The sequence below is a fragment of the Chiloscyllium punctatum genome, chromosome 9 (assembly GCF_047496795.1).
Source record: "Chiloscyllium punctatum isolate Juve2018m chromosome 9, sChiPun1.3, whole genome shotgun sequence".
In the NCBI taxonomy this organism is placed as follows: Eukaryota; Metazoa; Chordata; class Chondrichthyes; order Orectolobiformes; family Hemiscylliidae; genus Chiloscyllium; species Chiloscyllium punctatum.
This window is the reverse complement of record NC_092747.1, coordinates 12,980,236-13,052,324: the sequence shown is the minus strand read 5'-3', so window position 1 is coordinate 13,052,324 and position 72,089 is coordinate 12,980,236.

The following is a 72,089-nucleotide window of genomic DNA, read 5'->3' as shown; positions in this document are numbered from 1 at the left end:
TGTAGACAATGATGATTTGAAGATCAATGTCAAAGGCTCAGCAATCTCTTCCCTTGCTTCCCAGAGGATCCTAGGATAGATCCCATCTGGCCCAGGGGACTTGTCTATTTTCACACTCTGCAGTATTTTTAATACCTCTTCTTTGTGAACCTCAATCTCTTCTAGTCTAGATGCAAGTGTCTCTGTATCTTCCTCGCCAACATTTTCATTTTCTATAGTGAACACTGTCGAAAAATATTTATTTAGTGCTTCCCCTATCTCCTCTGACTCCACACACAACTGCCCACTATTATCCTTGATTGGCCCTAATTTAACTCTTGTCATTCTTTTGTTCCTGATTTAATTCTCATCATTCTTTTATTCCTTATTTCCCTCTAACGCTATGGATAATTTAGCATGGCCAATTCACCTGGCCTGCACATTTTTGGACTCAGGGAGGAAATCAGGGCACACCCACGCAGACACAGGGAGATTGTGCAAACTCCACACAGTTGCCCGAGACTGGAATTTAACCTGGGACCCTGGTGCTGTGAGACAGCAGCAGTAACCACTGAGCCACTATGGCCCCTGCTATCTCATTCCCTTTGGAATAAAGGCTAACATTCCATTTCCTTATTACCCGCTGAACTTGGTCACTCGCCTTTTTTTCCAGCATGGCTTGTGGGCCAAGTGGAACAGCAGTATATCCCTCTTCCCAGGCTCACTCAAGTCTGCCTATGCACTCACCAAGAATGCCAACTTTCCCTTCCGAATCACCAACTCCACACCTCAGATTTAGACTGAGTAACACTTAGCAAAGCGTGTTACTGATGCCACAACTCCTCACTCCCTACTCTCTGGACTTGAATCTTCCTTCTGAGCACTTCCCCCCTCCCCACCCCCCCACAGTCCTGCAGTCAGTATTGGCCCCCTTAGTTAAGGAAATACATAATTTGACTGGAAGCAAGAGATAGTTCACTGGGATGATTTCTGGTATTAATGGATTGACTTATGAGCAAACGCTAAACAGGTTGGGACTCTCCTGGTTGGAGTTTAGAATAATGAGCCTTAATCTCTTTGAAACTCCTGGAATCCTTAAAGTACTTGACAGGGTAAACGCTGAGGGAATGTTTTCCCTATTGAGATAATATGAGACCAGAGGTCATCCTCTCACAATAAAGGGATGAGGAGGAATTTCTTCTCTCAGAGAGTGAGAAGTCGTTGGAACTCCATGCCACAATGATCTGTGGGGGTAGATTCCTTGTGTATATTTATAGATAGATTCATAATCAGTTGAGGAGTCAAGTGTTATGGGGTAAGAACAGGAAAGGAGATGTGAGGAATGTCAGATTAGCCATGATCCTATTGAATTGTGAAGCAGGCTTGAGGTGCTGAATGGCCTACTCATGTTCCTATGTCCTAAGGTCTTATGCCAATCAGAATGGTTTTTGGCTGAGGGAAAGGAAAGACTGTCATCATAGGATTAAATCTATAATGTTAACCTTCACATATTTGGGACATTATATTTTCACAGCCTATGGATTTCCCAGCCAAAACTCTGCCACCCATATTTGGCTTCATCACCTCCTCTAACATTGGAGGAGCTAACCATCTATCTTTTATTAGCATATTGCACATATACTTGTGAAGTCAAATATTGCAGGGCATCAGGGGAAGAGCCAGGGATTGGAACTAATTACATCGTACTTCCAAGGAGCTAACACAGACTTGATGGGTCAAATGGCCTTCCCCACATATTTTAAGATTGCAAGAACAATGCAGCACACCCATCACCTCAGAAATCTTAGTCACTAACACACACCTTATAATCCAATTCATTATGCTAATTTGCTTAGAATTCACATCACCTTCTCTGCACACTGATTTATGCATCGAGACAAGTGTACATCATCAAATGCTTTAATATTTAACATCATAAATATTTTCTGATTGAGAACGTGCACATTCCAACTTTGACATGATCAGAGCACCCCCACTGCAGAAAATACAGAGATATGGCATTGAGGGTGAGTTGGAGGTTTGGATTAGGAATTGGCTGGCTGGAAGAAGACAGAGGGTAGTAGTTGATGGCAAAGGTTCGTCTTGGAGTGCCGTCACTAGCGGTGTTCCGCAAGGATCTGTTTTGGGACCATTGCTGTTTGTCATTTTTATAAATGACCTGGAGGAAGGGTTAGAAGGTTGGGTGAGCAAGTTTGCGGATGATATGAAAGTCGGAGGAGTTGTAGACAGTGAGGAAGGATATGGCAGGTTACAGCCGGATATAGAGAAGCTGCAGAGCTGGGCAGAAAGGTGGCAAATGGAGTTCAATGTAGCTAAGTGTGAGGTGATTCACTTTGGTAGGAGTAATAAAAAGATGGATTACTGGGCTAATGGTAGACTACTTGGTAGTGTGGAAGAGCAGAGGGATCTTGGTGTCCATGTACACAGATCTCTGAAAGTTGCCACCCAGGTAAATAGTGCTATGAAGAAGGCATATGGCGTACTGGCTTTTATTGGTAGAGGAGTTGAGTTCCGGAGTCCTGAGGTCATGCTGCAGTTGTATAAGACTCTGGTGCGGCCGCATCTGGAATATTGTGTGCAGTTTTGGTCGCCATACTATAGGAAGGATGTGGAGGCACTGGAACGGGTGCAGAGGAAGTTTACCAGGATGTTGCCTGGTATGGTAGGAAGATCCTATGAGGAAAGGCTGAGGCACTTGGGGTTGTTTTCATTGGAGAAAAGAAGGTTTAGGGGTGACTTGATAGAGGTGTACAAGATGATTAGGGGGTTAGATAGGATTGACAGTGAGAACCTTTTTCCACGTATGGAGTCAGCTATTACAAGGGGGCATAGCTTTAAATTAAGGGGGGGTAGATATAGGACTGATGTCAGGGGTAAGTTCTTCACTCAGCGAGTCGTAAGTTCATGGAATGCCCTGCCAGTAGCAGTAGTGGACTCTCCCTCTTTATGGGTATTTAAGTGGGCATTGGATAGGTATATGGAGGATAGTGGGTTAGTGTAGGTTAGGTGGGCTTTGATCGGCGCAACATCGAGGGCCGAAGGGCCTGTACTGCGCTGTATTCTTCTATGTTCTATGTTCTAAATGTGTTAACTATGATAAATATGATGTGATATCAAAATTAAAACAAAATATCCACACTAACTTGCTTATCATTTGCCACAGATGAGTGACAGTAGAAAATGGCTGTCCCCAAATTTGTCAGACTACGGTGTCGGCATATCTATTGCATTTGCATGCTTTTAATCTCGGTGTGCTCTGTGTTCTTGATAGCTCATTGTGATCATCGCACTTATTTGAAATATACAAAGCATCCTTGATCTCTCTTGCTTCTCATTAGAAACTGGAAAGATGATTGCTGATCCTGTTACAAGCCATGCCAACAACTGGCAGAATAGACACTCTTTACCAGCAAATTATCTTTTATTAAAAATCATTGACTATCTTGGCCTCACCAAAGAATAAGCCTTGATTACACTTCCATTCACTAAGTTATCAGCAAAAATGTACAGCTCCATTTCCTCTGAACTTCCTTCCATCAAAAGTTCTTTTCCTTCACTTGGACAGCTGTTAGGACTGAGGTTGGAAGAAATCTCTTGCCTCACTGCACAACACCAATGTGACCAATCATATGCATGACCTATATTTTGTTCAGTGTGAAATGGCTCTACCCAGGCAGGTATCCCATCACCAAGTCACCCTGTATTTACACATCAACAGTTCTGGTCTATACTACTGCCTCATACAGAGTCAGGCACTACGGTGCCAGAATCCCTGACACTCTGTCAGCCAGGACTCTCTGATTGAACCAGATTAACAGCCCCAGTCAGGGAACTCAGAATCTATGAAGTCTAGCTGGTTGACCGTGTTGCTCACTGCAGAGAGTACAAGTACATTTCCTTAATAAACACACAACATGCATTCATTCTTTTTTGCTAATGGTTCATGGGATGTGGGTGTCACCGGCTAGGCTAGCATTTATTGCCCATCTCTAATTGCCCAGAGTGCAGTTAAGAGTCAACCGCATTGCTATGGGTCTGGAGTCACATGTAAGCCAAAATGGGCAGGAGGCTGGAACAATGCAGCAAGCAAGGCAGCATCAGGAGGTGCAGGAGTTGATGTTTCAGATCGAACTCTTCTTTAGGACTGGGGGTGGGTGTGGGGGGAGCTGCAGATAAAGGAGGAGGCAGGGGCAGGCTGGTGAAGTAGGGTTAAGTGAAGACAGGTAGAGAGTATGACCTGAATAGTCAATGGGTGGAATGAATCAGGTTGGTGGCAGTGTGGAATGGAAGGGAGGGGGACGGGCTGGGAAGGGAGTCAGGGGATGGGGAGGCAGGTTATTTGAAATGACAGAACTCAGTGTTGAGTCCTCCGGGCTGTCGGGTGCCCATATGGGAGATGAGGAGTTGTTCCTCCAATAGGAGCTGTGGTTTGTTTTGGCAATGGAGGAGGCCAAGGATGGTCATGTTGGAAAGAGAGTGGTTGGGGTAATTGAAATGGGTAAGTATGGCAGATTTCTTTCCCTAAAGAACATTAATGAACTAGATGAGTTTTTACAACAATCAAAATCATTACATGGTCACCATTAGCCAAATTTTCAAATCCAAATTTTAACACAAGTATTTGAATTCAAATTTCACCATCAACAACAGTGGTATTCAAATCATAAATCTCAGAACATTACAATAAGGTTAGGGTTAGGTTCAAGGATTACTAGTCCCGTGACATTATCATGACATTACCAACTCCCCATTGTCAAACAAAGGGACACATAATCTGCGACAAAAATGGAATACATTCAATTCATGCACGTTTTAAACTGTTTGAGAACTGAATGAGGTAAAAACAATGACTGCAGATGCTGGAAACCAAATTCTGGATTAGTGGTGCTGGAAGAGCACAGCAGTTCAGGCAGCATCCAAGTAGCTTCGAAATCGACGTTTCGGGCAAAAGCCCTTCATCAGGAATAAAGGCAGTGAGCCTGAAGGGTGGAGAGATAAGCTTGAGGAGGGTGGGGGTAGGGAGAAAGTAGCATAGAGTACAATGGGTGAGGAGAGAACTGAATGAACCAATTGTTCCCTGTTGCTTTCCCAACAACGATGTCTTGGCCAACTGGATTTGATTTAATGATCAATCAGCCCCTTTACATCTGCAGTCTAAATTGTTGTGATTGCTTTTAACTAATTGTTTGTAATTTGGAATTCTTGCATTTGTCCTGTTGAGTGTAAGATAAAAAGCTTCAAGATCAAGTGTCTCTTTTCAGTATTATCCAAGCTCTGTATTACCAAGTGAGTGTTTGAAAACAGGGTCATTTGAATATGGGCCCCATTCCAAGTAAACTGATGAACCAAAGCAAGCTCTAACTTCTAAGCCCTTAATTCTTTCCAACTTGTGATTCATGGATGAGCTTAATGATATCTCATTACAGCCTCGAAAGAAATTCACTCTAGGGGTCTGGGTGTTGCTGGCAAGGCTGCCATTTATTGCTCATCATTAGTTGCCCTTGAGAAGGTGGCAGTGAGTTTTCGCTGTGTGAAATATGGAAAGAAATCTCAGTGTAATCGTATACACTGAAAATTCAAGCATTATTACTTTTGAATATACAATTGACAGCTCTACATATAAATAGAGTGTTTCTGATTTGAAGTGGAACATGTTTATTCAGAATCTACAGCTATCTAGCACTGGTACAGAGTTCTGCATAATAAGTGCTTATTTTCTTGATAAGCTGACAAGCACTTTACTGTAACTGTTCTCTCAGTGAAGTGTTGGAATTGATGATGAGGTTATTGGGTTTCGAAATCTAATCTCTTCCAACTGAATAAGGCGTGAACAGGAGCAGTCCACTGCAGCACTGAGGGAGTGCTACACTGTTGGAGATGTTGTCTTCTAAATGAGGCACTGACCCACAGCTGTATCTGAACTGTCAGGGAGATGGAAAGGGTTTAATGGCATTGTTTGAAAGAAGAAGCAAAGGATTTGCCTCCATGTCCTGGCCAACTATTACCTTCCAACATAATTCCTAAACTGGGGGGAAACCTGATCATCAGCACAAGGCTTATGTGGGAAAGGCAAGAAAGTGAATTGTCAGACCACTCAGAATCTCTTTGAAAGGTGATGCAACCTCAATGGGCTGAATGGTCTATTTCTGTTCCTTTGTCTTCTGGTCATATTGTTGTTTGTAGGACCTTACTCTGCAAAAACAAAAGGTGTTGCATTTCCCAGGATTTGAAAGTACTTCATTAATGGTAAAATGATTTGGGGTGTCTTAAGGTGCTATGTAAAGGCAGGTTTTCTCATTTTCTTTAAAATGCATCAACTGAGTATCCATTGTATACCAATCCATCCTGTATGGAGCTGACTGAATTAGGCAGGAAGGGCAACAGGTTTAAAATTATCAACAGAAGTCAGACCAGGGCCATGTAATTATTGCCTGTTGAAATTTCAACACAGTTTCCTCCTCCAGAATCTCCTGCTAACTGTTTATCAACAAGTGCCAATAGTTCAGTTGGGGGCTCTCAGTCCTCCTCAGAGACCACAGCACACAATCTGGGCTGACATTCACAATACTGTACCAAGGGACTGCAGCAGTGGTTGAGGTGCCTGCTTTTGGATGAGACTTTAAATCAGAGTGAGTGTAAACGATTCCAGCAAATTACTCCTAAGAGGAGCAGAGGAGTACTATCCAGTGTTCCTGGCCAATATATAACACTTCAACCAACAATTAAAGCAAGATTATCTGGCCATTATATGAGCGAGCATGCTGTGTGCTAATTGGCTAGTGCTTCTTCCAAATCACATCAGTGACTAAGCTTCAAAGGCACTTCATTGGCTGCTAAGTGGTATGGGACATCCAGCTAACCTAAAAGCCTCCAGATAAATTCCATTTTTTTTTAAGGTGGACTGTTTATTTTGCAAAAGCAAGTGTTAGATCTATTTCATCCTTCCAGGGAATAGTTTTGGTCTCTTTTCTAATGCAGGACACACCAGCACAAGAGAAGGTGAGGACTGCAGATGCTTCAGAGTCAGAGTTGAAAAGTGTGGCGTTGGAAAAGCATAAGAGGTCAGGCTGTATTTCAGGAGCAGGAGAATCACTGTTTCAGGCATAAGCCCTTCATCGGAATGTGGGGAGAGGGTGGGAAGGGGGCTGAGAAATAAATAGGAGAGTGGGGGTGGGGCCAAGGGCAAGGTAGCCTGGAAGGCAATAGGTGGGGCATGACTTTGTTAGGTCGGTGGGGAGGGTAGAGCAGATAGATGGGAAAGAAGATGGACAGGTAAGACAGGTCAAGAAGATGGTGCCGAGTTGGAGGGTGGGATCTGGGATGAGGTGGGGGGAGGGGGGATTTGGAAATTAATGAAGTCAATGTTGATGCCGTGTGGTTGAAGGGTCCCAAGGCAGAAGATGGGTGTTGGAGGCAGTTCGGAGAAGGTTTACTAATCTGATACCAGGCTTGGAGTGATTTTCTCATGAATTTAGATTTAGGTTTCATTGTCATGTGTTCTCAGGTCCGGTGAACAATGTCACCACATACTGAGCCATCTTAGTTACAAAGTACCTAGATACAAAATCTTAATTACAGAAGTAGTAAAATAAAGAAATAAGTCATAAAGTTCAGCACTACTGCGTTCTTTGTACAAAAGTGAAAAAACAAAGAACTAAAGTTAAGAAGTCAAGCATTACAGTTCTTTCTTAAGCCGTGGGCCTGCAGATGCTCCAAGTTGCGCATTTCCCAAGACAGCTTGCTTTCCCCTGCGCTGGTCTTAAGACCCATCTCTGTTCACCAGCCACCCTCACCCTGACTTCAATCAAGCACACCAGGCTTCACAAGGCCTTGGCTGGCACTGCCACCTCACCACTTTCTGCCACTGCCACCATCCTTCACCACCGACTGACACTATTGCCAAAAATGTTTGAGGGGTTTGGGCCTGTACTCATTGGAGTTTATCAGAATGAGAGGCAACTTTTATGGAACATGTAAGATTACTCAGAGGCTTGACAGGGTAAATGTGGAGAAAGAGGAAGTGAGGACTGCAGATGCTGGAGAATCAGAGTCAAAAAGTGTGGCGTTGGAAAAGCACAGCAGGTCAGGCAGCATCCAAGGTGCAGGAAAGTCAACGTTTTGGGCATAAGCCCTTCATCAGGAATGGGGAGGTTGGATCCCTAGGATGCTGAGAGATGATTGGGGGTGGGGGGGAGGTGGCGCTGGGGCTGGGGGTAAGGCAGTTGGGAATGCAAAAGATGGAAAAAGATGGGGGTTGATGATGATAGGTCGGAGCGGAGGGTGGAGCGGATAGCTGGAAAGGAAGATGGATGTGTAGGATAGCTCAAGAGGGCGGTGCCAAGTTGGAGGGTTGGATCTGGGATGGGGTAGTGGGAGGAGATGAGGAAACTGGCGAAATCAACATTGATTTTGTGTGGTTGAAGGGTACCCAGGTGGAAGATGAGGTGCGCTTCCTCTAGGTGTCAGGTGGCTAGGATTTGGAGGTGGAGGAGGCCAAGGACTTGCATGTCTTTGGCAGAGTGGGAGGGGGAGTTGAAATGGTCAGCCAGAGGGCAGTGGGGTTGTTTAGTGTTTGTGTGTCCCAGAGAGTATTCTCTGAAACATTCTGCCAGTTGGCGTCCTGCCTCCCCAATGTAGAGGAGACCACATTGAGAGAAATGGACACAGTAGATTAGGTGTTTGGATGTGCAAGAAAATCTCTGCCAGACTGTCTGACCTATCCATCTTCTTTCCCACCTATCTGCTCCACCCTGAGCTCTGACCTATCACCATCACCCCCACCTTCATCTATTTATCGTCTTCCTAGTTACATTCTCCCAGCCCCACTCTCCTCCCATTTATCTCTTCAGTTAAACACGTCATCTAAAAAAACTGCATCTGTGACTCTGTCAGTACTGCACTGAACACCAGTCATTTAAAAGACAGCAATATGTATTGAATTTTGATCACTGTTTTACATTTGCAGAGTTAAGATACCATTCTTGGATAATCTTCCCTTTCTGTGTGATGCTCAGTGTCAAAGATTTATATATATTATTGGAAATCTAAATGGATGGATGTGGATCCATCCCTTGCACCCCCCCCCCCCCCCCCCCCCGCCCCCCCACCTTCCTGATGAGGGGCTTATGCCCAAAACCTTGACTTGACTCTCCTGTTCCTCGGATGTTGCCTGTCCTGCTGTGCTTTTCCAGTGTCACACTTTTTGAGAACGTGTAGGAGTTGATTTCCATTGTGGGAGATTTGAAAACCGGAGGCCTTGACCTCAGAGTAAGGGGTCACCCAGTTAGTTCGGACAGAGGTGAGGAGGAATTTTTTTTTGTCAGAGGAACGTGTATCTCTGGAATTTGTTGACCACAGAATGCTGTTGAGGCTGTATTCAAGGCTGAGATAAACAAAGTTTTAATCAGTAAGGGAATCAAGGAGTGTGGGTAGGGCAGGAAGGTGGCATTAGGGACTTTCAGGTCAGCAATCACTGAATGGCAGAGCTGACTGGATGGGCTAAATGGCCTACTTATGCTCCTTTGTCTTCTGGTAGTTCCACCTGAAAGTTGCATCTTTCTGGAAGTTACATTTCGAATTAATCATAGGCAGAAAGGTCAAGATTGGGAGAAAGGTATTTCCTACTCTTTACTGAGAAATAAAATTGCTCAGAGATCACATGATTAAAGAAGGTGCTTATCTCGTGTGTTTTCTTTTGTAATCACAATGCAAATGATTGATTTTGCAATTTATAGCAGATTTAGATCAACAGAGGCTGATATAAATTGGACACACCAGTCATTTAAAAGACAGCAATATGTATTGAATTTTGATCACTGTTTTACATTTGCTGAGTTAAGATACCATTATTGGATAATCTTCCCTTTCTGTGTGATGCTCAGTGTCAAAGATTTACATATATTATTGGAAATCTAAATGGACGGATGTGGATCGGTCCTCACTGCTGTTGCAGAAGATTCTCGGCTAAATCCCTCTCCAGGACTTAACCACAGCAAACAAACAAGCTGTTCAGTGCAGTACTGACAGAGTCACAGATGCAGTCTTTTTAGATGACGTGTTTAACTGAAGCCCTGCCTGGTCTCACAAGTGAACAGTAAAGATCCCTTTGCACGAATTTCAAGAAGCACCCACTGTCCTGACTTAGATTTACTCCACAATCCCGAACACAAACACAGATTGTCCGGTCATTATCAGATCGTTTTTATTAGGAGCTTGCTAGCCACTGTGGATACACTTCATCAAAGTAGAAAACATTCATGAAATATGCTGCATAAACACATAAGTATTTCCTGTTTAATAATACTTTTTTCATTGATAAAGTGGGCACTGATTTCTTCACGCAATCTCCTAGTCGTACTCTGGAACTTTTTTTTATTATTCCAGCATTTATCGCCCATCTGTAATTGTTAAGAGTCAAGTCCATTGCTGTAGGGCTGGAGTCACATGAAAGCCAGACCATTTCCTTCCCAAAAGGACATAATTAAACCAGTTAGGTTTTTCCCTCATAATCAACAATGGTTACACGGTCATTGGTAGACACTTAATTCCAGATATTTATTGAATTCAAATTCCACCATCTGCCATGGCAACATTTGAACCTGGGTCTCCAGAGCACTACCTGGGTCTCTGGATTAACTGTTCAGTGATTATACCACTAAGCAAATGCCTTCCCCATGAACTGTGGCGAATTCCTGGAATTCGAGGATGTGTCAAACAACCTCTAATTTTCATTAGTCTGTTCATGCCTTCAGCTGCCCAGGGTCTAAGCTCTGGATTTTTTTTCCTAAACCTCCTTGCCTGTCTAACAAACATAGGGTGTGCCAGAGAAACTGAACAGGTTTGGCAATATCTGTGGACAGATAAGCAGAGTTAACGGTTCAAGGCTTGTATGTGTCCACTTCAGAAATGAAGAACTATCCATCTATCTCTCTCTCAAAGATGGTCTTTCACACTTTCCTCTTTGAGCAAGCATTTGTTCTTTTCTGGTATCACCTCATGTGGCAAATATTGGATCACTCCACAACGTTGAAAGCCATGAAATGACTGGAGGCCATGGTGGTTCATGAAATTCATGGTTCTTTAGGGGTTTGACAAGGTAGATGCTGAGACGACATTTCCCCTCATGAGAGAGTCTCGGAACAGAGCGCACAGTCTTACAATTAAAGGACACCAATGTAAGACTGAGCTGAGGGGCAATTTCATCTCTCGAAAGATTGTGGGTCTTTGGACCTCAAGAGAGCTGTGGGGCAGAGTCCTTGTGTATATTTAAGGCTGAAATCGATAAATTCTTGATCAGTAGGGGAATCGAGAGTTATGGGGAAAGGGCAGGAAAGTGGGCATGAGGTGTGTGAGAGATCAGCCATGATTCTACTGAACGGCTGAACAGCCGACTCCTATTCCTATGTCTTATGGTCTTATAATGCTTAACTGTTTCACATTTCTCAAAAGGGTTTTGGGGTGCAGTAATAGTTTCTACTAGAAAATCCAAGTACAAATCTCTCTTATCCTAAAGTTGTAACACACATCCAAACAGATTTATTTAACATAGTTTTCTCTAACATTCTTCTGTTTTCTTTTTTTTTGTCAATGGCATTCATTTCCATTTTATTGCGAAAGTCTAATGTCAACATATTTTAAGAAGAGCAGGCACTCGATAAGGTTGGCACATCAGCTGCCAGCCTCAGCTTTTTATGTTCTGTTGAGGTACATGAATTATCCTTCTCCTGCATGGATTTGTCTCTGTGAGAAACATACAGCAGTGACATCAATACTTTTCTTCAAATGGACGTTATGAGAAATTATCTTCCATTTGTTTATATCAATACAATTGGAACATAGAATCCCTACATTGTGGAAACAGGCCATTCGGCCCATTGATTGTACAATGACCCTCCAAACAGCATCCCATCCAGACCCACCACCCTCTCCCCTATCCCCATAACCATGCATTTCTCCTGGCTAACCCACCCTGGGTACTATGGGGTAAGTTAGTAGGACCAATTTGTCTAGCCTTCACATCTTTGGACTGCCCTAACAGATGGTCTGACAAAAACCCCAAGGTTCTAAACTTACACTAAAGATTGCAAAAGCTCACAGCATCGTATATAAAGTTGTAAATTGGATTATTAATTAGCTCAGTAATAACAGAATTCTGTATTAATAGTAATAGTTTTAATTAGACAGCTGGAATCAACAGTGCTCTCAAAGCCCATGCTGTTCCTAAAACGCATTAAAGGATTTGATGATGGGTTTGCAAGAAGACTGCCGAAGCTGTTGATGATGGTAATGAGGTGAAATTTCTCTGTATCAGCAGCTTAAATTAGGCAGGCAGCCAATTGGCAGCCCAGCTTAAATCACATTCCGATTTTAATTCCCAATTGGAAGTTGTAAGATGGAGGAAGAGCCTACAGAGCTTCAACTTGAACTGAAGAACAAATGTTGAGCTGAGGCAACAAACATGGTGGGTGGCAGAAATGGGGTAGATGCACTGCATATGGACTTTAGGAGAACCTGTGACTGGTACCATGCTCAAGAAGATTGTGAACAATGAACATATAATTCCACAAGATATAGGACCTAAATCCATCAAATCTTTACGCAGAGAGTGGTAAGGGCGTGGAATGCCCTACCTGCTAATGTAGTCAACTCACCCACATTAGGGAGATTTAAACAATCGTTAGGTAAGCACATGGATGGTTTTGGGATAATGTAAGGGGACGAGCTGAGAATAGTTCACATGTCGACACAACATCAAGGGCCGAAGGGCCTGTTCTGCACTGTATTGTTCTATGTTCTATGTTCTATGCTCCATAATTTACATCCGATAGAAGTAAGGTCATTGTTGAAATGTTTGGGCCTATGACACTATCCAAGGCTCTCCTGCAGACAGGTCTTGGAACTGAGGTGACTGATCTCCAACAAACGCAATCATCTTTCTTTACGCTAGGTATGTTGGCAAAGAAAGGAGAGTTGTCACCTTGATTTCCATTGGCTCCAGTTTTGCTAGGTTACCTTGATGGCACCCTCATTCTAAAACTGCTATGATATTAAGGACAATTAGTCTCACCTCACCTTTAAATCTTAGAGACAGAAGTCGATTGTAGAGTACGTATCAAACACCACCTATACAATAAGTTCTTCCTCTTGTAGAGTCAGAACCAATTTCATGTTGCCAGCTCTTCAATTTTAGATCCACCCTTGAATTGCTCTTCTAAATTATGTTGACTGTCCCTGAATCCTTCTTTTGCTGAGAAAAATAGAGTTAAATTAGAAGAAAACATTTATCTTTTTACAAACAAGTGCTGAAATTAAAAGGAACACTTTTTAACAGCAACTGAATTAAATTAAATTCAGTCTCTGTATTGCTTCTGGTGTATTTGATTACCAAATTCCTCATGGCTGCAGATCTCCACTCACTAAACTGGGTATGCACTTAAGCTGTGACATTTTATCATCATCTGTCTGATATTCTAAACACACAATTTATCTTTCATGTACCTTGGCCAGCAACGACATACACATTAACTCAATTGCTGACACCATTGCAATACCGCCTCATGTTGCTTCATACCTCCACTCTTACTAAAGGTGCCAGCTCTTACTTTGAACTAAAAAAAAAGGTTTCTCCAGTATAGTTTTTCCAAGTACGTCCAGAATGAGGAAATAAAACTGTAAAACCACCCATTAATACAAGGCTAACGATTGCATATTCTTTGCAAATGATTGAATCTGCAAATTCTTACAGATGCAAAGATGGGTCGGTGGATCAATGAATGCATTTGGTATTGAGTCAGTGCTAAGGGACAATCATTTAACTGAGGGAATCATCACAATCCATCTCACATCACAAGCTTGGTGTACGCCATGTGCATTTATATGGAAATTAGTGGATTTTGATCTGGTATAGGAATTGCAAGAATGTAGACAGCCATTTCTTCATTGTTCACAATAATATCTTCTGCCTTTATTTCTAGAGGACTAGAGTTTCTCTTTAGCTACCCGCCTCCTACCTTGATATATAGTTACAATCAAGTTTTATGTTTCTGTCTAATTTGCCATCTATTTTATCTTTCCTCCTTTTTTCCAATTTTGAGCATTCTTTGGTCTTAGCTACACTGGTCACAATGCTGACCAAGGTAAAAGTCTTTAACTCAGGAAGGGCATATGAAGAAAGTACAGATGACTAAAGAAAGAAACTTTGGACAATGGGACAGAATATTGAACAGTACATTAAACCATTAGGCTTTGTCCAGGTAGAATTTAATGCCTGCCCACTGGAAAGCTTGGTGGTGGATAGGGTCATTTAATCAATTGGGAATGTGGCAGATGGGGATTGTTCCACTGTTACCTCAATTATGTCCATGGGGACAGTCTATGTCAATCGAAGACCACTTAGGGACCTCATTCTGCTTCCGCTGATATTAACATAGAAATAGATGCAGGAGGAAGCCATTTAGCCTTTCAAGCCTGCTCTGCCATTTAGTATGATCATGGCTGATCATTCAACTCAATAGACTGTTTCGCTTCTCCCCTATATCATTTGATCCCTTCAGCCCCAAATGCTGCAACCAACTCCTTCCTGAAATCATAAAATGTTTTAGACTTGACTGCTTTCTGTGATAGTGAATTCCATAGGCTCATCACTCTCTAAATGAAGAAATTTATCCTTATCTCAGTTCTAAATAGTTTAGCCTGTATCCTTAGGCCATGACCCCTTGCTTTGGACTCCCCCATCATTAGAAGCATGCTTTCTGCACCTAACCTGCCTAGTCCTATTAGAATTTGTAGGTTTCTGAGCGATCCTCCCTCATTCTTCTGAACTTCAGCAAATATTTTCCTAACTGATTTACTCTCTCCTCTTATGTCAGTCCTGCCATCCCAGGAGTCAACTGGGTAAACTTTTGCTCAACTCTCTGTACAGCAAGAATATCCTTCTTCCAATAACAACTGTAACTGCACATAATACTCCAAGCATGGCCACACCAAGGTCCTGTATAAGTCAACAAGACAACCCTTCTCCTGTACTCAAATCCTCTCACTAACAAGGCCAGCATACCACTTACCTCCTTCACTGTCTGCTGCACCCACATGCTTACCTTCAGTGATTGTTGCACAAGATCATCCAGGTCTCATTGCACATTCTCCTCTCTCAAGTTATGGTGATTCAGATAATAATTTGCCTCCCAGTTGTGCTCCCAAAGTCAATAAACTCACATTTATCCACATCACTCTTCATCTGTCATGCATTTGTTACCTCACTCAGCTTTTCCAAATTACACTGAACTATCTTTGCATCCTTTTCATAGCTCACCCTCCCAGCTGGCTTTGGGTCTTCTACAGATTTGGAAATACTACATTTAGTTTCCTCATATGTTTTGTGAAAGCTGGGGTCCTGGCCTTGATCCCTGTGATTTTTTTTTAGGTTAGATTCCCTACAGTATGGAAACAGGCCCTTCGGCCCAACAATTCCACACTGACCCTCCAAAGAGTAACCCACCCAGACCCATTCCCCTGCCCTATATTTAACCCTGACTAATGCACCTAGCACTGGGCAATTTAGCATGACCAATTCGTCTAAACTGCATACCTTTGGATTGCGGGAGGGAACTGGAGCACTAGGAGGAAACTCACACGGACATGGGGAAAATGTGCAAACTCCATGCACAATTGCCCGAGGCGGTAATCAATCCCGGGTCCCTGGCACTGTGTGGCAGCAGTGATAACCACTGAGCCACCGTTTCAATATTATATCTACTGGTCGCTGCCTGCTGTTTGGAAAAATACCTGTTTATTCTTATTCTGTATCCTACATTCAACTTATTTCCTATCCATTTCATTACTCTAACCCCCCCAATCCCAAATGCTTTAATTTTACATGGTAATTTCTGATATTGGACTTTGTCAAAAGACTTCTGAAAGTTCAAATAAACCCCATCCACTGGCTCCCCTTTATCAACCCTTTCTGGTAAATTTTTAAAGATTTCCAGTGGATTTGTCAAACACGGTTTCTCTTTCATAAAATCATGCCGACTCTGTCTAATCCTGTCATTGTTTTCCAAGTGCTCAGCTGTAAAATCTTTCAGGAGAAAGGGAGGACTGCAGATGCTGGAGATCAGAGTTGAGAGTGTGGTGCTAGAAAAGCACAGCAGGTCAGGCAGCATCTGAGGAGCAGAGGAATCGACGTTTCAGGCATAAGCCCTTCATTCCTGATGCCCCTGCTCCTCGAATACTGCCTGACCTGCTGTGCTTTTCCAGCACCACACTCTCGACTGTAAAATCTTTCATAATGAACTCTAGCATTTTCCCCTATATTGATGTCAGACTTGCTGGTCTATAATTCCTGGTTTTCTGTCTGCCTCCTTTTTTGCATAGAGGCGATGCATTGGCTACCCTCAGATTTTGATGCAGTGACGGACAGGGAGCTCATTGTACTGGTGAAGCAACAAGCAAATCCAGGTCCTTGGGCTTGTTTGCAGGTTTCCAAATGGGTTTACCAATCAAAGGCACTCTGTGCCTGAGTGAGGGATATGAAAGGGCGAGTGGGGAGTTTGTCAAATGTCAATCCGTTCCTTTGTTGCTGACAACCCCTTTTCTCTTCTGCTGATATTTCTCTCCCTCTGCAATTCACATGTTACCTTGGAGCCCAGTGACAATAGTGGTCTCAGATAAATGACATCACTCTTCTGGCTGTGCTGCCGGTCACTGATAGAGTCACAGAGTCGTACAACACAGAAACAGACACTTTGATCCAACTCGTCCATGCTGACCAAACAGCTTAAATAAATCTAGTCCCATTTACTAGACCCATATCCCTCCAAACCCTTCCTATTCATATACCCAGCCAGATGCCTTTTAAATGCTGTAATCGTGCCAGCCTCCACCACTTCATCTGGCAGCTTATTCCATACACACACCACCGTCTGCATGAAAAAGTCACCCCTTAAATCTTTCCCCTCTCACCCTAAACCTATGTCCTCTAGTTTTTGACACCCCCACTCCGTGGAAAAGCCCTTCTATATTTACCCTATCCATGCCCCTCATAATTTTGTAAACCTCTGTAAGGTCACCCCTCAGCCTCCGACGCTCCAGGGAAAACAGCCCCAGCCTGTTCAGCCTCTCCCTGTAGCTCAAATCCTCCAACACTGGCAACATCCTTGGAAATCTTTTCTGAACCCTTTCAAGTTTCACAACATCCTTCCAATGGGAGGAAAACCAGAATTGCACAAAATATTCCAAAAGTGGCCTAACCAATATCCTGTACAGTCACAACATGACCTCCCAACTCCTACACTCAATACCCTGACCAAAAAGGCAAGCATACCAAATGCATTCTTCTCTATCCTGTGTACCTGCAACTCTACTTTCAAGGAACGATGAACCTGCACTTCAAGATTTCTTTGTTCAACAAGCCTCCCAGGACCTTATCAATGTACCTATAAATCCTGCCTGATTTGCCTTTTCAAATGCAGCATCTCACATTTATCTACATTAAACTCTGTTTGCCACTACTCAGCCCATTGGCCTATCTGATCATGATCCTGTTGTACTCTCAGGTAATCTTTTGGGAGTCTGGCAGCTCTTGGTGAGCATGACGTTTACCCCATGGCTCCACATTCTGCTTCTGGGCATGGCCTGTCTGTGCCCAGTTATATAGACGGGCAGGAGGCTGGAAGAATACAGCAAGCCAGGCAGCATCAGGAGGTGGAGAAGTCCACGTTTCGGGTGTAACCCTTCTACAGGACTGGAGGTGGGTGTGGAGGGAGCTGCAGATAAAGGGGGATTCGGGGGCAGAGTGATCAAGTGAGGATAGGTGAAGACAGGTAGAGGTATGGCCTGGTTGGTCAAAGGGAGGGATGAATCCGGTTGGTGGCAGCGAGCAGTGGCACGGAGGGGGAGGGGTTGGGAAGGGAGTTGGGGGATGGAGAGGGAGGCTATTGGAAATTGGAGAACTCAATGTTGAATCCTCTGGGCTGTAGGGGGCCCAGGCAGAAGATAAAGTGTTGTTCCTCCAACAGGTTTGTTTTTGCAATGGTGGAGGCCAAGTGTCGGAGAATTGTCCAATTACAAAGACAGGCCACACACTGATCTTGTGAAATTGACAAACACTGGTTTATTTTTCACGATGTCGTGGGGAGGAGAAATTGACTGGACTGATACAAAACGGACACTTTGCATAGTTCAGTCAATGAGCCTCTTCCCTGAGCTTCAGTTCCAGACAGTCCTTATAGGGTTTCTGTAGTGACATGTTAATTACAAGGCAATGCAGTTTTGATTACAATTAATAGAAAACAATTGCTTATCCAGCAGTATCCATCAGTTTAATAATTGTAACGGGAGGTTTAGCTAATCTGCAGAAAAGAGTGCTAATGGCTAGCATCCTGGCTTCAATAGATCCCTATTGTAGAGTAGCAGAGCACTTTAGGAAACATCTCCAGGACACCTACACCAATTAACCCCACCGTCCCATGGCCCAACATTTCAACTCCCCCTCCCACTCTGCAGAGGACATGCTGGTTCTGGGCCTCGTCCACTGCCACTTTCTCACCACCCGACGCCTGGAGGAAGAACGCCTCACCTTCCGCTTTGGAACACTTCAACCCCAGGGCATCAATGTGGACTTCACCAATTTCCTCATTTCCCCACCCTCCACCTTACCCCAGTTCCAACCTTCCAGCTCAGCACCATCCTCATGACCTGTCCTACCTGCCAATCCTCCTTCCCATCTATCCGCTCCACCCTCCTCTCTGATCTATCACCTTCATCCCCACCCCCACCCACCTATTGTACTCTTTGCTACCTTCTCGTCAGCTCCCCCTCCCCCCTCATTTATCTCTCCACCCTGGAGGCTCCCTGCCTTCATTCCTGATGAAGGACTTTTGCCCGAAATGTCGATTTTCCTGCTCCCTGGATGCTGCCTGACCTGCTGTGCTTTTCTAGAACCACACTAATCTAACTAGTGTTCATTCTTGTCAGGTATCTTGGTGCCACTTAGTTTCTGTGTGGATTGAGTACCTGGGGAGACAGGGAATGTCCTCGGTGCTTCAGGGGCAGTGATACTATTATGTTGTTGGAAAACCAGTTAGCAGATCATTTAGGTAATGTATTCCTTCAGTCGGAAAGCTGCTGAGGTAATGTCTCATTTCACTGTTAGCTCCTGAGCTGAGTGTAGCCAAGTTGAGGTGCCAGTGGCATTATGGGTAGGCTCTGTTTGGCTAAGAATAGGCATGGTTTCTGTGAGCCAGTGGTGGGCATGCAGAGTGGTTTGTTTTTCTCCCACACCAAGGATGATCATGTTGGAAAGGGAGTGGTGGGGGGAATTGAAATGCGAGGTCCGGTTGGCCCCTTTGTCCAGTTATGTGCCTGAGTGACTCTCAGCAGGTCTTCCCTCAATGACTTGTGGGCTCTTGCTTGTTCTGTTATGTTTCACAGTCCTTATGTTAATATTTCTTTAAGACAGGCACTCATGATATTATCACTGTATCAGAGCTTGCAACCTGAAGGTATAAAGTCCTCATACTCCATTATACCTCAGCATCACTTGAAGCATGACATACTATTGGGAACATATTGTTCTGTGTCACTTAATTGCTGAAATGAGTGTGATCTATCAATTTTAAAAGTTTGATTTTGAATAGTGTTATATGGGTACTGGGTACTTTTGTAAAAGTCTCTTTCACAAAAAAAGACAATCTAGGTCAGACAGTCTTTTTGGAGGAGTGACCTAATCCGATATATATGCCAGCAAGGTGTCTCCAAATCACCAGAGTATGAATGAAATAAGAAGTTTATTGTGCAAAACTTGAAACAGATAGACTAAAAATGAAAGATTTGATCTGGGTTTGGAAGAATTCAGGATTGATTTTTGTTTTAGATAGTCCAGAGATTGACTTGACTCTGGTAGGGGAAAAAATAATTGAACTCTACAAATGTGCTCACGGAGCAAATAAGGAATGTGTTACTTCAGTAAAACAGGTTAGTTTGTGCTTCATCCAGATCAGGAGATTCTGGTTAGAAATCTGCCGGTTATTAAAAGCTGTGAACACACCAGCTGTCAGTTTTGCGAGTATTTATATAAGTCCACAGATCACAGAACAGAAAGTTAGTGGAGGTGGGGGTGGGGTAAGAGAAACAATTAAGTTGAATTTAAAATTTTTCTACGGGGTTTATCTAGATTTTAATCTCTGTCATGATTGATTTGGGAAATAAGTTGAAAATGTTGTTTTGCAACATGCTTTAGGTTTTTTAATAAGCTTCCTTCTATATCTAGATAGTTTCTCTAACTGTTTTTTGACTTTTAGGTAATAAACTTTTGTTGTGTTGTTAAAGATATTCTGTAGGTAAAAACAATGACTGCAGATGCTGGAAACCAGAGTCTAGATTAAAGTGGTGCTGGAAAAGCACAGCAGGTCAGGCAGCATCCGAGGAGCAGGAAAATCGACGTTTCTGGCAAAAGCCCTTCATCAGGAATAAAGGCAGAGTGTCTGCAAATTGAAGAGATAAATGAGAGAGGGGTGTGGGTGGGGAGAAAGTAGCATAGAGTACAATAGGTGAGTGGGGGTGGGGATGGAGATGATAGATCAGAGAGGAGGGTGGGGGAAGGTAGCAAAGAGTATAATGGGTGAATGGGGGTGGGGATGAAGGTGATAGGACCTATCACCTTCATTCCCATCCCTATTCACCCAATCTAAAGAAATTCTGTAACCTTGCGTGACTATGTTTCAGACTGAGCACCACATAAAATGTTCTTTTTAAAAGTAATCAATTAGGTCAGAAAAAAAGAGCTATGATTTCATTTTGACATGCCCAGTGGTATCATCAGTTGGGTTCATAATCAATGTTAGCCCAAACTCTTAAGTATCTATGACTAATGTTTGCACCGAATAGCGGTATTCGTTGTATTCTTCGGTACCACAATTCACATCCAGCTTCTTATTTTATGAGGAATAACATAAGACTCTCTGAAAATTCTAAGAAATGCTGCATCAGGCAAAACACTCTATTGGAGACAAAACCCCATTATTGTTGACTCTCCAGCTAGCAACACACAACTCCCATCCACAACCCTGCCCCATCTATACCATTGTTTCTAATAAAGAACAAAGAGCAAAGAAAATTTACACCCCAGGAACAGGCCCTTCGGTCCTCTAAGCCTGAGCCGATCCAAATCGACTGTCTAAACCTGTCACCCAGTTCCCAAGCATCTGTATCTCTCTGCTCCCCACCTACTCATGCATCTACCCTCTGTGTAAAGTACTTGCTGCGTGTATCCCCCTTAAACTTTTCACCACTCACCTTGAAAGCTTGACATCTCATTATTGAATCCTTCACCCTGGGAAAAAGCTTATCTTTATCTACCCTGTCTATACTCTTCATAATTTTGTAAACCTCAATTAGGTCCCCCCTCAATCTCTTTTTTCTAATGAAAACAAACCTAACCTACTCAACCTCTCTTCGTAGCTAGCACCTTCTATACCACGCATCGTTGTGTGTTCAACTATCTCAACAGAATAAAAAAACCTTCAATGCAGTGTCTACCAACACCTTCAATCTGTTCAGGGAGAAATGGGCACCACAGAGAGTGGAGTGCCTTATTTCCCCCTCCAACTCTATTTTGATTTAATCCCTGCCCTCCCCTCCACTGTTTGATCACACACAGCATTGCCTTTTGATGTGAAGGGCAGTGCTTGTCACTGGCCACTTGGGTGTTTCCTTTCTTCCTGGTGGTGGAAACTGAGTAAAGATTTGGACACCTTGCGTGTTTCACTGTGTCTCACACCTGCACACACACAACATGGGTGCTGGGGGAAAAATAAACACGACCGCAGTTAGGCGGGAGAGTGGGGGTAAGGAGAACAAAACCTTCAACAAAGTTAGCCTAAACAAATGATCAGACAATGAAAGCTTGTTTGTAAAATAGCATCAAAGGATACGCATGAGGCAACATTCAATAAGAACATTCCACTACCTTCAAGATGAGGAACTTTCAACAAGTTCGGATAAACAGGTGTTCACAATTTCCACAATTTTTCTTGACATTGATTTCTAAATTCAGGATTGTGTTTACTGTCCCATATGCAGTTTTAGGATGAATGTTTTGGGACAATAGCAAGAAAGAACTGATTGTCAAGCCTATTATTGCCTCAAACCTATTCATAAAAACAATATATTTGGGACTTCTTTAATTGGAGGAATGGCTGATTTCTTTCCTCATCCTGGGTCTCCATCCTCACGAGTTTCAAAAAATGAGAGCTGATCGCATTAAATACTTAAAGGGATAGATAGGGTCAATGCAGATAAGGCACAATTTAAAAATAAGGAGGTGCCACTTATGACCAAAGTGAGAGGAATTATTCTTACACGGAAAGTGATGAATCATTGGCATTATTTACACCAGAAGGTTGTGAAAGTTCAGTCTTTGATTATATTTAAAGTAAAGGTTGACACATTTTTGCTTATTTGCAGTTTCGCATGAAGGGTTATAACGATAGTGCAGGTAAAATGCATTGAAGCATTTGATCAACTATGATCATATTTAAATGGTAGACCAAGTCAAAAATCACACAACACCCGGTTATAATCTGACAGGTTTATTTGAAATCACAAGCTTTCAGAGCACGGTTCCTTTATCAGGTGAGGTCTCTTTGTGGAGCCTCATATCCCATTCTTATGAGGGCATCATTCAGCCTCTGTAGGCGTCCATCACGTTCCTCCTCGCCTGAGCAGATCCTGTGTATATGCAGAGCTTGGGATCAGAGCTGAAAATGTGATGCTGGAAAAGTGCAGCAGGTCAGGCAGCATCCAAGGAGCAGGAGAATCGACGTTTTGGGCATGAGCCCTTCTTCAGGAATCCCAGCATCTGCAGTCCTCACTTTCTCCTCAAAAATTTTAACCTACTGCGAATCCTCTTGCAAGGATGCCTTCCTTGAAGAAGCTCTCTTCAACAACCAGGACAACCAGTACCTACAAACCTCAAACAGACTCGCTACCACAGCCACATCTCCTTCCTCAACACCTGCCTACAGAACCAACTGACCCCGCACGGACTCTGGACTACCTCAGACAGACCAACAAAATCTGGACCTAACCAGGACAACCATTACCTACAACAAATCCGAAGCCTCCAGCAACAGACCTCCCTTGGGATCCTCCGCTCCACGCTTGCAACCATGCTCCGCTACCTATATTCCCTGCAGTCAGCCCTACCCAATCTCAGGACAACACTCTCACAGAACTGCAAAGGACCTCTACTGTTCTTCATCCACAGAAGAATCCATACACTAAACAAGCAGTTCTTCCTAGTCATATCGGAAAATTCCTGATGAAGGGCTCATGCCCGAAACGTCGATTCTCCTGCTCCTTGGATGCTGCCTGACCTGCTGCGCTTTTCCAGCAAAATATTTTCAGCTCGATATGCAGAGCTTGTCCATAGGGGATGGCTTCTTTAACGTGTTTAGGGTGGAAGCCAGACAAATGAAGCATTGTGAGGTTATCTGTGGGCTGTGGTACAGTGAGGTCTTTGTTTGAGAATCGTATCCCGTTCTTATGACGATCTTATCTGACAAAGGAGCAGCGCTCTGAAAACTTGTGATTTGTTGGACTCTAACCTGGTGTTGTGTGACTTCTGGTTTTGCCCAACACAGGCACCTCTACGTATTAAATGGGGGAGAAGGTTCACAGGCTGAATGACCTGTTTCGATGTTTCTATCCTGGTCCTGAGTACTGATAACCTTAATTGGCTGGTTTCTGAAGTTTATTTGGGCTTGAATGTCTTGGTATTATCTGAGCTAATCCTTGCAAGGTTTGGTGCATTAGATAGCAAACACAACAGACAGAAATACCACAGTGCAGAAAAGCTTTTCTGAATTTAATATGAAGTGCTCCAAATATAAAACTCTCCATCCAAAATGCCACTGGTAGTAATTATAATTGCAGCTTCTTTCTTTAGTAAATACATTTGGAAAGAGAATTGGGCAGAATTGAGTTGTACTTGTTCAGGCCAATGGGATGATTGACCTCACTAAGGATATATTGTTTCAAATAACTTCTTAATACTGTTATGGTTTACAATCTACTGCAATGTATTTTTCGAGGCATCTGGTCATTTTCTGCTCATTACCTTTATCTTACATTTGCTGTTATTATGACTCTCACTCGAACACATTAAATAACTCGTGATCCAGGATTACACATCTACAACAACTCAGACCAAATTCAGAAAAAGACTGGAGGAGCCAAAGTCCAGTGGCCATGTGTTCAAGCGGTTCATTGAATACTTTCATACTAACAATATGTCATAGCAACATTTGCATTTAGATCGTAACTGTCAGTGTGTCAAGATTAACCAAAAGTGGTGTATGGTAAACCATGCTGTAAACGAGTCAGACTGAGCAAATGAGACTGAATAATAATGGACACCAGGACACAGTAGAGAAATTGAACAAATACTTGCATCATTCTTTACATTGGAGCTTCTAATAGTGTTCTTCTCCAGCATTTGTTTTAATTTTATATTAAATGTGTGTAGTTACTGTTCTAAAGTAGAGTCTTGGCACCAACTTATCCACAGTAAGCTCCCAGAAGCAGCAATGTGATATTGAGCAGTTAACCATGTGGTCAACTAACCAAAGGCTCAAAATTGGCTGTTCTAAATTGACCCATAGCTGGAATAATCAGGCTCAACAAAAAATAAACAAAACAGCAGCCAGCAGCTATTGGCTACACTGAGATCCAAGATCAAAGAGGATATAAAGGTTCAAGGGAAACGAGTCACAAACAGCCCAGGGGTTGTGTATTTGAGTGTTATAGAGCAACAGAGTCATGAGGTACACAGCACAGAAACTGACTCTTCAGTCCAACTTGTCCATGCCGACCAGATATCCCAGCCCAAGCTAGTCCCACCTGCCAGCACCTGGCTCATATCCTTCCAAACTCTCCTATTTATATACCCATCCAGATGCCTTTTAAATGTTGCAATCATGCTAGCCTCCATCACTTCCTCTGGCAGCTCATTACATATACGTACCACCCTTGCATCAAAACGTTGTCTCTCAGATCTCTTTTATATCTTTCCCCTCTCACCCTCAACCTATGCCCTTTAGTTCTGGACTCCCCCATCCCAGGGAAGAGACTTTGTCTACTTATCCTATCCATGCCCCTCATGATTTTATAAATCTTAGAAGGTCACCCCTCAACCTCCAACACTCAAGGGAAAACAGCTCTAGCTTATTCAACCTCTCTATAGTTCAAATCGTCCAACCCTGGCAACATCCTTGTAAATCTTTTCGGAACTCTTTCAAGTTTTGCAACATCCTTCCGATAAGAAAGAGACCAGAATTGCAAGCAATTTTCCAAAAGTGGCCTTACCAATGTCTTGTATAACCGCAACATGACCTATCAATTCTTATACTCGATGTACTGACCAATAAAGGAAAGCATACCACACGCTTTCTTCACAATCCTATCTCCCTGCTACACCACTTTCAAGTAACTGTGAATCTGTACTCCAAAGTCTCTTTGTCCAGCAACACTCCCCAGGAATTTCTTACTATTAAGCGCATAAGCTCTGCCCTGATTTGCTTTTCCAAAATGCAGCACCTCACATTTATCTACATTAAACTCCATCTGCCACTCATCAGCCCATTGGCTCATCTGATCAAGATCCCATTGTACTCTGAGGTAACTTGCTTCACTGTCCACTACACCTCCAATTTTAGTGTCATCTGCAAACCTACTAACTGTACCTCTTATGCTCACATCCAAATCATTTATGTAAATGACAAAATGTAGAGGACCCAGCACCAATTCTTGTGGCACTCCACTGGTCACAGGCCTCCAGTCTGAAAAGCAATTCTCCACCACCACCACCCTCTGTCTTCTACCTTTGAGCAAGTTCTGTATCCAAATGGCTAGTTCTCCCTGTATTCCATGTGATCTAAGCTTGCTAACCAGTTGACCAATGAGGAACCTTGTCGAATAGACTTGTCTATCAACCTTGTTGATCAGACGTTTTGGCATCTTGACTACCTGAATGCATGCACCTTACACATCCTACATGACCACAGTGAAGGTATTGGGGAGATCCCATTGATCTCAACCCAACTCATGATGCTATTGGCTAAAGGACACTGAATATTCTGGAAGATTTGTGATGAAGTGGATTAAGAGGACACCTGGAGGCCACGCCTTCAGTGAAGACTCAGTGAAGACTCACAGGGAAGATTTGCAGCAATACTTATCACAGAAAACCATGCAGCAGTCCAAGAAGACTGAGGAAAAGATCTATGAAACAATTTTCAACACCATTCGTGACTCCTCAGACACTGAGCAGTCCATGTCCAAATGCAAGAAGATCTGGACAATATCCAGGCTTGGGCTGACAAGTGACAAGTAACATTCGCACCATACAAATGCCAGGCTATGGCCATCACCAACATTGACATTCAATGCTGTTACAATCACTGAATTCCCCATTATAAAAATACTGGGATTTATCATTGACCAGAAACTTAACTGGACTCACCGCATAAGCGTAGTGCGACAAGAATAGGTCAGAGGCTAGGAATACTGCGGCAAGTAACTCACCTCTTGACTCACAAAAGCCTGTCTACCTTCTACAAGGCACAAGTCGAGAGTGTGATGGAATACTCCCCACTTGCCTGGATGGGTGCAGCTCCAACATCGCTCAAGAAGCTTGAAACCATCCAGGACAAAGCAGCCTCCTTGATTGGTACCACATCCAGAAACATCTACTCCCCTCACCACTGATGCTTAGTAGCAGCAGTGTGTACTATCGACAAGATGCACTGCAGATATTCACCACAGATCCTCAGACAGCACCTTCCAAACCCAAGACCACTTCCATCTAGAAGGACAAGGGCAGCAGATGTATGGGAACACCACCACCTTCCCCTCCAAGCCACTCATCTTCTTGACTTGAAAATATATCACCGTTCCTTCAGTGTCACTGGGTCAACATCCTGAAAGTCCGTCCCTGAGGGTATTGTGGGTCAACCCACAGTACACGGGCTGCAGCAGGTCAAGAAGGCAGCTCAGCACCACCTTCTCAAGGGCACCTAGGGACGGACAATAAATGCTAGCCAGCCAGTTACACCCACATCTCACTAAAATAATGAATTTTAAAAAAACCTACCTTCACGGAAGAGCACCAACCCTATGTCAGAGAGGAAGGAGATTGCAGTGGCCCAACGCAAACATGTGGACCATTGTGGGGAATATCTTTTCTCAGATGGATAGAGATAGAGAATAAATATTCTGGGGATTTGGGAAATGCTCACACCATGTTTTTGAAAAGGAATATTTGTTAATAAAATTGGTTTGAACCACAAATCAAATTCTGTGTCCTGTGTCTGCCTCACTAACAAGAGTGTTTTTCATCCATAAACTGTTCAAAGTGTCCGAAGGATGGACAACAATCAGATGCCAGCCCAGCTCATTGACGAATTACTGTTGACAAGCACACCAATGGGAACTCCCCCGATCTTCTCAAAATAATACAATGGGACTTTTTATGCCCATCACAGTTTCATACTTCATTTGGAATTTGAAACGTCTGACAATCCTCAATACTGGAGTGGAGTGCCAACCTGGAATTTTAGGCTCATCTCTCTGGATTGAGACATGTTCCTCAATTGGATGGGTAACATTTATTAGGGGTGGCACGTTGGCTCAGAGGTTAGTACTGTTGCCTCACAGTGCCAGGGTCCCTGGTTCAATTCCAGCCTCAGGTAACTGTCTGTGTGGAGTTTGTACATTTTCCCTGCGTATGCTTGGGTTTCTCCCGGTTTCCTCCCAAAATCCAAAGCTGTGCAGGTTAGGGTGGATTGGCCATGCTAAGTTGCCCACAGTGTGCAGGCTAGATGGGGTAGCCATGGGAAATGCAGGGTCGGGGAAGTGAGTCTGGGTGGGATGCTGTTTGGAGGGTCAGTGTGGGCTTAGAGTGAAAGAGTCATAGACATGTACAGCATGGAAACAAACCCTTCGGTCCAACCCGTCCATGCCGACCAGATATCCCAACCCAATCTAGTCCCACCTGCCAGCACCCGGCCCATATCCCTCCAAACTCTTCCTATTCATATACCCATCCAAATGCCTCTTAAATGTTGCAATTGTACCAGCCTCCACCACTTCCTCTGGTAGCTCATTCCATACCTGTACCACTCTCTGTGTGGAAAAGTTGCCCCTTAAGTCTCTTTTATATCTTTCCCCTCTCAACCTAAGCCTATAGTCTCTAGTTCTGGACTCCCCAACCCCAGGGAAAATATTTTACCTATTTACCCTATCCATGCACTTCATAATTTTGTAAACCTCGACAAGGTCACGGTGGCACAATGGTTAGCACTGCTGCCTCACAGCGCCAGGGACCCGGGTTCAATTCCCGACTTAGGCGACTGACTGTGTGGAGTTTGCACGTTCTCCCCGTGTCTGCGTGGGTTTCCTCCGGGTGCTCCGGTTTCCTCCCACAGTCCAAAGACGTGCAGGTCAGGTGAATTGGCCATGCTAAATTGCCCGTAGTGTTAGGTAAAGGGGTAAATGTAGGGGAATGGGTTGGTTGCGCTTCGGTGGGTCGGTGTGGACTTGTTGGGCCGAAGGGCCTGTTTCCACACTGTAATCTAATCTAATCTAATGAAGGTCACTCCTCAGCCTCCAATGCTCCAGTGAAAACAGCCCCAGCCTGTTCAGCCTCTCCCTGCAGCTCAATATCCTCCAACTCTGGCAACATCCTTGTAAATTTTTTCTGAATTCCTTCAAGTTTCACAACATGGGCCAAAAGGTCTGCTTCCAAACTGTAGAGAATATATGATTATGTAATAGATAGTGGATTGGCCAGGCTTCTTTCTAATTTACTCATGGGTTGTGACTGGGCTAGTATTTATTATCCATTCCTAGTTGCCATTAAGAAGGTGGTAGTGAGCTGCCTTCTTGAACTTCTGCAGTAGGCATGCTGCATGTAGACCCGCAATGTCGGCGGTGAAGGAATTTCTGCCGTGCTCCAAATCCCTTTCCATTCCTGACCCCTATCAACTGTGAAATGTGCCATTGCATTTACATGGCAGATAATGAAGTAATGGTCAGCACCTTCCATCACAGTGTAGGAAACTGCACAAATAACCCTTCACCTTTGACCAGTGCTGGCCTCTTTTCACATCATTGCTGCTAACTGGAGAGCTGATAACCTAGTGGTATTGCTAGGCTATTCATCTAGAGACCCATGTAATGTTCTGGGGACTTGGGTTTAAATCCCATCATGGCAGATGGTGTAATTTGACTTCAATAAAAATCCAGAAGTAAGAGTCTGAAGGTGACCATGAATCGATTGCCAATTGTTGGACAAACACGTTGGGTTCATTAATATCCTTGGCCTGCATGTAACTCCAGACCCACAACAGCATGGTTGACTCTTAACTACCCTCTGTGTAATTTGAGGTCAGCAATAAATGTTGGTCTCACTAGCATGCACACATCCCACAAGTGAATTTTAGAAAAATCAGCATTATTGAGAAAACAATGTTTAACTTGCAAGGAGTAATGGCATGGTGCAAATTCCCTTTGAACCATAAGCATGTTCACTCTGCAACTATTGCAAATAGATGACAAAATCATTGCAAATGAACAGTAGCTGCAGTTTGCAAAGCTGTGCTTCATATATTGACCTCGCATCCAGCAGATGTGGATCCTCGCTTCTGCCCATCTAACTGATACTAACCCAGCTCACCCTGGGCATTGTTCCCAGTCATTTTCCGGTTGCATTTGGCATTCAGCGTGTGGCAAGTGACAGCAGGGAATGCTGTATATGATGGACCTCGTGAATGAATGACTCCACCCAGCCACTAGGCTGCAGAACATCTCATGTTCCTTTTGCCTTGTCTTAGCTTGACAGCCCATTTCGTCTCATTTTCCTCCCTTTTACAGTGCCTCCACAAATTTGGTTTTGTCTCTATGGAGGCCATTATGATAGCCTCCTGTCCTAGAGTCTGCCATGTCCTCTGATGATGTTCTACCAGCCCCCATAGACGGTGAATCCACCCCCATTCTCCCCATCTCCTAAATGGCCTATGCTTCCCCCTCCCAGCCAGGCTTGAGTCGTCCACTCCTTTCAGTTGTGACTCTCCCGCTGTCCCTTCAGGACCCACGTTGCAGCCTCTTCAACGATCGATGCAGGGACCTCCAGGACTTTAATTCACCTTAGGCCTCTGACTTTGACTAGACAGACTCTAGCTATGACTGACCAGACCCAATGATTGCAGCTTTCTGACAGAGCAGGCATGACTTCCCTCATTCCAGGCCGACAGGGATTAACTTTGCCTACTCCCGGATACTGGGTCGATCTCTCAGCTGTAACTGGCCCAAGCGGATGATTGACTGTGGTCTCGGGACTGAGTTCAAACTGGGACTCATGAGGACAGGTATTCAGACCCACTGACAGGCAATAGCTCCCATCATCACCCACCCACCCCACCCCAACTTTGACTGGACTGAGGACTTGCCCCCATCTACTTTCCAATGCCAACTAGATGAACAAAGATGTTTGTTGTCTCGAGTTAGCAACGTGCTATTGGCGCTGTATCGGTGTATCATTGACTAAAAGGTGCCCTGTCTGAATGGACAGATCCCTACTGACAAGCAGCCTGTCTGAGCAAAGGAACATGTCAGTCTTTATTACCTTTGACTCTGGCTGAACACTGCTGAGCTAATGAGGCAAGGCATGACTGCTACCATGGAGCCATGATGGGTAACGTTTTCAACAGTGATTGGTCATGATGTGGAATGAACTGACTGAGAATGTAATAGAGGCAGGCCCACTTGAAGCAGTTAAGATGGAATTGGACTATTATCTGAAAGGGAGGAATTCGTAGGGTTATGTAGAAACAGCAGGGGCATGACAATAAAAGTGAATAGCATATTTGAAAAGTTGGTGGAAGTTGGCGGAGCCAAATGATCACTTTCTCAGGTTTATTTTCAGACTGTGACTAAACCTGTACCACAAGGATCAACTTTTCACAATCTATTATGCAGTGTGTGATTTATATATATTGTAATATTGTAATTTTAGAGTTTGGGTTTTTGAATTTGAACTAGTGGCATATAGGTTAGCTGTATGGGTTCAATGACTACTATTTAATATTTTTGTGAACACAGTGATTTCTACTCAAACACTTTGAAGAAAAGGCCACATGGAGATGAATGGGATTTTTTTTTCCATTGGGAGAGTTTATAAATTAATTAAGTAGACATTGTGTATCATAAACTTTCAGATAGAAGATTCCAGAAGTTGGGGAGTTTAGTGAAAGCACCCATAGCTTGTAAAACAACTGGTTAATTTCAGTTTGGGGGGGTTCGGAAGGGTTCTTCTTGTCTGAAGCTAAATCTGTTGCTCCTGAGAAAGAGAGAAGCTTGCTTTTAAATTGTTTACCTCAGTCTTCTCTGGAGTTTAGAAGACTAAGAGGAGTTTAATGAAGTACACAAATTTTTTTATGTGGCTTGACAAAGTAAATGCTGGAGGTGTGCTTTATCAGGCTTCTGGGAGTTTACAACCAAAGTGAATAATTTCACTTGAAAAAGGTTGAGGTGGGGAGGAATTTATTCAGTCTGCAGTTTGGATTTAATCACACAAGAGGCTCAATCACTGAGTATGTTCAAGGCAGAGATTGAAAAATTTCTGGATATCAAAGACATCAATGGAGAGGGCAATAATTTGGCTGGCATGGTGGCTTAGTATTTAGCACTGCTGCCCTCATAGCACCAGGGGCCTGGGTTCAATCTAGCCTTGGGTGACTATCAATGTGGAATTTGCACATTCATTCTGTGACTACATAGGATTCCTTCGGGTATACTGATTTCCTTCCACAGTCTAAAGGTGTGCGGGTTAGGTGGTTTGGCCACGCTAAATTATCATAGTGTCTAGCGATGTGTGGGTGAGGTTGGTCATTCATGGTAAACACAAGGTTATGGGGTGGTGGGCTTGTGTAGGCTGCTGTTTGGAGGATTTTTGTGGACTTGATGGGCTGAATAGCCTGTTGCGATTCTTTGAGTAGTCATGAGGTAGAAAATCAGGCATGACCTGTTTGAATGATGTCATGGATTGAATGGCTTACTTCGACTCCTGTTTTTTCAGTTCCTTTTTTTGTGTGTGGTAACAATTCTGTACTTATGTGAAGAACAGCAATAACAACTCATATTTATTTGGCACCTTTGACACAGAAAAAATAATTCTAGGATCACCTTCAAACAATATCTGTCATTGAGCCATACAGGACACTTGGATAAATGCTTTGACAAAACTGTACTCTGAGTAGACCTGGGCACCACACAGTAGAAAGGAGATATTGGCCTTGGTTGGAGTACAATTAAGGTTTACAAGAACAATACCTCGACTTCAGGAGTTAAGTTATGAGAAAAGATTGTACACATTAGGCCTGTTTTCTCTTAAATTTAGAAGGTTGAGGAATGATCTGATCGAAGTTTTCAATATATTAACTGGAAAAGTTAAGATGGTTAAGATAAACTATTTTAACAGGTTGGGGATTCTAGGTCTAGGGGCATAGTTTAAGAATGAGGGCCAGACCTCAGGAGAGATGTTAGGAAGCACTTCTACGCACAAAGGATCGGAGAGGTTTGGAACTGTCTTCCATAACTGGCAGTGAATGCTAGATCAGTTGTTAATTTTAAATCTGAAATTATATTTTGTTAAACAAAGGGACATGGGCCAAAAGCAGGTATATGGAGTTAGGCCAAAGATCAGTCATGATCCCGTTGACTGGTGGTACAGGCTTGAGGGGCTGAATGGTCTACCCTTGTTAGGCATAAGTGAGGACTGCAGATGCTGGAAACCAGAGTTTAGATCAGAGTGGTGCTGGACCACTCTGCACCACTCTGGTCAACCCTTGTTCCTATGTTCTTAATATTATGAAATGTCTTTGAAGAGTGAAGCGGGGTAGAGAAGTGAAGGTCTTCAGGGAAGGTGTAGCAGAACTTAGTGTCGAGGGCAGCCTTTGACATGATTATTAATGAACATGACTGAAATTGAGAATTGTCAAAAGGCCACATTGGGTTGAAGGATAGATATCTAGGGGGGCTGTGATGCTGGAGGAGGTCACAGAGATAAGTAGAGAGAGAGAGACCATGGAGAGCTTTGGAAACAGACATCAATGTGTTTTTTTCAAAAATAAGACTATCAATTGGGAGCCAGGGCACACCCGTGAACACAGGAATGATCAATAAATGGAAATAGTAAGATGGGAAACAGCAGAGGCATTGATGTTTTTGAGTGAAAAGAGGGCAAAAGATGTTAGGCTAGAAAGGAGAGCTTTCGATGAGTCAAGTCTAGACATAGCTAAAAGCATGAATGGGTATTTCGGCAGCAGATAAGCTGAGGCAGGTTGGTATTAGAAATAGGTGGTTTCAGTGACAAGCCAATATTTGGTAAGATGAGCATTACAAGTTAATAATTAATGATGTTCATGGCACATAAGAGAACAAGCAAATCGTTCAATGCTTTAAGCCAGCTCCTCAGCCCTCTCCAGTGCTAATCCCTCTGAAACAAGTCATTTTAGATTTCCCCGAATGCTTCTGTGATTGACTGTTTAAATACGTGCTTAGTAGCCCGTTATTTGGAAAAATTGATTTTTTAATAGTGTGAGAGCAAGGCACCAGTGTGAGGAATAGGAAAATGTAATCGGAGTGGTTCGATTTATGGCACAGGCAATGCCTTTATAGGGACAGCACGTAATTCTCATGTAATGAAGACTTTGTGGCTGAAAATCCATCAGCGCCTTTTCAAGACACAATTTTAAACTCAGATTCCAAATGCCCTTACTTCATGTCTCAAGCAAATTTACCTTGTTAATAATAGTGCTCTGAGATGCAGTTTGCAAGGTGTTTGTTCTGCTTTATTATTCTTTCATGGGCATCACTGGCAAGTCCAGAATTTGTTGCTTAATCCTAATAGTCCTTGAGTTGGTTAGCTACTGTTCTGGACTGATGGAGGGAGACCCAAAGGGCTACGAGAGAGGGAGTCTCAGGATTTTGGCACAACGACACTGATGGAACTGCAGTGCAGTTCGACATCAGGAAGATATATGCTTGGAGGGGAACTTGTGCATTGTGGTGTTCCTGCGCATCTCTGTACTTGTCCTTCTAGTTGGCAGAGGTTGCAAATTTGGAAGGTGCAGCCAAAGGAATCCTGGTGAGCCATTGCACTGTATCTTGAAGATGATACATAGTGCCACAACTGTGATGAAAGGAGTGAAAGGGGTGCTAAGCAAGCTGCCTGCTTTGTCCTGGATACACATTTGTCTGGGCAAATGGGCAACAATCCATCACACTCCTGACTTGTGGCTGATAGACAGCTTTGGCAAGTCATGCAATTTTTCAATCATTTACTTGGAGAAATCATACAGTGCGAAAAGAGATCAGTCAGCCTGTCGAATCTGTACTGAACTCTCCTAAGAGCATTCCACCCTATCCCTGTAGTCCCTCCCTTTTTTTACCACAGTTAAACCACCTAGCCTGACACTATGGGACAATTTAGCATGGTCAATCCACCTAAGTTTCACATCTTTGGACTGTGAGAGCAAAACAGAAGCCCAGTAGAAATGAGCAGAACATGCAACTTCACACAAGTCTGGAATCAAACCCAGGTGCTGAAAATGTGTTGCTGGAAAAGCGCAGCAGGTCAGGCAGCATCCAAGGAGCAGGAGAATCGATGTTTCGGGCATGAGCCCTTCTTCAGGAATTCCTGAAGAAGGGCTCATGCCTGAAACGTCGATTCTCCTGCTCCTTGGATGCTGCCTGACCTGCTGCGCTTTTCCAGCAACACATTTACAGCTCTGATCTCCAGCATCTGCAGTCCTCACTTTCTCCATCAAACCCAGGTCCCTGGCATTGTGAGGCAGCAGTGTCAACCACTGAGCTATCATTAAATACAAGTGTTTACATGATTGAAAGTGTTTAATAAACAGAAGATCAAATAGTACATTGAATTAGAGTGCTTGTGTGTTTTACTCTGTGTGTGTGTTTGCATGTTTATTGGCTTAATTTCGAGCCTCTGACCTGCTTTTGTAGCCACAGTGGTTATGTGTTAGTTCAGGGCAGTTCAGTTCAATTGGAAAGTTGTTTGTAAAGATTCTGTAATTGCAATGCCTTTGAATCTCGAGGGGTAATGGCTAGTTTCTCTCTTGCTAGAGATGGTCATTTTCTGGCATGGATGTTATTTCCAATTTCTCAGCTCTAGCCTGGATACTGTCCTGGTCTTGCTGTATGTGAACACCACTATTTCAGTATCTGAGTAGTCTTAAATGGTACTGAATGTTATATGATCATCAGTGAACATCCCCACTTCTGCCATTATGATGGAAACAAATGCAAGGATGAAGCAGTCGAAGATGGTTAAAATTGAGGAACTCCAACAGAGATGTCATGGTGCTGAGCTGGTCAATTTCAAGGTATGATTCCAACCAGTGGAGAGTTTTGTCCTGCGTCCTTTTGACTTTCTCAGCCAGGGCTTGATGCTACACTTAAACAAATTGTCTCTAGTTTTCTGTCTGAAGGTACGTTCGACCCACATTCATATCATGATCTTCAGGAGGAGGGCAGACAGCACATTCCAGTCAAGATGGGTATCAAACCTCTGCAGTTGGTACTAAGCTACTCCCCTGAGGAACCCAGCTTGATGGGACAAAACATGCTTTTAGATACATGTTGTCACCTGGAGTGATAAGGTGATAGTAGAGGCTCAAATTACCATTCCGTCACGTGGGTAACCAGGAACCTCCCCTACTATACTTCCTATACTACCATCTCAGCGGTCACACAGCACCAGGTTCTAGTCCACCAGGTTTATTGGAGCTCACAAGCTTTCGGAGCACTGCTCCTTCATCAGGTGAGGTCTTCATTTCACCTGACAAATGGGGAGTGCTCCAAAAGCTTGTGATTTGCAACAACCTGTTGGATTATAACCTGGTATCATGTGACTTCTGGCTTTGTCCCCTCCTATCCAACACTGGCACCTCCACATCATAAGACCTTAAGACACAGGAGTAGACATTTGGTCACTCAGCCCATCCAGTCTGCTCTGCCATTCAGTCATAGAACATAGAATATAGAAAAATACAGCGCAGTATAGGCCCTTCGGCCCTCGATGTTGCTCCGACCGAAGCCTACCTAACCTACACCAGCCCACTATCCTCCATATGCCTATCCAATGCCCGTTTAAATGCCCATAAAGAGGGAGAGTCCACCACTGCTACTGGCAGGGCATTCCATGAACTCACGACTCGCTGAGTAAAGAATCTACCCCTAACATCTGTCCTATACCTACCACCCCTTAATTTAAAGCTATGCCCCCTCGTAATAGCTGAGTCTACACGTGGAAAAAGGTTCTCATGGTCAACCCTATCTAAACCCCTAATCATCTTGTACATCTCTATCAAGTCACCCCTAAACCTTCTTTTCTCCAATGAAAACAGCCCCAAGTGCCTCAGCCTTTCCTCATACGATCTTCCTATCATACCAGGCAACATCCTGGTAAACCTCCTCTGCACCCGTTCCAGTGCCTCCACTTCCTTCCTATAGTATGGCGACCAAAACTGCACACAATATTCCAGATGCGGCCGCACCAGAGTCTTATACAACTGCAACATGATCTCAGGACTCCGGAACTCAATTCCTCTACCAATAAAAGCCAGCACGCCATATGCCTTCTTCACCGCACTATTTACCTGGGTGGCAACTTTCAGAGATCTGTGTACATGGACACCAAGATCCCTCTGCTCATCCACACAACCAAGTATCCGACCATTAGCCCAGTACCTCATCTTTTTGTTACTCATACCAAAGTGAATCACCTCACACTTACTCACATTGAACTCCATTTGCCACCTTTCTGCCCAGCTCTGCAGCTTATCTATATCCTGCTGTAACCTGACACATCCTTCCTCACTGTCAACAACTCCACTGATTTTCGTATCATCCACAAACTTGCTCACCCAACCTTCTAGCCCCTCCGCCAGGTCATTTATAAAAATGACAAACAGCAATGGTCCCAAAACAGATCCTTGCAGAACACCGCTAGTAACTGCACTCCAAGATTAACCTTTACCATCAACTATTACCCTCTGTCTTCTTCCAGCCAGCCAATTCCTAATCCAAACCTCCAACTCACCCTCCATGCCATACCTCCATATTTTTTGCAGTAGCCTACCATGGGGAACCTTATCAAACGCCTTACTAAAATCCATATACACCACATCTACTGCTTTACTCTCGTCCACCTCCTTAATCACCTTCTCAAAGAATTCAATAAGGTTTGTGAGGCATGATCTGCCCTTCACAAAACCATGCTGACTATCCTTGATCACATTATTCCTATCCAGATGTTCATAAATCCTATCCCTTACAATTCTCTGTAAGACTTTGCCCACAACAGAAGTGAGGCTCACCGGCCTATAATTACTAGGGTTATCGCTACTCCCCTTCTTGAACAAGGGAACCATATTTGCTATCCTCCAGTCTTCTGGCACTATTCCTGTAGACAACGAGGACATAAAAATCAAGGCCAATAGCTCTGCAATCTCCTCCCTTGCTTCCCAGAGAATCCTAGGATAAATCCCATCAGGCCCAGGGGACTTATCTATTTTCACCCTTTCCAGAATTTCTAACACCTCTTCCCTACATACCTCAAAGCCGTCCATTCTAATTAATTGTGACTCAGTATTCACATCGGTAACAATGTCCTGTTCCTGAGTGAATACTGACAAAAAGTATTCATTCAGTGTCTCCCCAATCTCTTCAGCCTCCACACGCAACTTCCCACTACTACCCTTGATTGGACCTATTCCTACCCTAGTCATTCTTTTATTCCTGACATACCTATAGAAAGCCTTTGAGTTTTCCCTAATCCTACCAACTAAGGACTTTTCATGTCCCCTCCTTGCTGCTCTTAGCTCTCTCTTCAGATCCTTCCTGGCTACCTTATAACTCTCAATCGCCCCAATTGAACCTTCACGCCTCATCTTTACATAGGCCGCCCTCTTCCCTTTAACAAGGGATTCCAATTCCTTATTAAACCATGGCTCCCTTACACGACCCTTTCCTCCCTGCCTGACAGGTACATACTTATCAAGGACACTCAATAGATGCTCCTTGAACAAGCTCCACATATCGATTGCGCCCTTCCCTTGAAGCCTACTTTTCCAAGCCATGCATCCTAAGTCATGCCTCACCACGTCATAATTTCCCTGCCCCCAGCTATAACTCTTGCCCTGCAGTGCACACTTATCCCTCTCCATCACTAGAGTAAGAGTCACCGAATTGTGGTCACTGTCCCCAAAGTGCTTACCTACCTCCAATTCTAACACCTGGCCTGGTTCGTTACCCAGAACCAAATCCAGTATGGCTTCACCTCTTGTTGGCCAAATGGCAGATAAGTTTCTCCTGCTCTCTCTCCATAACTCTTGATCTCCTTGATACTCAAGAACCTATCAATCTCAGACTTAAATATGCACAATGGCCTGGCCTCCACAGCCTTCTGTGGCAATGAATTCCATGGACTCACCACTCTCTGGCTGAAGAAGTTTCTCCTTCTCTCCATTCTAAAAGATCTCCCCTTTATTCTAAGGCTGTGCCTTTGGATCCTAGACTCTCCTACCAATGGAAATGTTTTCCCAACATCTACTCTCACCAGGCCATTCAGCATTCTGTATGTTTCAATTTGATCCTCCCACTTCCGTAATGCCAGAATCCTCAAACGTTCATCATATGTTAAGCTGTGCATTCCAGGTAAAATTCTCATGAAGCTCTTCTGAACACGCTCCAGGGCCAGTGCATCCTTCCTGAGATATGGGACCCAAAACAGTGCACTATACTCCAGAACCTTGTAGAGCCTCAGAAGTACATCCCTGTTTTTATATTCAAGTACAGGGGAACCTCGATTATCTGAACAAGATGGCCGAGCCCTATTTCATTCGGATAATTGATTAATCGGTTAATCGATTAAATGCCTTTCCTCTGGGACTCGGAGTTTTTAAAATCTGCTCCCCGTTCAGGAGACTGCAGCAGCACACAGCGCGCAAGGCCCTTCCTCCAATACTGCCCCCCCAATCCCGTGCAACACCTCCCCTTCCCCCAACACCGTCCCTCCCCCAATCCCATGCAACACCCCTCACCGCCTCCAACACTGCCCCCCTGCCCCCAACTCTGTGCAACACCTCCCCCAGTCTCCAACACTGCCCCCCTGCCCCCAACCCTGTGCAACACCTCCCCCAGTCTCCAACACTGCCCCCCCGCCCCAACCCTGTGCAACACCTCCCCCAGTCTCCAACACTGCCCCCCCGCCCCAACTCTGTGCAACACCTCCCCCAGTCTCCAACACTGCCCCCCCCGCCCCAACTCTGTGCAACACCTCCCCCAGTCTCTAACAAACCCCATGCAACAGCTCCGGCCACCCCCAACACCAGCCCCTGCCCCCAACACTGCCCCCCTGCACCCAACCCTGTGCAACACCTACCCCCCACCCCCAACTCTCCCCCCCCACCCCCAATCCTGTCCAATACTGCCCCCGCCCACCCTCCAACCCCGTAGACACCTACCCCCCTCTCCAGGGGCAGCTGGACAGTACACCAACAAGACTGCTGCAGCTGCCTTTGTTAGGTAAGTCACCCAGAACTCCAGGGAAAGTGTAGGGAGAGAGGGAGGGCGAGCAGTGAGTTATTTGAAGATGGCACCTGTTTAATCACTGTAAAGAAAAGATGCGATCACTGTTGGAAACATGTCTTTGATGTAATGTTGCCATTGGGACCTCGAGATCTCCTTCTGACAATCCGATTTTCGGATAATTGGTATTCAGATAATCAAGGTTCTTCTGTAGTCTCAAAATAAGTGTCATCATTGCATTTGCCTTCCTAACTACTGACTCAACCTACAAGTCTACCTTAGTAGAGTCCTGGACGAGAACTCGCAAGTCTCTTTGCACTTCAGACTTCTGTTAATGCCTGAGATGTTGATAGTGAGAGAATTGGTGTCCATTGCTTTGGCCTCTCAGTTGCATACAATCCTAAATGTGGCCCTCATCTGTGGTGGCATTGCTGAGCTGCTGACCATCCAAAAGATCAAAGTGGACAAGCAGGAGGCTGGAAGAACATAGCAAGCCAGGCAACATCAGGTGGTGGAAATGCTACAGGAAGGTTAGAAAGGGAGGCAAGAGAGGAGGGGAAGTGACATTTTTGATAAGGGAAAGCATTACAGCTGTGCTGAGGGAGGATATTCCCAGAAATACATCCAGGGAAGTTATTTGGGTGGAACTGAGAAATAAGAAAGGGATGATCACCTTATTGAGATTGTATTATAGACCCCCTAATAGTCAGAGCGAAATTGAGAAACAAACTTGTAAGGAGATCTCAGCTATCTGTAAGAATAATAGGGGAGTTGTGGTAGGGGATTTTAACTTTCCAAACATTGACTGGGACTGCCAGAGTGTTTAAAGTTTAAATGGAGAGGAATTTCTTAAGTGTGTACAAGACAATTTTCTGATTCAGGATGTGGATGTACCTACTAGAGAAGGTGCAAAACTTGACCTACTCTTGGGAAATAAGGCAGGGCAGGTGACTGAGGTGTTAGTGGGGGAGCACTTTGGGGCCAGCGACCATAATTCTATTAGTTTTAAAATAGTGATGGAAAAGGACAGACCAGATCTAAATGTTGAAGCTCTAAATTGGAGAAAAGCCAATTTTGATGGTTTTAGGCAAAAATTTTAGAAAGCTGATTGGAGGCAGATGTTCGCAGGTAAAGGGACGGCTGGAAAATGGGAAGCCTTCAGAAATTAGATAACAAGAATCCAGAGAAAGTATATTCCTGTCAGGGTGAAAGGAAAGGCTGGTAGGTACAGGGAATGCTGGATGGCTAAAGAAATTAAGGGTTTGGTTCAGAAAAAGAAGGAAGCATATGTCAGGTATAGACAGGATAGATCGAGTGAATCGTTAGAAGAGTATAAAGGAAGTAGGAGTATACTTAAGAGGGAAATCAGGAGGGCAAAACGGGGACATGCGATAGATTTGGCAAATAGAATTAAGGAGAATCCAAAGGGTTTTTACAAATACATTAAGGACAAAAGGGTAACTAGGGAGAGAATAGGGCCCCTCAAAGATCAGATAGAAGGCCACGGAAAATTGGGGAGGTACTAAATTAATATTTTGCATCAGTGTTTACTGTGGAAAATGATGTGGAAGGTATAGACTGTAGGGAAATAGATGGTGACATCTTGCAAAATGTCCAGATTACAGAAGAGGAAGTACTGGATGTCTTGAAATAGTTAAAGGTGGATAAATCCCCAGGACCTGATCAGGTGTACCCGAGAACTCTGTGAGAAGCCAGAGAAGTGATTGCTGGGCCTCTTTCTGAGATATTTGTATCATCGATAGTCACAGGTGAGGTGCCGGAAGACTGGAGGTTGGCAAACGTGGTGTAACTGTTTAAGAAGGGTAGTAAAGACAAGCCAGGGAACTATAGACCGGTGAGCTTGAACTCGGTGGTGGGCAAGTTATTGGAGGGAATCCTGAGGGACAAGATGTAAATGTATTTGGAAAGGCAAGGACTGATTAGGAATAGTCAACATGGCTTTGTGCGTGGGAAATCATGTCTCACAAACTTGATTGAGTTTTTTGAAGAAGTAACAAAGAAGGTTGATGAGGGCAGAGCAGTAGATGTGATCTATATGGACTTCAGTAAGGCGTTCGACAAGGTTCCCCATGGGAGGCTGGTTAGCAGGTTAAATCTCATGGAATACAGGGAGAAATAGCCATTTGGATACAGAACTGGCTCAAAGGTAGAAGACAGAGGGTGGTGGTGGAGGGTTGTTTTTCAGACTGGAGACCTGTGACCAGTGGAGTGCCACAAGGATCGGTGCTGGATCCTCTACTTTTTGTCATTTACATAAATGATTTGGATGCTAGCATAGGAGGTGCAGTTAGTAAATTTGCAGATTGGACAGCGAAGGGGGTTACTTCAGATTACAACAGGATCTGGACCAGATGGGCCAATGGGCTGAGAAATGGCAGATGGAGTTTAATTCAGATAAATGCGAGGTGCTGCATTTTGGGAAATCAAATCTTAGCAGGACCTATGCACTTAATGGTATGGTTCTCGGGAGTGTTGCTGAACAAATGCAATTCTGGTCTCCTTCCTATCAGAAAGATGTTGTGAAACTTGAAAGGGTTCAGAAACGATTTACAAGGATGTTGCCAGGGTTGGAGGATTTGAGCTATAGGGAGAGGCTGAACAGGCTGGGGCTGGTTTCCCTGGAGCGTCAGACACTGAGAGGTGACCTTATAGAGGTTTACAAAATTATGAGGGGCATGGATAGGATAAATAGGCAAAGTCTTTTTCCTGGAGTCGGGGAGTCAGAAGTAGAGGGCATAGGTTTAGGGTGAGAGGGGAACGATATAAAAGAGACCAAAGGGGCAACCTTTTCATGCAGAGGGTGGTACCCGTATGGAATGAGCTGCCAGAGGAAGTGGTGGAGCCTGGTGCAATTGCAACATTGAAGAGGCATTTGGATGGGTATATGAATAGGAAGGGTTTGGAGGGATATGGGCCGGGTGCTGGCAGGTGGGACTAGATTGGGTTGGGGTATCTGGTCGGCGTGGACAGATTGGACCGCAGGGTCCATTTCCATGTTGTACATCTCTATGACTCAATGACTCTAAGTCAACATTTTGGGTATATCCCTTCATTAGCAAAAGGAGCTGTAGTAGACCATTTAGCTATTAAATTTGTTCAACCAATCAATATTTCTTCACTGATCTGAGCTCAGGCTGCAATTCACTTTCCTGTCTGATCTCCTTAACCTTTTACCTCTTAAATCATTATGTACCAAACTCAGTCTTGAATATATTCAATTACCAGCCTCCACTACTGTCTGGGAACAATAAGTCCAAAGTCTAAATGCCTTCTTAAAGAAGAAACTTTCCCTTGCTTCCATTTTTAAATAGGAAATCCCCTAATTTCGATAAACAGTGCCCCCAGTTCTAGATTCTTCCAGTAAGGGAATCATTCTCTCAGCATCTACCTTGCCAAACATGGTCAGAATTTTATTATTGCGGGTACATAATCCTTTATCCAAAATTCTGAAACCTGAAAAGCTCCAAAATCCAAAATGCTTTTCGTGGAGTGTGGAGCATCATTTCGGCATGCGAACAGGTGACCCAACTCCACACCCTCTCGACCCACGTCACTCAGATGTGATGTGGCCACATGACCCAGCGTGTGTCAACTGTGTCTCAGCCCTCATACTATTCGCATGGGCGTCTGATGTTCGGTAATTTTTTTTTAATTTCACTGTGAAAATATCATTTATTCTGAAATCTGAAAAATTCCAAATAACAACTGGCCCCAGGGGTTCCGGATAAAGGATCGTGTACCTGTAGTTTTATACATTCATTCATGGAAGTATATCGGCCTTACTGACTAGGTCAGGATTTAATGCCCATTTCTAATTGCCCAGAGGGCAATTGACATTCAACCACTTGGGGGTCTGGAGTCATATGTGCGCTCGACCAGGTAAGCTTCACAGATTTCCTTCCCTGGAGAGCGTTAGTGAACCCGATATGTTTTAACAACAATTGACGTAGTCACCATTTTTAGTTCAGAATTTTTATTTGATTTCAATGTCATTATCTACCATGGTGGTATTTGAACCAATGACCCCAGAACGTTAACCTGGGCTTCTGGATTATTAACCTGGTGACATTATCAGCACACCACCGACTGTGATGCAGAATTCTGAAAGGCCTAACCTTAAAAATGAGGGACAAAAACAGAAATGGTTGTAAAAACTCAGCAGGTCTGGCAGCGTCTGTGGGGAGAGTTAATGTTTCAGAATGAGACCATTTAAAGCTCAGGATTGGTGCTGGGAGGCTCTTCCTCATGTAATAGGTAGAATCAGTCAGGAACACTTTCCTCAAAACTATTGGCAAGGTAATGAGTTGAATTCTGTCACAGGCTGCGGGACACCAGGGTGAAAGATGGTTCCCGAGCCACACTTCCCTGTCAGCACCAGAATTCAATGCCACTTTTTCCATCTGAGCTACCTCTGGACTCACTGTCCAATTAAGAACAGCAGTTAGGGTCCTAATGGTGTTGGGCCCAACAGAAGCCTTCAGTCTGAAGGCACTGCAGCATCATAGGGAGAGGTGGGGGCTGCTGATGTAGGTGAGAGAACCTGGGGCCACCTCTTCAGACAAGACAGAAACCAAGAAACAGAGAAAAATAGGAGCAGGAGTAGGCTGTTTAGCTTGTTGGCAATACTCTGCTATTCATGGCTGATCTTACTACTTACTGGCTGTACCCTTGATAAGTACGTTTTTTAAAAATCCTAATATCAAGCGTTGGAAGGGAAACTTTTTCTGGAGGGGTAATTGGAACTTGTACATGGGCTTGCTAGCAGTTTAGTCCCTGTCCTCTTTAGAACATGGATTCCCCAGCTATGACAGAATCCTCCCTGCATTCCCTCAGCCATTCCTAGCTGTATCAGGAAGGCCTCCTGAAATGAAGCTGATGGCTTGTCCTCTTGTGGAAGGGACCAGAAATGTTGATTGTCCCATAAAATGATCTCCAAAATGTCCTGTAATTATGCAAATCTGTTGCTCATCACCTCAGGGTGATGGCCGTTATATCTCACAGCCCACCTCTGTGTAGCCTTCTCCAGGTCGCTATTCCAATCCAGCTCACTGTGGTATTATTGTCCCTTACCTGCCTCCTGTCCTGACACCTGTGTGGGGGAATCAAGTCTAGGAATCTTTGGGAAATCTCAGGACCCAAACAGATAGATGCCTTTGTGAATGTATTTGAAAGATGGGCAGGTAGTTGGAGTTGAGAAACAGTTCAACCATGATCTAAATAAATAGCAGAGTAAGTTTGCAGGACTCTTGTTCTGCTGGAAGAACAACATCACATTTTCTTCTTGGGGACTCTGCAACCTTCAGGATTCAATATGGAGTTCAATAATTTCAGGGTCTGAACACCTTCTCCCCTGTCCTTACCCATGCCCCACATCCCAAGCCCTGTCATTACATGTCGAGAGTGCGGCACTGGAAAAGCACAGCAGGTCAGACAGCATCCCAGGAGCAGGAGAATTAATGAATCATCATGAAGTGCTTATGCCTGTCACGTGGATTCTCCTGCTCCTCGGATGCTGCCTGACCTGCTGTGCTTTTCCAGTGCCATCCTCATGACTCTAATCTCCAGCATCTGCAGTCCTCACGTTCGCCTGTCATTACATGGGCTGCTCCTACATCATCCCATTGTTAGCCACTAATGGCCCCCCAGGAGCAGCTCTTGATCCTCCCAGGCTGGCCATTACCCATTCCTTTATCTGTACAACTGCTGTTTTGTCTCTCGGGGCTCCATTTCCAGCTATCGTTGACTCTTTCCCTCTATCTCCCTATCCCACCCTCTATATTAACATCAATCTTAAACTAGGTCATCAGTTCTGATGAACTGGACCCGAAATGTTAACTCTGCTTTCTCTCTACAAATGCTGCCAGACCTTCTGAGTTTCCCCAGCAATTTCTGTTATCGTTATAGGATTCTTAGCCCTGGTCTTCTCACAGATCCTGGAGCTGTTGACACTCACAACCCACTCTTGCTTTTCGCTCATGTATTCTTAATTATCTGAGCCTCTCATTGACCTACTACCTTGTATATCTCCTTACCACACATTAATCTTTTTTCCATATGGATGATCAGTAGTTGTAACAGCATGGCAATTCATTTACACCTGGTAACGTTGCACAGTTATCCCAACAGCTCCTGTTTCATAACACTACCCATCATTTAAACACCTTCCAGCTGTTGAACAGAGATTAAGTTTATTAACAACGTGAACTGGAGCTAATACCTCTAATTTGTGTTTATTGATTATTTTCTTGGCTAGAGCATTTGATAGGTTTCACTAATTCATCCTTAATATGGAGAGACTTCTCATATTTTAAATCCCCTTGTGTTGCAATCCAGCAGAAACCTTCAGAAGTGTGCATTATGTGACTCTCCAGAGCTAAAGTTAAATCAGACTGAAATTGTTGATTCTTTTACAAAAGCTTTTGTTTTCCAAAGGCTATCTTTTCTTCTTGGGTTGTGAAGTCTCTGTCCTCCTGGGTCTAAGTTTTAAAAAAACACACAAAGAACTGTGGTGCTGGAAAGAAACAAAACAGAAATTGTTGGCAAAACTCAGGAGGTGTGACAGAATCTGTGGAGAGTTCAGAACCAGTTCTGATGAAGGGTCACTGAACCCAGAACGTTTCTCTCCACAGATGCTGTCAGACCTCCTGAGTTTTGCCAACAGTTTCTGTTTTCACTCTTGACCCAAAGTATTTATCAGAGAAATGTAACTTGGTAAAAATTGTTACTGTACCAATCCAAGATAAAAAATGGAAAATAGCAATCAGAAATGGAAACTTTGATTTTTTTTGTTTCTGCTTTTACCACACCCCACTCTTTCTCTCTTTTTGACCTTGTCATATGTGGTACACCCAAGTTGGAGACTGGAATAGCGGGTGAGTTGTTACGGTTATCATTGTCAGCTCTGTAGGTTCTATTTAGCTCTGCAGTTTCTCTCTTCTCTTTGCAGCTCAATTTGACTGAAATTTGCTGAACAAGCTGTGCCAATTTGCAACGCAAGTTGCATCCAGCACAATTCAGGTTCCCTAATATTTTTGTGCAGATTTTAAATACAATTTGCTGGAAACTGACGTTGTCCACACAACTGACAATGCCTCAAATTACAATAAACACCGTTGTGAGTTTGTATCAAATGTTTCCCTTTAATTGACCTTCGAGGAAACTCTTAAATATCGCCAAAGCCTCTTGTTTTGCACTCATCAGGACAAATGCAAGAATGCCAAATTTCAATCATTCACAACAATTTATATGATAGGTGAAAGAATGCCTGGAGTTGCCATGGAGAAAACTGTGGGGTATTATGGGTTCCCCAAACTCCTTGATAATTCAGAAAAGGTAAAAGACTTGAACTTCTTTGCATAGAATGGGTGCCTGTGTATAAAATGTGGGCATGCAACCATTGCCTTCCAGGGTTGTCACAACAATGTTAAGAATTTTTCATGAGCAATTTGCAAAGCTAGAAAAGACAGTATTCATGCACAAGGCTTACAGCGGGAGAAACGGGTTCAATTTATTGTCAGCAGTACTGGAGAAGGAGGGAGCTGTTCCAATGGGATGGGCTCCACTTAAATCAAATTGGGACCAGAGTCCTCGTGAAACATGTAACTAGAGCAGTGCCCAGAGCTTCAGATAAAGTAATGGGCAGTGAGTTTAGTTGCGTGGAAAGTAATGGAAAGGATGAAAGGAGGAGAGGGCTCAGCAGAGGTTATTAAAGTTTTCAGAACAGGAAATAGGTCAGAGAGTATGGAAAGGTCAGGAATCTAACTTTAGCACAGTGGAGAAGGAGACAACTATGAGAAGATGGACAGTCAATGCAGGACTGCATGTGTTGTACTTAAATGTACGCAATATATGAAATGAGGTAAATGAGCTTGTAGTACAGATCGAAATTGGGTACGTTGTGTGTATCACAAGATGTGACTGCAAGGGAATTGGGGCTGGAAACTAAATATCCAAGGATACACATCCGATGGAAAGGATTGGCAGATGGGCAAAGATGGTGGGATTGTCTCATTAGTAAGAAATGAAATTAAATCGATAGCAAGAAGTGATATAGAGTTGGAGAACATGGAATCTGTAAAGTTGAGGAACCGCAAGAAGAAAAGATCCTGATGGAGTTATGCACAGGCCTCTTAGCAGCAATTAAGATTGTGGGAAAGAAAATTAATCAGGAGTTAGAAAAGGCGGGTAAAAAAGGCACAATTACAGTAACCCTGGGGAGCTTCAATGTGTAGACAGACTGGGAAAATCAAGATTAGAGTGACGCTGGAAAAGCACAGCAGGTCAGACAGCATCCGAGGAGCAGGAAAATCGACGTTTTGGCAGAAGCACTTTATCAGGAATGAGGCTGGGAGTCTCTGGGGTGGAAAGATAAATGGGAGGGCGGTGGGGCTGGGGAGAAGGTAGCTGGGAGTGCAATAGGTGGATGGAGCTGGGGATAAAGGTGATAGGTCGGCGAGGAGGGTGGAGCGCGTAAGTGGGAAGGAAGATTGGCAGGTAGGACGGTGCTGAGCTGGAAGGTTAGAACTGGTGTAAGGTGGGGGGAGGGAAAATGAGGAAACTAGTGAAGTCCACATTGATGCCCTGGGGTTGAAGTGTTCCAAGGTGGAAGATAAGGTGTTCTTCCTCCAGGCATCGGGTGGTGAGAGAGTGGTGGTGGAAGAGGCCAAGGACCTGCATGTCCTCGACAGAGTGAGAGGGAGAGTTGAAATGTTGGGCCACAGGGCAGTGGGATTGATTGGTGCGGGTGTCACGGAGATGTTCCCCAAAGCGCTCTGCGAGAAGGCATCCAGTATCCCCAATGTAAAGGAGACCGCATTGGGAGCAACGGATACAATTACTGACATTGTGGTGGATGTGCAGGTGAAACTTTGATGGATGTGGAAGGCTCCTTTGGGGCCTTGGATGGAGGTGAGGGGGGAGATGTGGGCGCAGGTTTTGCAATTTCTGTGCAGGGGAGGGTGCTAGGGTGGGAGGGTGGGTTGTTGGGGGGTGTGGACCTGACCAGGTAGTCACAGATGTAATGGTCTTTGCTGAAAGCACTGGGGGTGGGGAGGGAAATATATCCCTGGTGGTGGGGTCCGTTTGTAGGTGGCGGAAATGTCAGCAGATGATACGGTTTATGTGAAGGTTGGTAGGGTGGAAGGTGAGGACCAGGGGGTTTCTGTCCTTGTTGCGGTTGAAGGGGTTGGGTTTGAGGGTGAAGGTACAGGACATGGATGAGATGTGTTGGAGAGCATCTTCAACCACGTGGGAAGGGTAATTATGGTCTTTGAAGAAGGAAGCCATCTGGTGTGCTCTGTGGTGGAACTGGTCCTCCTGGGACCAGATATGGCAGAAGCAGAGGAATTAGGAATACGGGATAGTTTTCATTTTTGCAGGAGGTAGGGTGGGAAGAGGTGTAATCCAGGTGAAGAGGTGAATGTCCATGTTGAGTCAGTCGTCATTGTAGCAGATCCGAATAAAAAGGAATTTGTGGAATGTCTGTGAGATGTTTCTTTGGAGCAGCTCACAGTAGATCCCTCTAGGGAACAGGAAATTCTGGATTTAATATTTAATTAGACTTGAATAGGGAGCTTATGGGGAAGAATTCCTCAGTGGGGGGCAGTGACCATTACATGATAGAATTCACTCTGTAGGTTGAGAGGGAGAAGATTCAATCAGATGTAACTGCATTACCATCTAGTAAAGGTAAGTACAAAGACACGAGGAAGGAGCTGGCCAGAGTTGATTGGAAGGGGATCCCAGCAGGGAAGACAGTGGAGCAGCAATGGTAGAAGTTTTGGTGGGTAATTCAGGAGGCATAGCAGAAATGCATCCCAAGGAACAAGAAACACACGAAGAGGATGATGAGGGAACAATGAGGCAACAAGGGAAATCAGGGATAGCATAAAAGGAAAAGAAAAAACATACAGGTGGCGAAGGAAGCCAGAGGATTGGGAAGTCTTCAGAACAGAGGACAACCAGAAAAAACCAATGAAGGGTCGAGGATGAAATATGAGGGGAAGCTAGCTATATGAAAGAAGATTGAGAACGTCTTTCTCGATATATAAAAGTTAAGGAGGAGGCTGCCGGGCGGTAATTTTCCCAATTAAAAGGGAATTACCTTGAGAGTCAGGCCTCCAGTTATCGGGAGCAGCGAGGAGAGGGGGAGAGAGGAGCAGGGGCTGCTGGGAAAGTAAATGACTGCTTTAAAAACTTACATCATGAATAGGCGGGGCACACGCTGAACAGGAGTGGACACGGGACTGCTGTGTAAGTGAGGTTGTGGTTGGTTGTGTTACCCAAGTATGACTTAGGTAGTGTCTCCCACCCATCCTCCTCCTCAAAATAAAAAAAAGATTCTGTCCGACGGATCGGAAGTGCAACAAGTTATTTTTCTATTTTCAACAGCCCCTTTGGGAATTTAGAATAGTGGGAATGGTGGTTAGGGCAGTTGAATGTTCCTCCTGCAGAATGTGGGAGGTCATGGTCACCAGTAGTGTCCCTGCTGACTACATCTGTGGGAAGTGCACCCAACACCAGCTCCTCGTAAACCGCGTTAGAGAACTGGAGCTGGAGCTGGATGAACTTTGGATCATTCAGGAGGCGGAGAGGGTTACGGACAGGAGTTACAGGGAGCTAGTCACACCCTCAGGTACAAGAAGAAGGTAGATGGGTTACAGTCAGTGGATGGAAAAGGAACCGGCAGGCAGTGCAGGCATCCTCTATGGCTGTTCCCCTCAATAACAAGTATACTGTATTGGATACTGTTGGGGGGACAACTTACCCGGGTAGGCAATGGGGCACAGGTCTCTGCCATAGTGTCTGTCCCTGTTGCTCAGAAGGGAAGGGGGAGAGGAGCAGAGTATTAGTCATTGGGGACTCCATAGTTAGGGAGACAGATAGGAGGTTCTGTGGGAACAAGAGACACTTATGGTTCATGTGTTACCTCCTAGGTGCCAGGGATCGTGATGCCTTGGATCGTGTTTTCAGGGTTCTTGAGGGGGATGGGAAGCAGACCCAAGTTGTGGTCCACATAGGCACCAATGACATAGGTAGGAAGAAAGGTGGGGATCTAACCAGAAATTCAGGGAGCTAGGGTGGAAGCTTGGAAGTAGAACAAACAGAGTTGTTATCTCTGGTGTGATGCCAATGCCATGTGGTAGTGAAGTGAGGAATAGGGAGAGAGAGGAGTTGAACACATGGCTACAGGGATGGTGCAGGAGGAAAGGTTTTGGATACCTGGATAATTGCGGCTTATTCTGGAGTAGGTAGGACCTCTACAAACAGGATGGTCTACACCTGAACCGGAAGGGTACCAATATCCTGGGCAGGAAGTTTGCTAATGCACTTCGGGAGGGTTTAAACTAATTCAGCAGGAGGATGGAACTGATAATGTCGTTCCAGTGTCCAGGAGGTTGAGAGTTGGTTTCAAGGTCACAAAAATGCACCAGTAAGCAGGATGGTGATTTGAAGTGTGTCTACTTCAATGCCAGGAGCATCTGGAATAAGGTGGTGAACTTGCAGCATTGGTTGGTACCTGGGATTTTGATGTTGTGGTCATTTCAGACAGGGATAGAGCAGGGACAGGATTGGTTGTTGTAGATTCCTGGATTTAGATGTTTCAGTAAGAACAGAGAAGATGGTAAAAGAGGGGGTGGTGTTGTATTGTTAGTCAAGGACAGTATTACGGTGGCAGAAAGGATGTTAAGGACTTGTCTATTGAGGTAGTATGGACTGAGGTTAGAAACAGGAAAGCAGAGGTCACCTTGTTGGGAGTTTTCTATAGGCATTTGAGTAGTTCCAGAGATGGAGAGGAAAAGATTGCAAAGATGATTCTGGTTAGGAGCAAGAGTAACAGGGTAGTTGTTACGGAGGTCTTTAACTTTCCAAATATTGACTGGAAATGCAATTGTTCGAGTACTTTAGATGGGTCAGTTTTTTTCCAACGTGGGTAGGAGGGTTTCCTTACACAGTATGTAGACAGGCCAACAATGGTGAGGCCACACTGGATTTGGTACTAGGTAATGAACGCAGCCAGATGTTAGATTTGGAGGTAAGTGAGCAACTTTGGTGATAGTAACCACAATTCAGTTATGTTTACTTTGGTGATGGAAAGGGATCGGTATACACGGCAGGGCAAGAGTTATAACTGCGGGGGAAGGCAATTATAATGCAATTAGGCAAGATTTAGGATGCATAGGATGTGGAAGAAAACTGCAGGAGATGGGCACAATTGAAATGTGGAGCTTATTCAAGGAACAGCTACTGAGCATCCTTGATAAGTATGTACCTGTCAGGCAGGAAGGAAGTGGTTGAGCGAGGGAGTTGTGGTTTACTAAGGAAGTCGAATCTCTTGTCAAGAGGAAGAAGAAAGCTTGTTAGGATGAGATGTGATGGCTCAGGGTACTTGAGAGTTACAAGTTAGCCAGAAAAAATCTAAAGAGAGAACTAAGAAGAGCCAGGAGAGGACATGAGAAGTTGTTGGCTGATAGGATCAAGGAAAACCCTAAAGCTTTCTATAGGAATATCAAGAATAAACAAATGACTACAGTAAGATTAGGGCCAATCAAAGATAGTGGTGGGAAACTGTACGTGGAGTCTGAGGAGATAGGAGAAGTACTAACTAAGTATTTTTCATCGGTATTCACACTAGAAAAAGACAATGCTGTTAAGGAGGATCCTGAGATACAGGCTACTGGAATAGATGGAATTGAGGTGTGCAAGAAGGAGGTGTTAGCAATTCTGGAAAGTGTTAAAATAGATACGTTCCCTGGGTCAGATGGGATTTATCCTAGGAGTCTCTGGGAAGCCAGAGAGGAGATTGTCGAGACTTTGGCTTTGATCTTTATGTCGTCAGAAAATTAAGAGTTGATATAATTGAGATATATAAGATAATCGAGGGCTAGAAAGGGTAGACAGTGAGAGCCTTTTTCCTCAATGGCTAACATGAGGAGGCATAACTTTAAATTAAGCGTTGATAGATATAAAATAGATGGCAGAGGTAGTTTCTTTACTTAGAGAATAGCAGGAGCGTGGAACACCCTGCCTGCAACCGTCGTAGACTCCCCAACTTCATGGGCATCTAAAAAGTCATTGGATAAACATATGATTGAAAATGGAATAGTGTAGGTTAGATGGGCTTCAGATTGGTTCAACAGGACACACTGGTTACAAAGGCCCATCCATGTCTCTTCTTCATCAGGCAGCTGAGGAAATTTGGCATGATAGCCAATACCTTTGCCAACTTTTCTAGATGCACCATCAAGAGCATTCTGTCTGGATGTATCACTACCTGATATGGCAACTATACTATTCAAGATCAGAGACAGTTACAGAGAGTGGTGAACTCAACCTGGACAATCATAAAGGCCAACCTCCCATCTATAGAATCCATCTACCAGGCCCACTGTCAAGGAAAGGCCACCAGCATTCTCAAAGATCCATCCCACCCTGACAATGTTTTTCTATGACCTCCACCTTTCGGGAGAAGCTACAGAAGCCTAAACATACGCACCAGCCGGTTTCAAGACAGTTTCTACCCTACTGTTGTTAGAATACTGAATGAACTCACAAACTCTTAACATTCGCCTGTACCTGTGTTTTTGTTTTTGCCGCTGTTTACCTACTATTTACTTATCTCTACTACTTAACTCTGTGATCTGTCTACATTGCTTGGAAGACAAAGCTTTTCACTGTGCCTCGGTACACGTAATAATAAATTCAATTCAATTGAGGTCGAGGGCCGAAGGGCCTGTACTGCGCTGTAATGTTCTATGTTCTACGTTCTATGACATTAGTCCACTGGAAATTGAGGCTGGAGAAGTAGTCACAGTGAATAAAGCAATGGTGGAGGAACTGACCTCCCAACTTTGTGTCAGTTTTCACAGTGGAAGATACCAGCTACATACCAGAACTTCTAAAGAGTCAATGGGTAGAGATGAATTTCATGGCCATCACTAATTAGAATGTAGAGTCGTAGAGTCATAGAGATGTACAGCATGGAAACAGACCCTTCGGTCCAACCCGTCCATGCCGACCAGATATCCCAACCCAATCTAGTCCCATCTGCCAGCACCTGGCCCATATCCCTCCAAACCCTTCCTATTCATATACCCATCCAAATGCCTCTTAAATATTGCAATTATACCAGCCTCCACCATATCCTCTCACAGCTCATTCCATACACAGACCACCCACTGCGTGAAAAGTTGACCCTTAAGTCTCTTTTATATCTTTCCCCTCTCACCCTAAATCTATGCCCTCTAGTTCTGGACTCCCCGACCCGAGGGAAAAGACTTTGTCTATTTATCCTATCCATGCTCCTCATAATTTTGTAAACCTCTGTAAGGTCACCCCTCAGCCTCCAATGTTCCAGGGAAAACAGTCCCGGCCTGTTCAGCCTCTCCCTGTAGCTCAGATCCTCCAACCCTGGCAACATACTTGTAAATCTTTGCTGAACCCTTTCAAGTTTCACAACATCTTTCTGAGAGGAAGGAGACCAGAATTGCATGCAATATTCCAACAGTGGCCTATCCAATGTCCTGTACCATCGTAACATGACCTCCCAACTCCTGTAGTCAATACTCTGACCAATAAAGGAAAGCATACCAAATGTCTTCTTCACTATCCTATCTACCTGTGAAGGTTTGAAGGTGGATAAATCATCCAGACGATGGATTATACCTCAGACTTTTAAATGAGATAGCCAAGAGATTGTGGAGGTCTTGGTGGCGATCTTTCAGGAATCATTTGAGTCAGGAAGGGTCCCAGATGACTGGAAAATGGCTCATGTAACATCCCTGTTTAAGAAGGGAGGGAGGCAAAAGAAGGGAAACTGTCGGCCGGTTAGCCTGACCTTAGTCGTTGGTAAGATTGTAGAGTCCATTATTATGAATGAGATTGGAATACTTGGAATACTTGGAAGTGCATGGTAAAACAAGGCTGAGTGAGCATTGCAGTGTCAAGGGAAGGTCATGCCTGAGAAATCTGTGACAATTCTTTGAGGAGGTAATGAGTGAGCTACACAAAGAAGAGGCATTGGATGGAATTTATTTGGATTTCCAGAAGGCACTTGGCAAGGTGTCACATAGGAGATTGCTAAATAAGATAAGAGCCCATGGTGTTTGGGGCAATGTAGTTGCTGGATAGACGATTGGCTGACTGGTAGAAGGCAGAGAGTGTGGCTAAAAAGGTCTTTTTCAGGTATGGCAGCTGGTAAATAGTGGAGTTCCGCATGGGTCATTGCTGTGACCACAATTATTCATGATCTAGATGAAGAAACTGAGGGCATTATTTCTAAGTTTGACATGACACAAACTTGGGGGAGGGACAGATAGCATTGAGGAGGTGAGGAAGCTGCAGAAGGGCTTGGGCAGGCTAGAAGAGTGGGCAAAGCAGTGGCAGATGGAATACAGTGTGGGAAAGTTTGAGGTTATGCACTTTGGTCTGATGAATAGAGGTATAGATAGGCTGTTTTCTAAATGAGGAACAGCTTCAGAAATCTGAACCCAAAGTGACTTCGGAGTCCTAGTTCAGGATTGTCTTAAGATTAACATGTATGTTCCATTGGCTGTTAGGAAGGTAAACGCAACGTTAGCATTTGTTTAAAGAGGGATTAAGATACAAGAGCAGGGATGTACTTCTGAGGCTTTATAAGACTCTGTTCGGACTTTATTTGGAATAACTTGAGTAGTTTTGGGCCCCATATCTAAGGAAGGATGTGCTGGAATTGGAAGAGGTCCAGAGGAAGTTCACAAGAATGATCCCAGGGATGAGGGGCATGTCACAAAATGAGAGGTTAAGAACCTCTGGGTCTGTACTCGATAGAGTTTAGAAGGATGAGGGTGGGGTGGGGGGGTGGGTGGGGGTGTCGTGGATCTGAATGAAATTCAAAGAATAGTGAGAGGCCTGGATAGAGTGGACATGGAGAAAATGCTTCTACTCGAAGGAGAGACTAGGACCTAAATGTATAGCCTCAGAATGAAGAGATAACTCTTTCGAACTAAGATGAGGAGGACTTTCTTCAGCCAGAGGGTGATGAATCTGTGGGACTCATTGCCACAGATGTGGAGGCATTGAGTGTACTCATGTTTGTGCTAGATAGGTTCTTGATAAGTAAGGGGATCAAGGATCAAGAATGCAGGAGGATGGGATTGAGAAACATATCAGCCATGATTCAATGGCAGAGCAGACTCAATGGGCCAAATGGCCTAATTCTGCTCTTATGGTCTTAGACAATCAACTTCACATCAAAACCAGACAGGAGTGGAACTGCCTGACCAGGATTGTTTCAGATTGAACCATTATGGGGCGGCACGGTGGCACAGTGGTTAGCACTGCTGCCTCACAGCACCAGAGAACCGGGTTCAATTCCCGCCTCAGGCGACTGACTGTGTGGAGTTTGTACATTCTCCCTGTGTCCAAAGATGTGCAGGTCAGGTGAATTGGCCATGCTAAATTGCCTGTAGTGTTAGGTAAGGGGTTGATGTAGGGGTATGGGTGGGTTGCGCTACGGCGGGGCGGTGTGGACTTGTTGGACCGAAGGGCTTGTTTCGACACTGTAAATAATATAATCTAATCTATTTACTCCTCCAGAGAACCTGCTGAGAAGAGTGTTATGTAGACGTATTGGCACCAAGCTCATTAGGGGCCCAAGGCATGGTATGACAAGGACAGCTCTTGATAGCTGAGGCTCAGGAACCTTCTGCAACCTCCAAATATGGAAAACAGTCACCTAATTGGACCTTCCTGCCCCTGCCCAACGCCAGCAATGGAGGTAGGCCACAGACTCTTTAAGGGGAAGATAAATGTGCAACTTGGAGACCCAGCTCCCTCTGACATTTTCACCTTCTTCAATGGTATCTTGGAGAGTGCCTTTGTCTGGCCGCTGAACTGCACTGTATCTTGAGGTGAGCCAAAGACCTGAACCAGCCTTGTATGAGAGGGGAAGCCTAAATCAGTGACTGCAGATCGTGAAACATTAGCCAACCCTTAAGGACTGAGGAAAGGCCTGTCCCCACCTAACTGAAAGGGTGTCGCCAGGTCCTTTCAGACAAACAGTTCAGATATAATGGTCGGGACCTGTGGATAGGGTATAAAGAATCCTTAGAAATGTGTGCCAGAAGTAAGTAGCTAAGTGTAGATTTGAGATTGTTTACTTAGAGATTTAAGGCTGTTTACAAAGATTCTAATGAAGAAATTGACAGTTTCATTAAAGGACAATAGTAGAGTCTGATAAATATTGTTTCTCCCTGCTAAAGTGTTCAATAAACTTGTGTTTGACCTTCCCCTCAATCTTGTCCCCTTTATCTATCTCTGTCTGTGTAATGCATCTGAATTAAAAAAGGGTTCCTGCAAAATTGGTCAAGGTTAGTCAGGGTACATTTATTCATCTTTAAGTTTACATCAAAAGATATGTTCCGTTCAGCAGGTGTGAAGGTTCCCATGATGAACTCAAGTAAATCGTTTCAATTGTTTGCTCGTGTAGCTGTTACTACATTAAAAATTGCGATTTTTAAAAAAATGTTAATTCACAGGACATGGGTGTTTCTGGTGAGGCCAGCACTTATTGCCAATCTGAAATGAAGGCAGTGTCGAGATGCCTTCTTGAAGTCCCTATTGTGTAGGAGCAGCCACAATGCTGTTTGGAAGCGAGTTCCAGGGTTTTAATGACCCAGAACATAACTGTGCTGCTCATAAATTTGGACAAAGTTCAGAGGGGAGAAAAAAAAGCACTTTTGAAAGTTTGCATAAATTTGGATGCAATACATGACTATATTGTTGACTGTGAATGGAATGTTTAATGTAAGCACATCTGCCGATCCCTGACCTGGAAGCAGGACCTTAGGCTGCCATATTTACATTGGGATGGGACCATTCGCCACAGCAGATTCGCTGCCGATGATTAGCCACTGCACTTTGACCACCGAGGACGCTTAGCCACTGCCCATTGGCCACTGAAGACGATTCACCACTGCAAATAAGTCGTATACTTTGACTGTTGGTGGTATATAAAATTGCCGTTATATTGGTTAAGGTACTGTTTGCGTTGTTTCTTTTGGCGGATAGTGGTCAAGGAAGTAATCGTATAATCATATTTGGTAGGGAATCTTGGATACATCATTTAGCAGAATCGACGTGGTTTGTGGATGGTACGTTCAACATAGCCCCTTTTTTATTTTCTCAGGTGTGTTGTATTTTAGCAAAAAGACTTGATGGGGTTCATCCAATATTATATATACTTCTACCAAATAAGCAGCGTTCAACGTTTGTCTGCATGTTTGAAATGGTGAAGTCCTTGGTACCTAATCCCAGACCACAGTATAGCCATTGTGATTTTGAGCAGGCAGCTCTTAGTGCTACGAGAGAATGTTTCCTGAAGTTAGAATTAGGGGCTGTTTCTTTCATTTGGCACAAAGTATGCATGGACATATTGCTGCAGTTGGAGTAACTGGATAACACCGACCCTGATTATGCTTTAAAAGCAAAAATGATAATTGCTTTGGCTCTTGTGCCACTTACTGACATAGAAGCACTCGCAGATGTTTTGCCTCAAGAACTAGAACCAATGCTAGATTGGTTTGAATTGACATGTGGTCGGTCTATGAGGCAACAATAAACAATGAAGATCACACAAATAATCACGCTGAAGCCGCTCATCAGAGAATTGCTTTTGAACTCGGAGCTCACCACCCAACCATATGGAAATGTATTGGAATGTTAATGAAAGTGCAAGGGGTGTGATTTATATATGGAACAGCTGATAGCGGGTTACCCACCAAAAATAAAGCTAAAAACGTATCGAGACACAGACGATAGAATAAAAAAAATTGTTCTTGAATAGGTTGTTTGGAATATTTTAGAGGAATAGCACATACTATCAAATGAATTTCATTGTTTAAAATTAATGTGAGATTTTACTGCCATTATAAAGATTTTTAAAATATATTTCCTTTTTCTGGTTAAAGTTTGTAACTCATTTTTATATATAAACCAATAAAATGATATTTATTTTACCTCTTTTTTTATCAAAATGTAGTATGTTGTTGTATAAATAAAGTGGACTGAGAAGTATGAAAGAACAGGTAGGAGGGAAAACAATCAGTACATATATATATTTCCGGTGGCGAATAGTCTCCAGAGGTCAAATAGTGGACCAGTGGAGAAACGCTGGTGGTGAACCGGCAGTGGCTAATCATTGGCGGAGAATCTGCCGTGGCGAATCGTCACCAACCCATTTACAAGGTGATTCAGACCTTGCCTCAATGAAGACCTGATAGAATATCTGCATGGACCTCGCAATGATCTTCAAATTTAATAAAGAAGAAGCCCCAACTCATGGCTGCCCACTTTCCCCAATGTAGAATGTTCATTGCAAACCAACACTAGATCATGATGTTTATCAGACTGTTTCCTAGGATGGTAGGACTGACATATAAAGAGATATTGGATTGCTTAAGACTTGATTCACTGGAGGTTGGATGAAAGGAGGGATTGGGGGTTTCTCATAGAAACCTATAAAATTCTAATAGCACAAGGGAAGATAAACGCAAGAAAACTGTCCTTGATGGCTGGGTATTTGGAACTGGGGTCACAATCTAAGGCAGAGGATAGGCCATTAAGGACGGAGATGAGGAGAAATTTGTTCAGTCAGAGAGTGATGTAGAATTCTCTGTCACAGAAAGCAGTTGAGGGCAAAACATTTAATGTCTTCAAGAAGGAGAGCATGGTGGTTCAGTGGTTAGCACTGTTACCTTACATCATCAGGGACCTAGGTTCAATTCCAGCCTCAAGCGATTGTCTGTTTGGAGTTAGACCTTCTCCCTGTGCCTGCATGGGTTTCCTCTGGATGCAGCAGTTTGCTCCCACATTCCAAAGATGTGTAGGTTAGATGGATTGGCCAGGCTAAATTACCCATTGTGTGCAGGCTTGGTAGATTATCCATGAGGAACACAGGGTTTCAGGAATGTGTGGGATGCTCTTCAGAGGATCCCTGTGGACTTGATGGGCTGAATGCACTGCTTCCACACTGTAGGGATTCTATGATCCTAAGGAGATAGATATAGTCCTGAGGACCATCAGGATCAAAGTGTGCAGGAAGAAAGTGAGAACTTTCTGGATAAAAACAATGCCCCTTCTGTCCATTTTAAATTTTCCCCTCTCACCCTAAACCTATGCCCTCTAGTTCAGGACTTCCCCCACCCCAGGGAAAAGACTTTGCCTCTTTACCCTATATAAGCTCCTCAAAATTTTATAAACCTCTACATGGTCACCCCTCAGCCTCCGACACTCCAGGGAAAACAGTCCTAGCCTGTTCAGCCTCTCCCTATAGCTCAAATCCTCCAACCCTGGCAACATCCTTGTAAATCATTTCTGAAATCTTTCAAGTTTCATAACATCGTTCAGACAGGAAGAAGTGCACGCAATATTCCAACAGTGACCGAACCAATGACCCTCGTTTCCAATTGATGAGAGCTGAGAACTAATACAGAGTGGAACACTGAATGAAGAATGTAAGCATTGCAGGTGCTGGAGATCAGAGTTGAAGAGCGCAGGACTGGAAAAGAACGGCTGGTCAGGTAGCATCCAAGGAGCAGGAGATGCTTCAAGCAATTCCTGATGAAGGGCTTATGCTCGAAGCGTCAACTCTCCAGCTCCTCAGATGCTGCCTGACTGGCTGTACCTTTCCAGCACCACACTCTTCGACTCGAGTGGAACACTAAGTAACAGTTATGGACTGTTAATTAATCTTTGGTAATGATGAAGAAATCTAGTCTGCAGTCTCAGTGCCATCTTCAGCCTCTGTTGGTTTTGTTTGTGCTTCCTTTTACTTTCCAGAAATAAAAGCCCATGTATGAGTTGTCCGATCCCTTCCCTGCACATGACGGAGACACTGGACTCAAAACGTTAATGCTGCTTTCTCTGCATAGATGCTGCCAGACCTGCTGAGTTTCACCAGCAATTTCTATTCTGTTTCAGTCCTCCAACATCTGGAGTTCCTTATTTTATTATGTTCCTGCATATGATCTTTTTCTATTGGATTTTCACAAGCCTAATGTCTATAACGGGCACTAGTGAATTAGACTGGATGTCTGGAAATGATACAGCAAATCAGGGAGTGTTGGTCACGTTCCACCCCGTTCTCTCACTTTGGTCACTCTTAAAAAACCACACCAAACACTTTACTTGCCCAGTGCTACACCGTCTAATTGCAGTGCTACCCTGTCCCCACTGTAAACCAGGGAGTGTCGGTCATGCCTGTCTTGAGCCACAAAGAATGCTGCTTTTAGGCTATGGTGTTGTCAGTGAGGGGCAAATCCGGATTACCAACATTTGTCCGGATGCACAACTGATGCTGGTCCTTTGCTGGATACCCAGTAAGTGACAAGTTATCCTGGGAATGGCAGGTGGTTTTTTTAGATTAGATTACTTACAGTGTGGAAATAGGCCCTTCGGCCCAACAAGTCCACACCACCCCGCCGAAGCGCAACCCACCCATACCCCTACATCGACATCTACCCCTTGCCTAACACTACGGGCAATTTAGCATGGCCAATTCACCTGACCTGCACATCTTTGGACTGTGGGAGGAAACCGGAGCACCCGGAGGAAACCCACGCAGACACGGGGAGAATGTGCAAACTCCACACAGAGAGTCGCCTGAGGCGGGAATTGAACCCGGGTCTCTGGCGCTGTGAGGCAGCAGTGCTAACCACTGTGCCACCGTGCTGCCCACATTAGATTACTTACAGTGTGGAAACAGGCCCTTCGGCCCAACAAGTCCACACCGCCCCGCCGAAGCGCAACCCACCCATACCCCTACATCTACCTCTTACCTAACGCTACGGACAATTTAGCATGGCCAATTCACCTGTCACGGTTAAGAGGGAGTGGAATTTGGACATCAGGAACAACACAGGAGAGGGGTGGATTATTAATGCAACACATTTGGTAAGATACAGCTGGAAAACTTGCTCAGCCTCATGGCGAGAAAACATTCTGATGCAACTGAGTTAGCCAAAGCAAAGCATAAGACTCAGCACTATGAACAAAGGCTTATTTGGAAGCAGTAGCTTTTGGAGCGCTGCTCTTTCATCACAACCACCTGATGAAGAAGCAGCACTCCAAAAGCTAGTCCTTCCAATTAAACCTATTGGACTATAACCTGATGTTGTCTGATTTTTAACTTTGTCCACCCCAATCCAACACCTGCTCCTCCACATTATGAATAAAGGCAATCTTCTGATTCTCAAACAATGAGATGTTCCAACGTTTGGCTGCTACAATGGAACACTGAACCAGGTTGCAAACTTTCCTTACCCCCTAGGGGTATCAGGAGAACAAGACACTATTTGTTTCCATTTTACATCTGAATATCACACTGTAATCTTAACAGCAATAGGGAAAGGTAGGAGCATTAGATACATATTACAATGAATCACTTTGACAAATCAACTTATGGTAAACTCAGTGCAGCTGTGTGAGATGAACCTTCCTTCCCTTCTGGAGAATCAATGCTCTAAACTGATTCCATTAGGGGAAAGAACCTATTAGTTTCAAGTTCTCCCCTCCTCTGTCTTCGCCCCCCTCCCCCCCCCCCACCCCCACTCTGATTTATAAATCAGTACCATTAAGCCGCAAGGAAACAAAAAGACTTGTTATATTATAAGGGGAATCAATGCCCTCGTGGAAAGTGATTTGCTGAGTGTTCCCAGATGCCCAGGCTAATTTACTAGAGACAAGGGTTTGAATCTCATCACAGTAATTCATTGAGTTTCATTAATAAATTAGGAATTCAAAGCTAACTTCTCTAACAGTGCCATGAAGCTTGTTGTGAAAACTCAGAGAATCATACAGTATGGAAGAGGCCCTTCAGTACATCAAGTCTATACTGCCATCAGCCTCATTAATGCCAGATGTCTGATGTCCTTACCTGTAATGTGAATCCGAATTGACTGGTAATGTAGTAGAGTCATAGTGTCATAAAGCACAGAAACAATTCATCCACGCCGACCAAATTTCCCAAACTAAACTTTGGTCCAATTTGCCTGGATTTGGCCCATATCTCTCTAAACCTTTCCTATTTATGTACACGTCCAAATATCTTTTAAATGTTGTAACTGCACCTGCATCTAGTAGCTGCCCTCTGAAATGGTACTAAACTGCCACAGATGTTGGGCTGGGCTGCAGCAGTTGACGATTCTTGAACAACAAGGGAGTCAAAGATTAGCAGTACAGCAAAGCAGAAACAACAATCAGATCAGCCATCATCATATTGAATGGCAGACCTTGAGTAAGACTTACTGTTGTTCCAAAATCATGTCTTCATAAGACAACGCGCCACCAGCTTCACAAGGGCAATTAAGGATTAGCAACAAATCCTGGCTTTTCTGGCATTGCTTACATCCCATGAAGGAATTTAAAAAGGCATAGAATCACTGTTCAATTTTATAGTACATAACAAAGCCAACATGTCCATGTTCATGTCTCACACAGGAATCCAACACTGCTCATTTTTGTCCTATCACCAGAACTTACTGCTTTGTTCCACATTTGCTTTATTCAGTCAGGGAGCAAAAGGCATCACTTGTGAGACCAACATTTATTTCCCATCCCTATTGCCTGGAGGAGGTTGGGATGAGCTGCCTTCTAGAATTAGTGCAGTTCTTTGTATCAACCTAAGCATGAAGTTATCTAGACTTCCCTTAGATGCATGTGGGAAGTCATGAGTGCTTCACTTTTGAAAAGGTTTTATATTAATACAGGAGAAAGCGAGGCCTGCAGATGCTGGAGATCAGAGTCGAGAGTGTGGTGCTGGAAAAGCACAGCAGGTCAGGCAGCATCTGAGGATCAGGCGCCTCATTCCTGATGATGGACTTTTGTCCGAAATGTTGACTCTCCTGCTCCTTGGACGCTGCCTGACCTGCTGTGCTTTTCCACCACCACACTCTCGACTCTTTATATTAATACATCCAGCTATCACTATAGGCTTTAAGCTACACTATATCACTATAGGCTCTACCCTTTTATAAGGTGTGTAATGGTTGCAATTCTGATACCGCCAATGCCATAATGCGCCGTGGAGTTTGTCTGGTAGGGAGGAGGGGTAGAGGATATGTACCTTGACATGGACAATATGAGGAGGACCTTTTGATATACCTTTCAAGAGAGTTTCTTGTACGGGTTTCTGTTCACGATACCTCTGAGCTGTCATGGGCCACAGACTTTAAAACTTTGGCCTGACCTCCCATGAAAATTGTGGAAGATGAGACCAGATCTATCTCCGCAATGGAGTCAGCCAGGTTAGGATGCTGGGTGCAGGCTTGTGAACCAAACCAGCCTACACATGCATAAGGTCCTGGGGTAAATCAGGAACCCTCAGCTACCTTCATCCTAAGTTTTGGAATTTCCTGCATAAGCCCTTTCAATTCTCTTCCCCTTCTCCCTTTGGTCTTGTTTTACAACCTACCTCCCTGGTCAAGCATCTCCTTATAAGACTCGATATTAATTATTGTGTTATAACGCTCCTGTGAAACACAATGAGATATTTTACTAAGTTAAAGTTACCATTTAAATTCAAGTTGTTGTTGCTACTTGTAGCAACATTTTACATGTTGTTGAGATGGGACTTGAAATAATATTATGGATGCCCCATCATCAGGTACTGAAAAATTCATGATATTTTACAAAAGCTACAGCAACTTGATCTCTGTATAAAGTAACATCCAATTATGTATTGAACATGATGTTAGATATCCTCCATCCCAGACAAATTTACCTAGTTATTTTATTGGACCTCATCACTTCATTATTTCACCTTTAAGTACCTTGGGAGATGTACCAAGTATCCACGATGTGATAAGGTAACTTGTATATCAAGTTAATTCTCTTTCAATGGCACGTTATGTGAGCACTGGTGTGTGAAAGTCAAGCAGAAAAGCTGCAGATCATCTGCACAAATGCCACTGTCCATGCACAACCACATAATATACTTTCTAAAAGAAAAGAAACTCAACAAAGATTTGTTTTTGAGTAAACTGAAAATCTGACAAATTGGATTGAGAGAAAAAAGGATTAGCAACTACAGATTTGATTGCCATAGCTGACAGACAACATTAGACTTACAGTAATTAGAATGGAATAATCCCTTAATCGGTTGAAGCAGACACTAAAGTTGACAATGTTAGCAGCTGGCTAGTCAGGCTCTTTTAGCGTAGTGGCAGTGTTCCTCCCTTTGAGTCAGAAGGCCCAGGTTCAAGTCCCACCTGCTCCAGTGGCATGTCATAACATTTCTGTGCAGGGTGATTTGAAAATTGGGTACTCCTGTAGCACGGCAGTAATATCCTGGTTTGGAGAGCTCGTTTCGACTCTGACCTGCACCAGATGTGACTCCTAATACAACTGAGCCTGTTTGTTCAAAATATCTAGACTTAAAACCAGTTTTATGTGGGGGGATCAATAAGCAGTGGAATTGGTTATTTTTTGTGACCCAGTGTTACTCTAAGCAAGGAGGCCTGTGTTCAAATCCTACCTTTTCCAGAAGTGTTTCATAACACCGCTTAACAAGTTCATTGAAAAGTACCGATTAGCAGCTACATGCTTAATGTGTTCGCATGCTATTTCTCAGCCTGTTATTTCCATGCTAGTTCCTTTCAGATTTATATGTTTGTGTGTCTAGTCTCACCTATGGCAAGCACTGTACATCCTCTGACTTTAGATATTGAAGTCCAACTCCAAAGACTTGAAAACAGAATCCAAGCTGCCATACTGAGGGCTGAACTGAAGGAACTCGATATTGTAGGGGGTTCCGTCTTTCAGATGGATTGTCAAACCGAGGCTGTGAGTGCACACTGTGATGGGCAATACAGAGCTCATGGTTACCAGAAACTACATCTAAAAATTAAAAATATAAAAAATGACTTCAAAAAGAAAAGCCAGGCCTAGCTGATCTCATTGATAGTTTTGAAAATATTATAGAAAAGTAGTATCATTCGTACACTAGATTTGGGCATCACTAACAAAGACCATCATGAAAGCCAACCTCCCATCCATTCTTGATGAAAGGCTTATGCCTGAAATGTCACCTCTCCTGCCCCTTAGATGCTGCCTGACCTGCTGTGCTTTTTCAGTGCTATCCTTTTCGACTCTGACTCTCCAGCATCTACAGCCCTCAGTTTCTCCCCCTCCCATTTACACTTCTCATTGCCACAGAAAGGCTGCCAACATCATTAAAGGCATATTACACCCCGGTAATACTCTCTCCCAACCTCTTCTGTCAGGCAGAAGATACAGAGGCTTGAACACACACACCAACAGGTTCAAGATTAGCTTCTTCCCTGCCATTATTAGACTGATTAATGGACCTCTCCAACTTCAAATAATGTTGATCTTGCGAATGTTGATCTTGCTTTGTGCACCTCCTGTGCTGCTGTAACCTACATGTCTCTCTATAATAGCACCCCATGATCTGCATGTCCTTGTTTGCTATGATATGCTGTACTGCTCGTGAAACAAAGCTTTTCACTGGACTGAGGCACATGTGGCATGAATAATTCAAATCAAATCAAAAGCTGGCATGTGTTGCTTAGTAATTGATGTGTCCTCCAGGCAATACCACAGGGCAGTCAAGCTCCATTGCCATAGGTCTGGAGTCACACAATGGCCACATCATGTAAGGACGGCAGTTTCCTTCTGCAAAGGACATGCATGAACTATATTGGCAAAGGCTACACAGTCATCACTGGACAAGTTTTAATTCCACGTTTCATTAAATTTGCCATGATGGCATTTAAACCCCTGCCCACAGAGCATTAACTTGAGTCGCTGGACTATTCGATTTTAGCATTAACAACATACCATTGCCTCCGCCCCCTGACGGTGAGGATGCTCTGGTAGGCATGAGATATATTTCGATTTCCAAAACACCTTCACCTGTGTGGTACGCTTGTGGTTAAGTTCAGAGCACGTACAGTTGGAATGCAGGCTATCACCAATAAACAGCAAGGTGGTTACAAAAAACAGAAAACTGAAAGAGCATTGTTCAAATGGCAGAAGACGGTATGTCATATTCCATAAGGATTGGTGACAGGGCTACTTTTGACCCATGCCATAAGCTATTTGGAGTCAGGAATCAGAATTGCCTTGTTAACATTTGTAAATGGCTCAAAATTGGAGCGCACGGTAGAAGACATTAGCAAAACACACAAAGACATCAATAAATGTATAAACTGGCAAACCCTATTTACTGTGTAATTGGTAACTGATGCCCAGTGCAGGTGCATGTCAAGTTGGTAGGAAAGAAAAGGAGGTCATATTTTCCTTGTAAAGTAAATAGCTACCTCAGTCATGCTCCCTCAGTCCTGGGTGTTGCCTGGGATGAAAATTCTCAGTGATGAGGAGAGATTAGATACACCGGGTTTGTTTTCCTTGGATTGAAGTCTACCAAAATATGAGATGTACAGAGAGAGTCGATTGTGACTATTGTTACCCGAGGGAGATGTGTCTAAGACCAGAGGGTGCTGGTATAAGGTGAGAAGCAAGTGGTGTAGAGGAGATCTGAGAAATTTTGTTTCTACCCAGAGAGTGTAGAATTATTGTACACACTGCCTGAGAGGGTGGTGGAGGCAGGTGCTCTAGCAACATTTAAGAAGCATCTGGATGAGCACTTAAAATGTCAGTGATGGACCAAGTGCAGGTAAGTTTTATGTTTGTTGGTCATCACAGACACGGTGGGCTGAAGGGCTTGTTTCTATCTTGTATGACTCTATGACTCCTCAGATTTTACCTCTGGAACAGGAAGCAGACTCACAAATTTATGAATCAAAATTGGGAATACTACCACTGAACAAAGGCTGATATCCAAGACCACAGCCAGAAAATATGCAGCTGAGTTTTGAGAGGCGGTTCTTGTCTATTCCAACTCTTGGTCAGTTCTGTTCTGAAACACCCTGTAGGACAGAGCACAAGCTATACAGTTACCTGCAATACAGGCAACAAAATATCCTGTGGATAGATACGATTCCATTTCTTGTGGATGAATCAAAGGTATCATGACCAAATGGAAGAAAAAGCAATGTTTTTCTGGTTATTTGTCAGAACGTGATGGTGTTTCTTGGTTATAGACATGAATCTGGAAGACATCAGGATTCACATATGACTTCTCTGACCTTCTCAATTATTTTTCCTTGCTAAGAGCAAGGTTCCACGGTTCAGATACACATCCAGGGGTAAAACTAAAATCTGACCGTCCTCATCTCCTCACCATCCTGAGTGCTCCTCCCCTTCCTCCAACATGTTTCATGGTTTAGATAACGTATTGTTGCATTAATTAAATTAGAGTTCTTGCTTTGTAAGTTAGCAAAGCAAAACTGTCTTAAATTCCTAAAGCATCTTTTGTGACCTCAGAATGTCTTAGAGGCACTCACATCTAACAAAGCAGAAACTATTGCGGTGGAGGCCAGTTCCACAAACAACAATCAGACTTTGGCTAAGATATTCCGTTTTACTGATGTTGGCTAACTGATAGATATTAACAGGATCAAAGCAAGAGGAATGCTCGTCATACTCTTCTTAATAATGTTTTAACATCTTTTGCATTCCACTAAGAGGGCACATAAGGCTTCAGTTTAACACCTTGTCAAAAAGTTAATACCTTTGATAGTGTAGCACTCCCTCGGTATTTCCCTTAACCATCCCTGTGGTAGTGAAACTATTTTTATATTCTATTGTTACATCCACTGTGTCTGTCTCTCTGGGAAAGAAAACCTGAGACAAAGTTGCTGTTTAATAGTTTTCCATTTTGATGTCACTGCTTCCATGCGTATCCTTCAATGATATTACCTTAGACATAAGATTTCTGCATCCAACAGTGCATAAGATGGATAAAGCACATGCTATTGCTATTGCCATAGCTATTTTTTTTTCTGGAGCAAGTCACAAGTCTAGTTTTGAATTGAGTGGCACCACTCTGCATCAAATATGACTGGATTTGATTAAAGTTTTATTGTCACGTGTACTCAAGTACAGAAAGACAGGAGAATGGTGAAAAGTGTATAATGTCGCCACACACAGTGCCATCATAGGTACAAAGGAACCTTGGTACAAAACCTAGGTACAAATAGTAACAGAGGATCAAAGTTAAAGGTTGTTAGTCAAGGATAGTATAACGATGGCTGAAAGAACGTTTGACGAGGACTCGTCTGCTGAGGTAGTATGGGCTGACATTAGAAACAGGGGAGGAGCTGTTACACAGCTTGGAGTTTATTATGGGCCTCATCAGAGTTCCAGGAAGGTAAAGGAGAGGATTAGCAAAATGATTCTGGAAAGGATTGAAAGGAACGGGGTGGTCATTATGGGGGACTTTAACTTCTCCAACATTGACTGGAAATGTTACAACTCTAGTACGTTGGATGGATCAGTTTTTGTCCAGTGTGTGCAGGAGGGTTTCCTGAAACAGTATGTTGAAGGGCCGACAAGAGGGGAGGCCACTTTGGATCTGATGCTTGGTAATGAACCAGGCCACATGTTTGTTTTAGTGGTAGATGAGCACTTTGGAGAGAGTGACCATAATTCAGTTATGTTTAGTTTAGTGAAGAATAGGGATAGGTACATGCCACAGGGCAAGAATTATGGATGGGGCAGGGCAATTATAATGTGATTAGGTAAGAATTAGGATGCATAAAATAGGGTAGCAAAATGCAGGGGATGCAGACAATGGAAATATGGTGCTAGTTTAAGGAACAGATATTGCTTGTCCTTGATAGGTATGTCCCTGTCAGACAGGGAGGAAATGATAAGGTAAGGGAACCGTGGTTTAGTACAGAAATTGCATCTCTTGTTAAGCGGAAGAAGGAGGCTTCTTGTGTTGATGAGACAAGATGGTTCCAATGAGGCGATGGAGGGTTACAGATTACCTACGAAGGATTTAAAGAGAGAGTTAAGAATAGCAAAGAGAGGGCATGAGCAGTCTTTGGCAAGTAGCAAAAAGGAGAAACTTAAAGCTTTCTATAGGTATGTGAGGAATAAAAGGATGACTAGAGTAGGAGTAAGGCCAATCAAAGACAGAAGTAGAAAGTTGAGTGTGGACCCTGTGGAGATCGGAGAGGTGCTAAACAAACATTTCTCATTGGTTTTCACTCAGGAAAAGGAGAATATTGTAGAGGAGAAGAATGAGATACGAGATAGAACATAGAACATAGAACATAGAAGAATACAGCGAAGTACAGGCCCTTTGGCCCTCGATGTTGCGCCGATCAAAGCCCACCTAACCTACACTAACCCACTATCCTCCATATACCTATCCAATGCCCGCTTAAATACCCATAAAGAGGGAGAGTCCACTACTGCTACTGGCAGGGCATTCCATGAACTTACGACTCGCTGAGTGAAGAACCTACCCCTAACATCAGTCCTATATCTACCCCCCCTTAATTTAAAGCTATGCCCCCTTGTAATAGCTGACTCCATACGTGGAAAAAGGTTCTCACTGTCAACCCTATCTAACCCCCTAATCCCCTAATCTAGATATTAGACTAGTAAAGATCAAGGTTAGTTCCAAGGAGCTTTATCAATTCTAGAAGGAGTGAAAGTAGACAAGTCCCCTGGGCCAGATGGGATTTATCCAAGGATTCTCTGGGAAGCTAGCAAAGAAATAGTGGAGCCTTTGGCTTTGATATTTGAGTCATCATTGTCAACAGGTTTTGTACTAGAGGACTGGAGGATTGCAAATGTTGTGCCCTTGTTCAAGAAGGAGATGACCCAGGTAATTATAGACTAGTGAGCCTTATTTCTGTTGTAGGAAAGGTTCTGGAAAGGATTATAAGAGATAAGTTTCATAACCATCTAGGAAGCAACAATTTGATTTCAGATAGTCAACGTAGTTTCATCAAGGGCAGGTCGTGTCTCACAAACCTCATTGAGTTTGATGAGAAGGTGACCAAGCATGGAGATGAGGGTAGGGCAGTTGACATGATGTACATGAGCTTCAGTAAAGCCGTTGATATGGTTCCACATGATAGGTTGCTGGAGAAAATGTAGAGGTATGTGATTGAGTGTGCTTTAGCAGTTTGGATTAGAAACCAGTTTTCTGAAAGAAGGCAGTGAGTGGTGGTTGATAGAAAATATTCAGCCTGGAGTCCGGTTACTAGTGGTGTGCCACGAGGATCTGTTTTGGGACCACTGCTGTTTGTCATTTTTATAAATGACTTAGATGTAGGCACAGGTGGATGGGTTAGTAAGTTTGCAGATGACACTAAAGTCAGTGGAGTAGTGGAGCAGGTTGCAGGGGAACTTGGATAAACTGCAGAATTGGGCTGAGAGGTGGCAAATGGAGTTCAGTGCAGCTAAATGTGAGGTGATTCACTTTGGGAAGCATAGCAGGAAGGCAGAGTAAATGGGCAATGGAAAGATTCTTGGAAGTGTGGATGTGCAGAGGGATTTTGGAGTCCACTTGCACAGATCCCTGAAGGTTGCCACCCAGGTGGATGGTGCTGTTAAGAAGGCATACGATGTGTTAGGTTTTATTGGTAGAGGGATTGAGTTCCGGAGCCGCAATGTCATACTGCAACTAGTGTGGCCGCTCTTGGAATATTGTGCACAGTTCTGGTCGCCCCATTACAGGAAGGATGTGGAAGCATTGGAAAAGGTGCAGAGGAGATTTACCAGGATGCTGCCTGGTCTGGAGGAAAGGTCTTATGAGGAAAGGATGAGAGACTTGGGTCTGTTCTCATTGCAAAGAAGAAGGCTAAGAGGGGATTTGGTAGAGACATACAAGATGATCAGAGGATTGGATACGGTAGACGGTGAAAGTCTTTTTCCTAGGATGATGACGTCAGCTTGTACAAGGGGGCATAACTACAAATTGAGGGGTGATAGATTTAAGACAGATATCAGAGGCAGGTTCTTTACTCAGAGAATGGTAAGGGTGCGGAATGCCCTGCCTGTCAATGAAGTTAACCCAGCCACATGAGGGAGATTTAAACAATCCGTGGATAAACGCATGGATGATGATGGGATAGTATAGATGGGATGAGCTTCGAATAGTTCACAGGTTGGCGTAACATCGCGGGACAAAGGGCCTGTCTTGTGCTGTATTGTTCTGCGTTCTATGTTCTATGTTCTAAAGAAAAGCATTACCATTGTTCTTAGTATAAGTAGAAAAATAGAGAAATAAAGGTAAATTTAGCATTACAGTCCTTCCTAGTATTAAATGGAAAAATAAAGCAATAAGGGTAAAAGTTTGACACTCGTTCTTAAATGTACTCCCTACAAGGGCTTGGTCTCCTTCGCTTTGGCCCACTCTCCGGGAAATCTTGAGCTTCCTGCTTTTGACACTGCAGATGGTGTGGGGGGCCTCCTTCAATGACACTTCAGGCTCATGGTAACCACACTGGATTAGATTACTTTAGATTACTTACAGGATTAGA